This window comes from Bidens hawaiensis, unplaced genomic scaffold (assembly GCF_021521415.1).
Source record: "Bidens hawaiensis isolate Kalapana, Puna unplaced genomic scaffold, B.hawaiensis_p1.1 tig00021511_1, whole genome shotgun sequence".
Taxonomy (NCBI): domain Eukaryota; kingdom Viridiplantae; phylum Streptophyta; class Magnoliopsida; order Asterales; family Asteraceae; genus Bidens; species Bidens hawaiensis.
The window spans coordinates 120,241-192,329 of record NW_027493345.1 but is presented as its reverse complement, the minus strand read 5'-3'; the positions used below and the strand labels follow the sequence as shown (position 1 = coordinate 192,329).

The 72,089-nt window shown below is 34.1% G+C and overlaps 4 protein-coding genes and 2 pseudogenes across 4 annotated transcripts; 2 read left to right on the top strand and 4 right to left on the bottom strand.

Annotated features, from left to right (window-relative positions):
• The first annotated feature begins 20,164 nt into the window (after positions 1-20,164).
• On the top strand, positions 20,165-23,145 carry LOC143563739 (uncharacterized). Its single transcript, XM_077051217.1, has 4 exons — positions 20,165-20,336; positions 20,473-20,842; positions 21,045-21,874; positions 21,983-23,145. The coding sequence occupies exons 1-4, from the start codon at positions 20,165-20,167 to the stop codon at positions 23,143-23,145; spliced, it is 2,535 nt and encodes an 844-aa protein (XP_076907332.1).
• A 477-nt stretch (positions 23,146-23,622) lies between these two features.
• LOC143563738 (uncharacterized) lies at positions 23,623-24,984 on the top strand. The gene is made up of 2 exons (XM_077051216.1): positions 23,623-24,121; positions 24,230-24,984. Exons 1-2 carry the CDS (start codon positions 23,623-23,625, stop codon positions 24,982-24,984), a joined length of 1,254 nt encoding a protein of 417 aa, XP_076907331.1.
• Positions 24,985-45,271: 20,287 nt separating this feature from the next.
• On the bottom strand, positions 45,272-46,254 carry LOC143563737 (uncharacterized). The gene is made up of 2 exons (XM_077051215.1): positions 45,955-46,254; positions 45,272-45,913 (listed from the first exon to the last, which is right to left on the bottom strand). Exons 1-2 carry the CDS (start codon positions 46,252-46,254, stop codon positions 45,272-45,274), a joined length of 942 nt encoding a protein of 313 aa, XP_076907330.1.
• Positions 46,255-50,087: 3,833 nt separating this feature from the next.
• LOC143563731 (putative aspartic proteinase GIP2 pseudogene) lies at positions 50,088-51,782 on the bottom strand (annotated as a pseudogene).
• A 6,109-nt stretch (positions 51,783-57,891) lies between these two features.
• On the bottom strand, positions 57,892-59,193 carry LOC143563736 (putative aspartic proteinase GIP2 pseudogene; annotated as a pseudogene).
• A 5,153-nt stretch (positions 59,194-64,346) lies between these two features.
• On the bottom strand, positions 64,347-66,366 carry LOC143563735 (GDSL esterase/lipase At1g09390-like). The gene is made up of 4 exons (XM_077051213.1): positions 66,120-66,366; positions 65,127-65,473; positions 64,781-65,051; positions 64,347-64,706 (listed from the first exon to the last, which is right to left on the bottom strand). Exons 1-4 carry the CDS (start codon positions 66,364-66,366, stop codon positions 64,477-64,479), a joined length of 1,095 nt encoding a protein of 364 aa, XP_076907328.1. The 3' UTR covers positions 64,347-64,476.
• Between the last annotated feature and the right edge of the window lie 5,723 nt (positions 66,367-72,089).

Here is a 72,089-nt window from a genome sequence, read left to right as displayed (position 1 = left end):
GAAAACGACTGAACTCGTAGCTGCCCTATTATAGCCGAAATTGTGCATCTTCGCGAAAACGACTGAACTCGTAGCTGCCCTATTATAGCCGAAATTGTGCATCTTCGCATATCGCGAAGATGCAGTCCTATGGCGGTTCGCGATACGCGAAGTTGCATGTACGGCGCCGCAATCTTGCATGTCAATCTCGTGCTGCCACGTGTCAACACGTCATTGGATAAGCTTTAAATTGTGTGCCAGCAACTTTGCGATACGCGAAGATGCATAAATTTCAGAATTTATATTTTCAGTCCTTCTACTTCCAGATTTGGCATTTTAGCCCCTTTAACTTCTAAAATTTAAAATTTTGGCCCAAAACTAGATGGGGTATTTTCACGGTGTTACATTTAATGAATGAAAAAGGTTTAGCGAATGGATCAGAAAGAGATTGCTTTAACGAATGAAAGGAAACGAATGATCTTACTTTAACGAACGTCACTGTTCAAACGAATGAACAATTGACGAATGAAGTAAGAACGAATGAGGTAAACAGTGAACGAATGGGTTTAAACCAATAGGGTAATGAATGTGAATTTAGTAACGAATAAGTGACCAGTTAACCGAATGGATGAACAGTATGACGAATGAGTTGTTAAAACAGTTACAACAACCTTTTTAACCGTTTATGCGTATTGCTTATCCTTATGTTTTATGAACCTTGGTGCCAAGGGTTCGAAAAGCAAGTGTGCCCCTCTTCCAATTACTACATACCCGTCACGTAAATCCATCTTTAAGGTGAACGATATATCAAAATATGAAAAAACAATTTGCTTTCATTAAACATCACAACTTGTTGAAAACCGTTAAAAATCATAAAATGAAATAGGCATAAGCCATAGAATTTGTGTGTGAATAAGTGTACATGCGATGTTATAAAATATTATAAATATAAATTCGAGTGTTATAAATGAAATTTAGATAAAAGTTCGGGCACATAACATAGAGGGTATACATGCAATTTGAGGCCCTACAACAAATTATAACTATACTAGGTCGTTACGTCTAACTACCTATTTTACAGTTACGGCTCTGATACTAATCTGTAACACCCCGGCTTTAAGAGGAATATGCCCGGGTGCAACGTACATATCACTCATAAGATCGTAACACTATTAACAGTGACAATATATTTATTTTATTTCATAAATTCGCAAGTGCACAAATTGTTTAATAATATAACAAATACCAATGCATCAAAAACATAAATACCATTTGTTTGAATAACTAACGCCAAAATAATTTTCTTGTCCTCATGCACTTCATCGTATCAACCTGTAGCACGTTTAAAATAATAACATTTGTCAACAAAATTTGTTGGAGAGCTTTCATAAGTTTTGCGTATATATATGTAAAAGTGCGATTCAACAATCGTCATGCGATATAATTCAACATAAAGTAAGTGAAAACAAATAATATCGTCCTCCCATTCCTTTGGCCTAAGCCGTAGTAATAGGGGAAATGAGAACCACCTTACTTAACGATCGAAGTCGAAACGTTAAATGGTGCAGGTACGTCCCGTCGGACCCTCCACTTTGCGTTTGTGACTGCGATTACGTCTCATGATAAAGCAGTAAGCACATTGCACATAATACACGTATACATCATAAACAATATGTGTGAATAATAACAACACGAACAATATAATGTGAATCAGTTTGTAAACAAATGATAACCAACGAGATAAAATTTGATACGTGCTACACCCCAAAATATTATAAAGCGTTAAAAATGGGTTATGAAAAACTCACCTTGAAAGTAAGGATAAACGATGAACGATTTTGAATGAACGGTTTAATGATTCTCAAATAAGTCTTCCTAAGCAAATATATAAAGACTAAAATAAATTACCAACGAAACGAAACTAAGACAACTTTGAGTATTTTATTTTCATGTGTCGAATTTGGGGGTTCAATGAATAAACGTTAATTGCCCGATAAATATAACTAACGATAACGGTTTGATAATTAACAGTAATAGTTTAATAAATAACAACGAAAGAGCATGTAGTATAATATTCTAAAATAATAAATTATTGTCAACGTATTTTATGGTAACTTGTACACAACCACTTTCACTAAATTGGTAACTTGTTTATAATTGGTTTTATTTTATTTTAACAAATAAACAGAAAAACTCTCATATTTAACATGACCCTAGAATGTTAATTCTCCAAATTGAATGTGATTACCCTTTGTCAATTGAAATTGATAGAAGGTTAATAATCATGACATGAAATCATACAAAAAACCTAAATCAGTTATCCAGAAAGAAGAAGAATTAAAAGGTTTTGAGGTTGGATCGTTCCAAGCTCGGGCCAAAATTGGAAAACAATTACAGTGAGTGTTTTAGGTCAAATTGATGTTGCCAAATGATTCATGAAGGGCCAGAGAACGTTATTGGGGTCTCAGTTTATAGAAATAGATTACATAACGGGTCTATTTGGTGAAATAAGTTTTGGTTTGTGTTTCATAGGTTTAGGACCAATTTAGTGTCCGTTAAACGCAATTAAATCATTGATAATGATAGATAAACGTTTGAAAACATGATTATGCCATTGAATTGTAACATTAAACGAGTTAAAGACTTGATTAAAGAGGTTTTAATGGATGATAATGGTGTTTTATTTTCTCTATCGATGTTACAGTGGAAAGAAGAAGAAGATATACTAAATTGCACTTAGGTCCTTGATGTTTGAGGATGGAAGCAAAACAGAACTAACTACACTAACTAACAAAATAAATAAAGGCTAACCAAACTAACTGAGGGCTACACGAACAAACTTTAACGAACATAAAGGAACAAACCGCGACTAGTATTTCATGCTTGCAAATCATAAACGAGACAACGTACAATAACAAACAAATAAATAAACAAATAGATGATCAAAATTTTATTAACTCTAAATGGGTTGGGTTACAAATAAGACAAAATAGACAAATGTCACATGGGGGTAGAGATGTTCAACGAAACCGGTTCCTGGAACCGAACCGGTGGACCCGAACCGGTTCCTACCCGATTTTTGTAGGAACCGGACCCTATCTGATTCAACCCGATGATCCGTGACCGGTTCTTGCATTTCTGAGTGTGGGCGGGTAGGAACCGGAACCGAACCGGAACCGGTTCTGGAACCGAACCATCCGGAACCGGTTCCTAACCGGTTCTAGCCGTTGGATCGAATATAGCCGTTGAAAATCGTTTTTTTGGCCGTTTTTTGACCGTTGGGGTCAAAAATAGCCGTTTTTTGGCTCCCCCAAGCACCCCACTACTAGTATAAATAGGTATTTGGTGTCATGAGTTCATCACAACACTCAAAGCGCAAACCCGAACGCAAAAAAATACAAAAAAAACGCTATTACAACGTTTTGAGTTCTCTAATCTCTTTTTTGCTCTTCTTCTATATTCATATTTGTTGTTATGGCTACCTCACAATCATCGGTTGGTCAAGGTTCCAACGCCGAACCAAGTTTCGTTCGTATTGTACCTCATAATCGTAATCAAGAGATTTGGTTCAATTGGGATTTGGTTGAATTGAGTGACCATTCATTCAAGGCTCGGTGCAAGTTTTGTGGGATTTATTTAAACCCACTTTCGAATTCAAATTTGAAGAAACACATCGAAAAACCGTATTGCAAGGCGTTGAAAAAGAACGTCGATTCGCAACAAACGCAAATGGATAGTGAAGGCGGAATATTTACATACCAAATTGATCGAGTTCAAGATCGTATGGCGAAGTTTGTGATTCAAGAAGCTTTGCCGTTTAGCCACTTCGACAACCCTCGCTTAACCGCCATGATTCGAGATACGCTTCAACCACAATACACTCACGTAAGTCGTCATACTCTTAAACGTTATTGTTTAAAATTGTGGAAGAAGGCCAAAGAGGTACTAATTGCATATTTTGAAAATATAAATACGGGAATAAACTTAACTAGTGATGTTTGGTCGGCTCCACATGGTCTACCCGAATCTTATCTTTGTGTCACCGCTCATTGGGTAGACCCGTCATCGTGGGAAATGATGAAACGCACCATTGCTTTCGAACTCTTTGAGTATCCACACACGGGAGATAATTTGTTTGAAATTTTAGATTATGTTATAAAAACTTATAAACTAGAAAATAAAATATTTTCAATGGCATTTGATAACGCGTCGAATAATACATCGGCGGTTGATAAATTAAAATTAAAATATACGCCGATTTGCAATGGTGTATTTTTTCACTCAAGGTGTGTTGCACATATCATTAATTTAATCATGCAAGACGGACTTGCTTCGGATGAGGTTACATCGGTTATAAACGATTTTAGACTAATGATACATGAAGTTTTTAAGAAAAGTAAAAAAAGACAAATGGAATATAGAAAATTTTGTAAAGATACGAGAAGAAAAGCTTTGGGAGCTAATTGGGATGTACCTCATCGATGGAATTCCACTTGCATAATGTTTCAAAGTTCTTTGAAACAAAGAGAAACTTTACAAATGTTTCATTCTAGTCTTGTCGAGAATGATTTGGCAATCCCCTTTTCAAATGAGAAATGGGAAATTATCAATGACTTATCGACTTTTCTTGAAGTTTTTAAAACATCAACTACGAAACTATCGGGAACGTATTATCCGACAAGTCCCTTGGTTCTTTCGGAGTTATTTTTAATCGTTAACAATCTTAAAGAATTTGAAAATAAAAGTCCAATGTTTTCAAACATCATATTACCAATGAAGTTTAAATTAAAAAAATACTTTCTTGAATTGCCACCGGTTTTTACTTGCGCCGCCGCTTTAAACCCAATGTTAAATGTTACGGGGGTTGAATGTGTGATAGACGAAATTTTTTCAGCCTTATATATGCATGAAGTTGACCCAAACTTTTCAACAGAGGCAAAAAATGATTTTAACTTGAATTTTAAATTTATGTATGACTTTTATTTAAAGAAATATGGGTCAAACATACACTTGCCTATGCCGGGGGGGTCTTCATCAAGTTCAAGTGCTACTAGAGTACGAGATCCCATGATTAGCCTTATGAACACCGTTCGCAACGTAACGGCTAAAAAACAAAGGGGTAACACCCCTTCAAGCGAACTAGGAAGGTATAGTGCAAATGATTACTCTACCGGTTTATCCGAAGAGGAATATGGCACTTTTGATGTTTTGGCTTGGTGGAAGGTAAAGGAAACCGAGTTTCCGATTCTTGCCACCATGGCCCGTGATTTACTAACCGTCCAAGCTTCTACGGTAGCTTCGGAATCCGCTTTTTCTCTTAGTGGCAGGGTAATATCGGTGAGAAGAACAAGACTAAATTCGGAGTCGGTGGAGATGTGCATTTTCTTAAAGGATCACTTGGACTCAATCGATCGTATTCAACACGTAACCACTCTCGAAGATGAAACACCACTTGATGTTCGAGTGCACGACGAACAAGAAGGCATTTCTACAAGTAATTCCGAGGAAGAAGTCGCCGCTCAATAATTACGACGAACAAGAAGGCTTTTCTAGAAATAATATGTCACAACTTTATATTTATAAGTTTAATGTTTTGTTAGTTTGTTTTTGAAGATTTTAAAACATGTCACAACTTTATATTTATTTTTATGTTAATTGTTTTTTATTTTTCATGTTATACAAATACGAATCGTAGTTTAGAATCCAAATCGCAAACGAAAAACGAAAAAAAAAATTTTTTTTACACTGTAACCGGTTGGAACCGGTTACGGTACAGGAACCGGTTTAGGAGATAGGTTAGGGGTCCGAGGGTGGGAGAACCGGTTCGGTTCCTTAACCGGTTCGAGCCTGGAACCGGTTTAATTGAGGGTTTTGAATATAGGAACCGGTTAGGAACCGGTTCCGGTTCCTAGTCCCAAACCGTTTTGAACATGTCTACATGGGGGGGGGGGGGGGGGCACAGGGGCATGTTTTGAGTGCCAATTTCTTATATTTTGTCTTATTTGAGAAAGGTGGCCATAAGGGCATGCTAGGTGAGGCACGGCCCCATGTTTTGTTCACCAGATTTTGTCTTTACTTGAAAAGGTGACATGGGGGCGTGTTTAGTTAGGCACGGGCCAATGTCTTCTTCATCATATTTTGTTTTCTTCTAGAAAGGTGGTCATGGGGTTGTGGTTAGTGAGGCACGGGGGCGTGCTTTGCCATCTAATACATAATTTCTTCATTTTTCTTTATTTTTCTTTGTTTATCAACTCGTTTGTTTGTTTGAGGCCGGAATAAACCTAAAAATATAAAATAACATAATAAATAATTATTTATACTAAATAGTATAATAAAAGATGATATTTTAGAGATTATTTGATACCTAAAAGATGTATATTTTTATATACATCAAACGTCCACACACTTAACCTAACTTGTCCTCTAGCAAGCTAAACAAAATTCTCCAAATAGCAAGATAAAACCAAAGCTAAAACATCCTCAAAAAGTCCCGGTAGAAACATACTCGCCTTTATATCTAATCATATATGTAATGGTGTATGTATATGAACACTCTTAGACAAAATGTAACATATGAAACATAAGCTTTTCGAGAGATCAATTTTGCACCTATCTAAAAGGTTGTGTAAGTTAAAAGGTAATATAAGTTAGTGTTTAGTTTGTGTAGGGTGAGGAGATGGCAAATTGGTGTTTTTGTGATGGTTCAGGTTTATGGTTTAAAAGGTTTGAATATATATATATATATATAATATATATATATAAGAAGTTACAATGAGAAGTGGAGTGTGTCTAAAAAGTATAAGAAGTAATCTAGTGCGTTAGATTTGATGATTTGATGGTCTAGATGAAAAGTGTGTATTTTAGGCGGTGTGTTTTTTTTTAATTCTTGTTTTATAACACTCTATGGGCATATTCGTCTAGTGTGTTATATTATATATGGAAACAAAATTAAATTACAACACCAAAAACACATCATAATCTATATTACAGTGTGTTTTAAAACACAACACCAAATATTAATCCATATTTAGAACACAGCATCAAGAACAAAAATACACTAGCTTGAACATCATAACATTACAATGTGTTTTTATTAATTACAAGGCTTTTAAATAAGCCGATTACAAAAGAATTTTCAAACAGAAAAGATTTAATCTAGACTACAAATATGAAGATCAATAATATTTAAAATTATCCTTAATACCAATAGCAAAACACTTTGTCTAAGAACAAAAACACAATGTCACCGATATTATTGCCTCCGTTATCATATACACCCACCGGAAGAAACCGAGCTTACAAAAATCCGAGCTTACACCGTCCACCATCCTTCGTTCAACACACAAAACCCTAGATATTGGGGATTCTTTCATTATCAAATTCCTGTGATCGAATATACCTGGAATGATTAGGCAGGCTGCCACAATTAATCTCTAAAAAACCCGATAGCAATCTTTTTTGGAGTTACAAAATTTTCACATAATAATAACGCAGTAAACTCAACAACCAAATCAATTAAATACTAAATTAAAGACGAGCATAACACCTACCAAAATCAAATAGACTTCAACTGAGTTATGGTTTCTACCTTGTCGATTGTTCCAAAGAACAACCTCTACGTGCAGATTCGAGCCTTAAATAGTTGTCTTTGAAAAGGTAATTGTTATCAAGGTTATAATAAACTCATAACAGATAGAGGGTTTATTCTCGACACATGAAATTGGAAATCAAAGGTACCTATAGTAAAGAGCTGCGCCATCGCCATAGACAATCCAACAACAGAACGATTTGTGAGAAGCCTCCAAGTTACGGTTGCTATCCGCCGCTCCCATAAATAGGACCATCGGCAACATAAGATAGTCAACGTCTACCGCCGGCAATAGCAGGGTAAGAACTCACTCTTTCTCTCTACAAAACATGGCCATCGAAGTTCCGTGACCGCCACAGATAACGACAAATGGACAATCGACGGCGACCACATAACGGTTTCAAAAAATCACCGTCAAAACCGGATAACCGCCATCACTTTCACAACCGAGAAGTGCTGCTCTCTCTCTCTCTCTCTGTTTGATTACCTGGGTAAGATGAATAGCATATAGAATAAAAAGAAAATAAATCCCAAATTAAACAAATATGCCGTCAAATGAAGACACACAACAACAGCATACCTTTTAATCCTAATATAAATATAATAACAATTCCAAAAATAATAAAATTTCTATTGACCATCCTACCCTCATTTATTATATTTCATCAAATGGTCCATATCACTTCTTACACTTCTTAGGAAAAAATCACTTCTTATTCTAACCTTGCTATATATATATATAGGGTTAGTTTCATTTGAGAACTCAAAAAAAGTTAAAAACTTTTAGAAACTCTTAAAAACAAAATATTTTTTTAACTTTTTTTATATATTAACATTATTTGAGACTTGTTTTATCATATTTATAAAAAAAATTTTGATTACATATATAAATCACAAGTTATACATGTGTAAAATTTATGTGATAAAAATTTACATATGTGTAAAAAAACATAGATATGTGTAAAAAACTAATTTTCATAATTGTAATCGTAAATATAGATGTCAAAAGTGATAAAACTACACTTAAATAATATTAACATACAAAAATTTTTATAAAAAATGTTAGTTATTAAGAGTTCCTTTAAGTTCTTAAATAATTTAAGAGTTCTCAAATGATATTAATCCTATATATATATATATATATATATATATATATATATATATATATATATATATATATGTATAAACCGGATCAAATACATTTTATTCTTAACATGAAAACAGTGAGAACCAATTTGTTGTTATTATTAGGTTTACTTTTATAAGTGTTTTCTGTTATTTTTTGTTTGTATTTGTTAATTTTCGATTATGAGACGTTATAAGTATTTGCTTATTTATATTTTGTTGTTATTATTAGATTTTTTTTTTGCTGATATAAGTATATGTTAATATTTGCTGTTATTATTTTGTTCTTGATTTTGATTCTTTTGTTATAATTTTTAGGTTTTTTTCTTTGTTATTACAAATAATTGTTTATATAGATTGGTATTGTAGTTGATATTGTGTCTTACGTTCCATTTTTTTTTATAAATTGCTATTATTTCCTACATTCTCATGTTAAGACTAAAATGCATATGAACCTTTCCCTATATATATATATAAACTAATTTGGAGTTTCGAGATATCTTTAACTTTGTGTTTAGAAAATTCTTGCTCCTTCTTCATCAACCAATTGTGTGGTGATTTTATTTATCTATTTATTATTTTTTTAGCATCAAGATTATATTTAAAAGAGATGACCTCTTCGAAATGTAATCTTGGCTTAACAATGGTCATCTTTGAAACTTTGAAAATGTAAAGGTAAAAATGGGTTAGTAAATACTAACTATTGGATTGGAGGTGTTTGTTTGGGTATTTGGTTATGGTTGTGATGATATTCTTTTATTCTTTTTTTGAAGTGAGGTTAGTGTGGTTAGGGAGTATATTACCTCCCTCTTTATGTAACACTTCGTTTGGTCTTGAAAAGAATACCCATACAAGTTCTAAATCCATGAGACATTTGACTCAATCAATGCTCTGTAAAAATATGAGTATTTGTGTATGACATGGGGCTTGATTTACAACAACAAAAGGATTGGATATAAACGCCATATGTTACATGAAGTTTTTCTCAATATTACAAACCTTATTTTCACTTTTTCACATTAAGTTATAGTTGATATTTAGTTGATTATTTTGAACGAGGTTGTCCCGGAATTAGCCTTTGGTTTCGTCAAAAATTATAGGTAGCTAAAGGTTTTGCTTGCTATAAAAAAATTTAAAATTTAAAGATTTTTCAACAATTGGTTGGACAAGACAATTGTTGAGTAATTCCCATCTTACACTTGAAATACACATTGCCCTCAATATACAATAATGTAATGCATCATCAAAAACATAAAGGGAAAGTAGTAACGGGTGAAAAAGGGAACTGAAGACTCCCCTGAAATATGTATCCTTTCATCAAGAAACTGAGACGTACCCAAGTGTCTTCAATGGCGAGAGATGCCAACAAATCAACTATTGAATAGCCCATCACCACTGTACAAATAAAAGGAAATCACACAAAACCACGGACGTGGGTGTTCAAACCTATGGCCATGGTGAAAACCTTGAGTGAACTACAGGTCTGTAGACCGGGGTTTGAGTGCTGGTTCATCGCAAATCAATAACTAAAAAAAATCTAAAAACAAAGGTTTAAACAATGGGAAACACGGAACCTATCATCCTAAACACTTAAAACAATAATTATAAACATATCTAGGAAAACTATGATTTTAAAATAGGATAAAAAAGAAGATTTCAAACAAGAAAAATAAAACGAAAAAAAAAAAATGAGTAATGATAAAGGAGATTCTAACCTAAGATGGAGAAAGTAGCAAAACACATGATTTGGTCGGTTTAGATTTAGTTCTTCATGGTCCCATTTCTCGTCTGATTTTGAGTATAGAAAAACATAAAAATGAAAGGGGGAAGAAACTCGATGAAAGAAGTTTGAAAAATGAACTTGTGATTTTGAATTTTGACCTCTCTCTCTCTCTCTCTCTCTATATATATATCTATACAATTAAATAAATAAAGCTTTCCTCTAGCCACGTGTCATTCATTTAGCCCACCCTCACTCATCCATTCCCGCCTATGTCCACAATCCATTTAGAAACCATTAACCCGGCCCGATTCTAATTGTTACCACCAGATCTTTCAAACAAACCCTAATTCATCTTTCATGTCCTCCTCACATGTGTAATCAGGCTGTAGAATGCCTTCATCTCCGTTCGTTTCCTCTCCTGTGTTGCAGCCGCACCCACACCCGCCACCGCCATCGCCAACCCCGTTTTCTCACCGGATTCCACTTCTCCGGTGTTGCAGCACCCGCCACCGCCACCGCACCAGCCACCGCCACCGCTGGTATGCTATAGTTTTTACTTTCTGATTTGATTCGTTGTTCTTTAACTATTAATATAAACCTTAAATCGATTTGATTATGTATTTAGGCATTAATCGATTCCACTTCTCCGATGTTGCAGCAGCATGTTCGGACCGCCAGTATGCTATAGTTTTTGCTTTCTGATTTGATTCATTGTTCTTTAACTATTAATATAAACCCTAAACCGATTTGATTATATTTAGGCATTAATCGATTCCATTTCTCCGGTGTTGCAGCAGCATGTTCAGACCGCCGGTATGTTATAGTTGTTGCTTTCTCATCTGATTCGGTCTTCGTTAATTATTTATATAACCACTAAATTGATTTCATTATGTATTTAGGCATTAATCAACCCCGTTTTCTCACCGGATTCCACTTCTCCGGTGTTGCAGCACCCGCCACCGCCACCGCACCAGCCACCGCCACCGCCGGTATGCTATAGTTTTTGCTTTCTGATTTGATTCGTTGTTCTTTAACTATTAATATAAACCTTAAATCGATTTGATTATGTATTTAGGCATTAATCGATTCCACTTCTCCGGTGTTGCAGCAGCATGTTCGGACCGCCAGTATGCTATAGTTTTTGCTTTCTGATTTGATTCGTTGTTCTTTAACTATTAATATAAACCCTAAATCGATTTGATTATGTATTTAGGCATTAATCGATTCCACTTCTCCGGTGTTGCAGCAGCATGTTCAGACCGCCGGTATGTTATAGTTGTTGCTTTCTCATTTGATTCGGTCTTCGTTAATTATTTATATAACCACTAAATTGATTTCATTATGTATTTTGGCATTAATCAACCCCGTTTTCTCACCGGATTCCACTTCTCCGGTGTTGCAGCACCCGCCACCGCCACCGCACCAGCCACCGCCACCGCCGGTATGCTATAGTTTTTGCTTTCTGATTTGATTCGTTGTTCTTTAACTATTAATATAAACCTTAAATCGATTTGATTATGTATTTAGGCATTAATCGATTCCACTTCTCCGGTGTTGCAGCAGCATGTTCGGACCGCCGGTATGTTATAGTTGCTTTCTCATTTGATTTGGTGTTCGTTAATTATTTATATAAACACTAAATCGACTTCATTATGTACTTAGGCATTAATTGATTAATAAGCGTCATCTTCGGTGTTCGTATGTTATTTATATAATTAAGTTAGATCAAGTTATATTACTCTGTCATCAACTCGATTACATTCGCTGTTTGTTAAATTTATTTTATATAAACACTAAACTGATTTCATTATGTTTTTAGGCATTAATCGATTCCACTTCTCCGGTGTTGCAGCAGCATGTTCGGACCGCCGGTATGTTATAGTTGCTTTCTCATTTGATTTGGTGTTCGTTAATTATTTATACAAACACGAAATCGATTTCATTATGTACTTAGGCATTAATTGATTAATAAGCGTCATCTTCGGTGTTCGTTAGTTATTTATATAATTAAGTTAGATCAAGTTATTTTATATATTACTCTGTTGCAGCACCCGCCACCGCCACCGCAACAGCCACCGCCACCGCCACCGCCAGTATGCTATAGTTTTTGCTTTCTGATTTGATTCGTTGTTCTTTAACTATTAATATAAACCCTAAATCGATTTGATTATGTATTTAGGCATTAATCGATTCCACTTCTCCGGTGTTGCAGCAGCATGTTCGGACCGCCGGTATGTTATAGTTGTTGCTTTCTCATTTGATTCGGTCTTCGTTAATTATTTATATAAACACTAAATTGATTTCATTATGTATTTAGGCATTAATCGATTCCACTTCTCCGGTGTTGCAGCAGCATGTTCGGACCGCCGGTATGTTATAGTTGCTTTCTCATTTGATTTGGTGTTCGTTAATTATTTATATAAACACTAAATCGACTTCATTATCTACTTAGGCATTAATTGATTAATAAGCGTCATCTTCGGTGTTCGTTAGTTATTTATATAATTAAGTTAGATCAAGTTATATTACTCTGTCATCAACTTGAATACATTCGTTGTTCGTTAAATTTATTTTATATATACAATTTGTTAACTTGATTGATTTATGATCAATCAAATTACTATGTTAAGTCTGGACTTTTAAAAAGAGAATCTTTTTTTGTAACATGAGATACGAAAAATTTATAAAAAAAAATAGACATTCAAATAAATTATAATACACATTTTTTTCGTAAAGACATTAAATTTATATTAATCATGACGAAAATTGAATACTTATGCAGCTTAAAATTCGGACTAATATAAGCTCATTCAATAATTCTTTAATTAGGTAAATTTATATTAAATATATAATTTTTTAGGTTGATTGATTTATGCTCAATCCATTATCTATGTTAACTTTTGACTTATATAAATATATATTTACCCCAATTTATAATTGCTTTAATTAAGGTCAAAATTTACTAACGTAAATCATGGGCACTGATTAATTTATAACTTTTAAATTTAATGTATTTTTGTTAACATAAAAGGAATAACTAAATAAAATCATGTGACAGAATAATTTTGATACCTTACGTAAGCCTATATGAAAACGTTTAACTAACTAATTTCAACTTTAAATAACATATATATTTAAACTGTTTGGCATATATATGAAAATATTCTGTTTGACTATGCTTTGTATTTAACACATTTCTAATACTTTTAATCACGGAAAATAATAACTAACGAAAATCAAGGCCCCAGATTGGTTATTAACTTTTATATTTCTTCTTTTTTTGTTAACATAAAAATAATATGTTTGTCATATATATCAAATTATTCTGTTTGCATTTGCTATATATTCTTTAATAACAATCCACCCTCATCACCATCGAAGTCGATCTAACTGCCATGGTAATTCAATTGTTCTCTCCCTTTAATTTATATAGTTTGTTATATCTTATTACTTACGAAATACAACACCTTTTTTTAACAATGTCTCTAATACACAGAAACATGGAGCCAAAAAATTTGATCAAACTTAGGGAACTTGATGCTACCAAGACAAACTATACAATCAAAGTTCGAGTTGTTAGACTATGGAGAAAACCAAACAACAAGAACCCTAACGAAATTTGGTCGATTGAAATGATTATAATGGATGAGGAGGTAAATATTTACCAATTTTTTTTTTCTTTTTATAATATTCAGCACTCTCAACTACATAAATTTTCAGGAACAAAGATGCAGGCAAGCATGTTCAAAACTTACTTTCCTAAGTTTGAAGAACATATCCAAGAGAATGAGTGCTACTTCATTTTTAGGCCCACACTGGCCGACAATGACGCAAAAATCAAGCATGTGGACAATGGCCAGAAAATTTCTTTCCGTTGGCAAACAGACCTAAAAAAATGCACCACCTTCAAAGGCTCCAAGTATGGTTTTGAATTCACCAATTTTTGTTCCATTTTAAAAGACCCTCTATCTCAGTACACTAGACTCGGTTAGATACCGTATTATTTTATTTATTATTTACTCTTAATTGTTTAACACACATTAAAACTCTTAACGCTCTAACTTTATTTCACACTAGATATTATTGGATATGTTTACAAATGCTATGAGGTGGAGAAGAAACCGGTAAGAGGTGGCAAAAAGCAATCAAGATGGAGATCAAATTAGAAGATCTGGAGTAAGCAACTCAAATTTTACTTTTTTTTTATTCATTTGCACTTAACTATATTTATGTTATCCATATCAACAATCTTACAGAGGTAGACACATCATATTAACCTTGTGAGAGGAATATTGTCAGCAAATGTTGAACTACATGCAAAATAAGCAACAGGCTCATGTTTTCCTAATTCTTCAATTCGGAAATCTGCATATATACGGACGTAAGTAAAAAATCATGTCATTATTTCATTGTACTTTAAATAACTAACGAATTTATGTTATTACAGATAACAAGACTGTTTCTAATGTTTATGATGCGACGCGGTTGTTTATAAATTCACCAATTGATGAAATCCTAGAATTTAAGAAAAGGTACATTGTTATTATATATGTTTAAAATAATTACCATTTATATTTACCTTTACTTTCTAAAGGTAATACTATTATTGTAATGCTATAATTTAAAAATATAATCTGTACAGCCCATTCTTCCATACCAAATTTGTGATCGTACAATTGTAATAGTATTATTTAAAAATTGATTCTGTTTTGATAAAAGCTATTATCAAAACACGGTAACACATGAAAATAGACCATCCACAAGTCTTGGTTTTTTTTATTAAAAGTTACCTACTCATTATAACAAATAATGTTTCATCACACCAGTTTCCTGTCTAACATTGGTGAAGAAACATCCTCTCATCGGTCCGTTGGTACCTCTATGGTCTCGTCACTGGAAGACGAATTTCTTAATGATATTGATTTCATCAACATTCGTGAAATTAACGAAATCAAAGAGGTATGTCATTGTTTTTTAAATTTTTTGTTTTTAGATTCATTGAAACATCATTATTAAAATTCTCTTATTTCTGGATAGGTTAAATCCCTTATTGTTGTTGGTAAGATCAAAACTCTATGCATTGAGAAATCATGGAATTATCGTAGTTGTGATTTATGTAAAAATGGAGTTGAAACCACAACCGTCAGAATTGATAAGGGAGAGAATCCAGCCGATTTTGAAGTGGCGAAGCAGTACAAATGTCTCAATGACAATTGCACTCAGACTATTGTATCATCTCCTATGATTAGGTTCTCAAATCTTTTAACTTTTTTTTTACAATATTAACCATGCTTTATCTTTTTAATTTATTTTAATCATATTTTTAAGATACAAGATCCCCATACGAGTCCAGGATTGCACAGGGACTGTGACTCTTACAATGTTTGAGCGGGAGGCTAACAAGCTTATAGGACGAGTTGCTAAAGACGTGCTGGACGAACAGGAACAAGTAAACTTTTTGTCTTTTTTGAATCGTTTTATAATAACATTACTATAATAGTGAAATTCTATAACTTTTTATATTTGAAATTAAAACATTTGATGCTTTTCACAGTCGGCTGAATTTTTAACTCTTCCTGCTGCCTTCAACGTTTTATTAGAAAGAAAATTCGCCTTTAGGATCGAGATCAAGAACTATAATCTTGATAACAATGCTGAGTATTTTTCCATTACAAAACTGGCTGAAGATCTGAACATTATTTCAAAGCTCGAAAAGAATTTCTATAATAATCAGGTAATTTGTTAATTTCTTCATTTATATATAATAAACCGGTCAAAACTGTACATGTAAAGCATGTGAGTTTACATACAAAATGAAGGTTGAAGATTCTGATTCGGTGAACCCAAGTAACTCAGAGTTGCCATTACAGACGGATGTTTCTTTGAAGGTTATCTACTATTTTTACTTATGTTTTCGCTATCTACTTAAATCAGACTAACTATATTGAACTTATAATTCCTTACTTTTTTTATTATATAGGATTCTATTTCATGTACCGCTGACAATGGGACCCCGATTTCCAATAGCAATGAAAGTATGGGCACGGCTGCCAGTGTTGATTTGAAGCGTAATCTTGAAGATGTATACGACGTTGACGAGTCATCCGCTCTGTCATCAACTAAACAACAGAAGATTCACACAAAGGATTTGCGTGATGCAAATTGGAATGAGACGCTGTTGATTCCTAAAACCGAGAAGTAGTAGTCGGTTCCTATTTAATTTAAAAAACTTTCCTTTTTATTGTCTTTTTTTGCATGATTTGCTGAGACTATGTTTCTTTATATTTTCTGTTTTGATTGTGTTGGGGATTTTTCTTTTTGTTTGACTACATGGAGATTCCTTTTTTTGATAAAATTTTATGATTGGTTATTGCTAGTTTTTTATGTGGTACATATGTTTTGCAAAACTTCAAATTAATATTATAGACAAATAATATTTCACTTCCTTAAAGTATAATTACTACAAAAAATATTTCAATTACTATTAATTAATTTTTTCATTAAAATACAATTCTACATTAGTAGGTATATGTATGACTTTAAAGTACCTACATGCAAAATTAAGATAAAATACGAAAAACTTTAACAAAATTTATATTTCTACAAAAAACTACCTACATGGATATTACTTTTTCATTGAAGTCATCAAATTTATATTTATGATGACAAAAATTCTATTTTTATGCTCAATCAAATTACTCTGTTAAGTCTGGACTTTTAAAAAGAGAATTTTTTTTATAACATGAGACACGAAAAACTTAAAAAAAATAGACATTCAAAAACAATATAATACAAAATTTTTTTTGTATAGACATTAAATTTAAATTTATGATGATGAAAATTCAATACTCCTGCAGCTAAAGATTCGGACTAATATACGCCGATTCAATAATTCTTTAATTAGGTAAATTTATTTTAAATATATACTTTTTTAGGTTGACTGGTTTATGCTCAATCCATTATCTATGTTAACTTTTGACTTATATAAATATATATTTACCCCAATTTATAATTGTTTTAATTAAGGACAAAATTTACTAACGTAAATCATGGGCATAGATTGATTTTTAACTTTTAAATTTAATCTATTTTTGTTAACATAAAAGAATATGTTTGTCATATCAAATAATTTTGTTACCTAACGTAAGCCTATATGGAAAAGTTTACCTAACTAATTTCAACTTTAAATAGCATATATATGTAAACTGTTTGCCCTTGCTTTATATTCTTTAATAAACAAAGTGTTCCACAAAGCTTTTCTCTACACAGAGTGTTCCACAAAGCTCTTCTCTACCTGGTGTGATATTTTATCATAGTACTACACCAAAGTTCGTCATTCAAGTAACTAATTCATTACTCTTTTATTTTTATTTAGTAAAATGTTATATTTCATAATAAATACTTTATACATTAAATAAGTTAGGCATTCATGTTGGTTGTTCTACCGTTGGTATTGCCACCGCAACTGCTCCTCTTGATTCCGGTTGTAATCTTGGTTGCTCTTATTTTCTTGGCTTTTACACCAATCAAGGGCACACCATAGACCATTATAACACTACGTTATGCTTCAAAAACAACTATATTCAGTTGTCGTATATATGCATATAATTATTTGTTAGGCATTTAGAGTTGTGATAACTTTTCATCGTTGTAAGTGGTTAATGATGTGAGTCTATTCGGACGAATAATCCTATAAATATATGCAATTTCACATAACAAATTTAATATGTTACAAGACAAATTAGAATTTTATTATATTTTTTCTAATTGATACATGTTAATAATAATATTCTATTTCTTTTCTTTGATCATATATATGATATCTAAAAATAAAAGTTATAAAACAAACACGCATTCCTACATATCTCGTGTGCGTAGTGTTTTTGCACAAATAACACTCTAGACCTAAATTAGAAGAGGAAATATTTAAGTCCTCATGTCACTAAAATACCCATATGTTACCTATATAAAAAAAGGCTTTTTTATTGATTTTATGCTTCCGTATGATTGCATGCATATGCTATAACAAAACAAAGATTAATTAACAATAATAAGAATTAAATAAATACCTTTTTTAGTGGCATTTATTAACCAATACCATCTAAACTGTTAAAAATATAGTACTAATAAATCCTTTTTCGATTTTATAACTTTTAAGGTTTTGTATTCTAATTAAGCTCAATCGTGTAATACAAACGGTGGAATCCCATCACCTCTAAATATAAAGTCTTTGACTGCATACTGTTGACTTTAATTATATTTGCACCTTATAGATATACAAGGACATGGCTAAAAGGAAAACCCCTCAAATTTCATCTTCCTCTAAAGCGTCACACACCGGCGATTATTCAAATGGTAAGATTTCCATTTTGTATTATATAACCCTTACAACAACTTTTTATCTTTTTTTTTCTTTTCTTTTGTAGGGGACATGCAAAGAATTACTTTATCTGACATTTCTAATGGTAAATAAATTTATTTGTTACTTATGTTAAACTTAACTCATCATCTAATAATATCTTTATTTTATTTTTTTTATTTTTTACATCTTATGTAAACAACGTTCGTTATGCAAATGCTTCAGAGGACGTAAAATTCAGGAAAGTAGATCTACATATCAATAAATCCAATATTGTTCAAGTAAATAATTCCTTGCTCCCACTGCTATAAGTTTCAATCCGTCTAAACTGGGAATGTGTTTAGTTTTTAGCATCGATTTTTTTCAAGTCATTTATACACGTTTTACCTTTAAAAGAATATACAATCTGTCCTTAACTACAATAGATTTAAAACACAAATACAAGTTTAATTTTTAATATATATATATATATATATATATAACATAATTATTATAGTTTCGTATTAGATATAAAACTTTTGTACTTTGTAATATCTACAAACTATTTTCCTTGTCTTTACGTCATTAGCATGAATTTCAAGTTTTCAACTGTAAATGCTCAGTGAAATTGTATATGTAATTTTAAAACACGAAGTCATATTACAAAAACATTTTAATTTATCGATATTATAAAATCAATAGATAACATTAAATAGTTGTTTTTTACTTTGTAAATCTATTTTTTATACTTCTATTTGCACTCTATTATACAAGGAAATGTCTAAAAGCAACACCCCTGAAAGTGCATCATCCTCTAAAGCGCTTGTCAACGGTCATGCTTCAAATTGTAAGTTTTCAATTTGTATTATATTACGTTCATTTTTGTAATTCAGAAAATTTAAATTTGTCCGTGTAGAACAACATTTCTACAATTATTTTCTTTATGTAGGGGACATGCAAAGAACCGCTATATCTTCAGCCGACGTTTGTAAGTTAAATGCTTCAGAGGCCAGGAAATCAAGAAAGCTACTTCTAGATAGCAGGAGATCTAATATTGCTCCTAACACCCAAAAGTCTAATAAACCTTTTTCGTCATCAATAAATCTACATCAATTACACAGGGCAAAGAAAATGTGACACCAAATACAATGATTACAAATCAAAGCAGTTTGCAAACTTTTCATGAAAATACAAAGAATCCAACTTCATTAGGTGATATCAATAGTGGTAAGATACCCGTTTACTGGTTATTTTTCATAATTTAAACATAAACGATAATATCAATTATTATCAACTTGCTCATGTTACCATATTTTAAATCTTAATTTTTTCCCCAGGGGCATCTACTTCCAAAAACAACAGGTCTACCTCATTATGTGATACTCGTCGAGTTTATATTTCTTCACCTATCATGGCATCCAGCAATTGTGCATCTACTTCTTTAACAAAGTTATCATCAGGAAAGTGTAAACTAATAAGTAACTCGCGGATTACAAATCCTATACCTTTGCTTGACTTGACGTCAGATGAAGAAGTTGATGTCGAAGTTTTGGTTAAAGACCCATTCAAAGGAATCTCAACAGGTACTTATAATACAACAATTCCAATTAATAATGCACATACATTTTTTAACCACCAATTAATTTAACAGATTACTTGGATCATGGTGATCAGAATCTTATATGTGAATTATGCCATGCAAAATTGTGGAAAAATGAGGGTGGAATAGGAAAAAAAAAGAAGGAAAAACAACTTATTTCCTATGTTGTGGTTACGGTAAGGTCGAGCTACCTGAATTTAAAGATGCTCCGCCAGCTTACAAAGATCTATTTAGCAATGTTGGTCCTAAAAGCAAGTTTTTCTTAAAGAACATTAGACGCTACAATTCTATGTTCGCGTTCACATCAATGGACGGAAAGGTTGATTCCTCCATTAATAGAGGTAACGCTCCATTCGTGTTTAGGATTAGCGGTCAGAATTATCATTCTATTGGAAGTCTTTTGCCAGAGAATGGATCAAAACCAAAGTTTTCGCAACTATACATATATGACACGAAAAATGAAGTCTCAAATAGACAATGCTTATTTAGGTATGTATTAACTCAATTAATTCACTATTTTTACACATTTGACCTTATGTCATTTTTTTAAATAATGAAAAACGAATATTCTTATTCCTACCAGTCAATCAAAAAAACAATCTACAAGAGGTTCCAACTTGCTAGATCTTGAGATAATAAAGGATCTACAGCGTATGTTAGATTCTCATAATGAGCTGGTGAAATCTTATAGGATGGCAAGAGATCGTTTTCAAGAAAATCCTCATGCTAACCTTAAGTTGCGTCTTATTGAAAGAAGACAACAAGATGGAAGAACATACAACTTGCCGAGTTCTTCTGAAGTTGATGCGCTGATTGTTGGTGATATTGGTAATATTGAGCCTCGAGACATTATTGTTGAAACTAAAACGGGAAGTCTAAAGCATATAAGTGAATTGCATCCTTCATACGTTCCTCTTCAATATCCACTTTTCTATATTTACGGTGATGATTGTTACAGGGTTGACATCCCTCATAGAGATTTTAGAAGCTTACAAAAAAGTAAACGGCCAAACTGCACCATGAGAGAATTTTTTGCGTACAGAATTCAAGATAGGCCAAATATTTTCTCATTGCCTCTGAATGGAAGAAGACTTTTTCAACAACAGTTAGTTGATATATACACAATGATTGAAACCGAAAGACTCAACTACATACGTAAAAAACAAAAGGTTCTTAGATGTGAGTCATATGAGAATATTCATAACTTAAAAAACACCAAAAACCAAGACATGTCCCGCGTTGGTCAACGTGTGATATTACCTTCATCTTTTACCGGAGGTTCTCGGTACATGATGCAAAACTACCTAGATGCCATGGCTATTTGTAGGTGGTATGGATATCCAGATTTTTTCATAACTATAACATGCAATCCTAAATGGCCTGAAGTTAAAAGATTCCTGAATAGTACCACCATTAATCCTGAAGACAGGCCTGACATCATGTGTAGATTATTTAAAGTTAAGCTTGATGCAATAATCAAAGACTTAAAAAAAGACGAAGTTCTGGGAAAGGTTCAAGCAGGTGATTTACTTTATTATTTACTTAATATAATAGTATTTGTTAAACATAGTCTTCTTTTTAGCAACTTTCAATTTATATCGAACACTAATAATATTCATTTTTATGTAGTTGTTTATACCGTAGAGTTTCAAAAGCGTGGGTTGCCTCATGCCCATATATGTTTATTCATGCATGCTGATCACAAGCTTCCTACCGTTGATCATATTGACCCGTTTATTTCGGCCGAGATTCCAGACAAGAAGGAAGATCATGAATTATATTCCCTTGTGAGTGAATTCATGATGCATGGTCCTTGTGGTTATGATAACATGAACTGTTCATGCATGATTAATAGAAGGTGTTCTAAAAAGTTCCCTAAAAAGTTTACACCTCACAATTCTATTGATTCAAATGGCTATCCTATATACAGAAGAAGAGATTCTGGATGCACAGTTAAAAAGTCTGCTGTGGACTTAGACAACAGAAGTGTCGTGCCATATAATAAAACGCTTCTGAAAAGATATCAAGCACATATTAACGTTGAGTGGTGTAATCAGGCTGCATCCATAAAGTATTTATTCAAATACATTAACAAAGGTCCTGACAGGGCTACAGTTGCTGTTGTAGACGCTGACAATCAAGATGATCAAGATAAAGCAAGAGATGAAATTAGAGAATATTATGATTGTCGATACCTTTCTGCGTGTGAAGCAGCATGGAGGATATTTGCATTTGAAGTACATTACAACTCGCCTTCAGTAATTAGGCTTCCTTTCCATCTCCCTGGTCAACAACAGGTTACGTACGGGCCCGATGATGATATTGATGATGTCCTTAACAAACCATTAGTTTCTTCATCAATGTTTTCAGCTTGGATGTTGTGTAACCAAATTAATGACGAAGCACGAAACCTTACTTATGTTGAATTTCCTACTAAGTTTGTTTGGAAACTTGAACAACGAAAGTGGGAACGACGAAAGCAGGGTTTTTCAATTGGAAGAATTCATCAAGTTTCTCCGTCTCTCGGTGAGGCGTATTTCTTAAGAATTCTTCTAAACAAAGTCAAAGGACCAAAATCTTTTGATGATATTCGAACGGTAGATGGCCAGACATATCCTACATTTAGAGATGCTTGCTATGCATGTGGACTACTCGATGATGACATGGAATATATCGAAGCAATTAAAGAGGCGAGTGCATCCGGTTCTGGTTATTATCTTCGTGCTTTATTTGTATCAATGTTATTGTCTAGCTCTCTTTCTAGACCTGATTTTGTGTGGGAAAAAACATGAGAATATCTATCAGATGGCATTATTTACACACAACAAAGAATATTGAATATTCCAGGTACTCCAATTCGTTATTCAGTACTAAAATATATGAACCATATTATACTTTCAAATGAAGATTAATTATAAATTTTCAATTTTTACCATCCTTAATGAATTTGGCTTTTCGTTTTTATGTTTTGTTCATATACGTACTTCATATAATATTGTTTATATTTTATTAATACAATTTTGCAGATTTATCACTTCCAGAAACTCAAATTAAGAACTTAACTTTGTGTGAGATTGAGAAGTACCTACTTCGAAATAACTCAAGCCTACGTAGATTTCAAACTATGCCGTATCCTGATCACGATTCTATAGCTTCTTCAAACAATCGTTTAATTGTTGACGAACTCTCTTATGACACAATCACTTTACAAAATGAGTCTCACAGCCTTATAAGTTCATCATGAACAACGAAAAGTGTTTGACGAAATCATGAACGCAGTTGAAGCTAACAAAGGAGGTGTATTTTTTCTTTACGGCTATGGTGGAACAGGAAAGGCATTTTTGTGGAAGACATTATCTGTGGCAATACGATCTAAAGGTCAAATTGTATTGAATGTTGCTTCAAGTGGTATTGCATCATTGCTGTTGTCAGGAGGTAGAACAGCACACTCCAGATTTCATATTCCTATAAATCTTAACGAGGACTCAACTTGCAGCATAAAACCAGGAAGTGATGATGCGCATTTACTAAAGGAAACAAAATTGATTATATGGGATGAAGCCCCAATGATACATAAACATGCATTTGAAGCTCTTGATAGAACAATGACGGACGTATTAACTCCTAATACTTCTATCAATTCGGGAATCCCATTTGGAGGTAAAGTTATTGTTTTTGGTGGTGATTTTAGGCAAGTTCTTCCTGTTATTACAAACGGAAGCAGACAACAGATTGTGAATGCATCTTTATGTTCTTCCTATATTTGGGGTAAATGCAAACTTCTTAGGTTAACAAAAAACATGCGGTTAACCATCGGAGCTCAAGCATCTGATATTGAGTAGACAAACCAGTTTGCTAAATGGCTGTTGGATATAGGCGAGGGAAATGTCGGTGGTTCAAATGATGGTGAAGCAACAATAGACATACCTCATGATCTTTTGATCAATGACTCGTATGATCCGATTCAAAGTTTAATTGATTTTGTTTATCCTTCAATTCTACAAAATATCAAAAATATTGAATTCTTTCGTGAAAGAGCAATACTTGCACCTACCAATGAAGATGTCCAAGACATTAATGATCGATTGATCTCACTTTTTCCCAGAGATGAAACGGAGTACCTTAGCTCAGATAGTATCTGTCCAACAGAAGACTTCGTTGATCCGTTGCAAGCAAATTTATACTCGCCCGACGTGTTAAACGGTCTTAAAATTTCCGGATTGCCAATCCATAGATTGGTCTTAAAGGTGGGTGTTCCTGTTATGTTACTCCGAAACATTGACCATCAAATTGGTTTGTGTAACGGTACTAGGCTGCGAGTCATATATCTTAAAAAACATGTCGTAGTAGCTGAAATAATATCTGGAGGTAATATTGGTACTCGCACATATATTCACAGAGTAAATATGATACCTACAGATAACAAGATTCCTTTCAAGTTTCAGAGAAGACAATTTCCAATTTCAGTATGTTTTGCAATGACGATTAACAAAAGCCAAGGACAGTCACTATCAAAAGTTGGTTTGTATTTAAAGCATCCGGTTTTCAGCCATGGACAGTTGTATGTGGCACTATCAAGAGTGAAGAGTAGAGACGGAGTCAAATTATTAATATTCGACGCAGATGGCTAACTTACAAATAAGACATCTAATGTTGTTTACAAAAAGATATTTCGAGATTTGTAATTTATGTTTCACTTTGTCAAATTTGATTGTAACTTACTTTCTTCCTTAGTTTCAACAATTTATCAGTTTTTGTGTCTTTTTTCACTTTACATGAATAAATCTATCATTTATGTTACCATTTATATTGTGTCCAACCATATAATATTTAAGATTAATGTGTTAGTAAATTAAACATATGCTTCTACCTTTAATATTTAATACCACATTGTTTCATCAAATATTTCAAATGTTTTTAGAATTATAAAATAAAATTTCTTAAACCCGTGTTCTACACGGGCAACTAACCTAGTATATATATATAGTATGAGGTGGGTTATAGTGAAAACTCCTCTTAAAGAGAAAACTTAAAAACTCTTAAAAACTTCTTAAAAACAATTTTTAACTTTTTTTAAAATTTTTTTTAAGTTTCTTTTTTTTCCATTATTCTTATATGTTGTTATTGGTTCTAAAAAAAAAAACTTGTCGGTAACCTCGTCGGTATAGTGCGCATGTGTAATAGTGTGCATTGCATATATATTCAAAAGTGTTTGTATTGCATAGAATACAACACTATTGCACATATTTGATACACACCATTGTATATATGCAATATAAGACTAATACACACATCGAATACACATTAGTACGTATGTGTAATACAACATTAACGCACATGTGTACCACATCGACTTTTATTTTATTATTATTATTTTTCCATATAATACAATACTACTACACGTATACAATACACAAATATTGAATATATGCAATAAAACACTATTAAACTCAAAAATACATAGTAATACACATGTGTAATACAACGGTATCGCACAGTAATACGTATGTGCATTACAGCGGTTTTTTTATTATTTTTTTTATTTTTTGAGTGAAATATAAGAAAATATAAGAATAATGGCTAAAACAGAATTTTGAAAATATTTTTTTATTTTTAATTAAAAATAATTCTTTAGGAGTTTTTAGTAGTTTTTAAGTTTTCTCTCTAAAGGTGAGTTTTCTCTTGATCATCTCCCTATATATGGGGTGGGTTATAGTGAAAACTCCTCTTAAAGAGAAAACTTAAAAACTCCTAAAAACTTCTAAAAAACTATTTTTAACTTTTTTTTAAATTTTTTTTTGAAATTTCTTTTTTTCCCATTATTCTTATATGTTGTTATTGGTTAAAAAAAAAAAGAAACTTGTCGGTAAACTCATCGGTATAGTGCGCATGTGTAATAGTGTGCATTGCATATATGCAAAAGTGTTTGTATTGCATAAAATACAACACTATTGCACATATTTGATACACACTATGTATATATGCAATATAAGACTAATACACACATCGAATACACATTAGTACGTATGTGTAATACAACATTAACGAACATGTGCACCACATCGACTTTTATTTTATTATTATTTTTTTTCCAAATAATACAACACTACTACACATATACAATACACAAATATTGAATATATGCAATAAAACACTATTAAACTCAAAAATACATAGTAATACACATGTGTAATATAACGGTATCGCACAGTAATACGTATGTGCATTACAGCGGGTTTTTTTAATTTATTTTTTTATTTTTTGAGTGAAATATAAGAAAATATAAGAATAATGGCTAAAACAGAATTTTGAAAATGTTTTTTTATTTTTAATTAAAAATAATTATTTAGGAGTTTTTAAGAATTTTTTAGTTTTCTCTCTAAAGGTGGGTTTTCTCTTGATCCTCTCCCTATATACTATTATAATAAACAAAAATGTTATTGTGCCAAGTGGCACACTTGGCCCACCTTTGTAACACTTGGCAAAATATCATTTAACCACCTTAATTAACATCATTTAACCATCTTAACCACCTTAATTATTTTCCATTTTCTTTTTCCAATTTGTCTTTTTTTTGTTTACATGCTCTCAATTTGAAATTAAAAATTATTATTGTTTTCTTAAACTATCTTAGTTAATAAGTATTATTAAATAAAAAATTAATGCTAATTTTCATGATTTTAACACCTTTGTTTATGAGTTTACTAACATGATTTTCCCCGTAATGTTTAATTTTAACTAAAAGAATTGTTTCTTAATGAGGTCCTTTTACAATATTTGGTTTAAAATTTCACTATAACATTCATTTGTTTTTTACAATTTAATGACTTGTACAAGATTATAGTCTTTTTTTTTCCCTATAATTATAACTTCTATTGTATTCCATAAAAAAAATTAATAATAACATGCTCAAAAGCTTATAAACTAATTTTTATGTAATCTTACTATCCTATGTTTTTTTATTAAACTTGGTTTATTTCACATAAAAAACAAATGTTTAAATGTTATAAGTTTTGGACAACCATCCAACAACGGTAATTTTCATTATCGGTCATTCGATGCTACATGCTCATGTGCATCAAATTTAGATAAATACATTTCAGGAAAAATACATGTGAATACGACCAAAATATCTAATGGTCTCTACTATCCAAAACCTATAATGGTTTAATGTTTGTTTGGGATGTTGTGTTGCTTTGAAAAAGTGAAGCCACGATCACTACTATCCTAAACCTATAACAGTTTCATGTTGTTTGGGATGCTTTGTTGTTTTGAAAAGTGAAGTTGTTTTTTATATTTAAGATAATGCTTTTTATGTTTTAAAGTATCTTTTCAATTTTTAGGGATTTACATTGTTTTAAACTCTTATAATCCGGTGCGTTGCTTATCTTTGTTTTGAACATTTTCAAGTTATATTTCTTTATAAATAATATTTTTATTTTAAATTTCTGTATTGTTTATTTAAGTATTTGTATGACTTGTATCAATCTTTTTTTTAAACACTATTTTTCTTAAAAATATAAATCCCTACATCAAATTAATATTAGTAATTTAGTACTAAATAATTTATGTTTTTAGTAATAATCGTGTGTTATTAGTAAGAAAAGTTTGATTAAATAAATTTTAAACATTATATACAAATACATATTTTAGAGATTTATGTCACACTTTCTAGATTAAAACTGGAGATGGAGTTAATCTTCTAATATTCGATGAATAGGGTAACTAAAAATGTTGTATATGAAAAAAATTTTAAAGATTAATGAAAATTTACCATCTAATTTTCTTTTTCTTTTTTTTATTTTATGAAAATTTTATTTTATTTTATGAATTTTTTTTATTTTATTCAACGTTGTAATACATTTTCATATTCATTAATTTAATACCAAATTAGTATAAGTATTTCACATTATTTTGTTCTTTTGTTAATGTAGTTTGCTCAACCCGTGTATACACGGGTATTTAACCTAGTATATATATAAGAAAAGTATAGAATGAAAATCCACTTGAGTTGTGAAAACCCGTGAAAACCTTATGTAACGTCATTTTTTTTTCTTTTTTGTTTTTTTTACACACATAATATATGTTGTAACGTTTAATACAAAACATATTTAAAACTAAAAAAAATGTTTTGCTATTTTTTTACTAATTTTTATATATGTTTTTAGAAGAGAGAAAAAGTTATATTTATTACATTTTTAATCACTTTAATTGTGGACCACAAGATTTAACTTTAATTAAAAACGTGTGGTTGAGAATGAGTTTTAGAGTTTTCACAACTCAAGTGGGTTTTATTTTAACCTTACCATATATATATATATATATATATATATATATATATATATATATATATATATATTTATGTGTGTGTGTGTGGATTTTAATTTTGTTTATTGTAAGAAAGTTAATAATTAATATACTTGAGGTTTGATGATAAAATGGTTTAACAAATAAATTATATATTATAATCCGGTTTAAAAGCTATCTGGGTTTGGTGATACCCATTACCCGTTTATTTTGTTTATTATAAAATTATTTCTTAATTATAAATAATATCTTTTTTTAAATAAAATAGGATATTAATTTTTAGTATATTCCTATTTTATATGATTTTCATATCAAATATTTGATGAGATTAATTTTTAATATAATGAGATGTTATAACCCGTTTAAGAGTTATCTGAGTTTGGTGAGACCTTTACCCGTGAATTCGGGTCAATGTGTGAGAAGCCTTCATTTACAAATAAAGCAATTTGATGGCTTGAGAGAATGGTTGTTTTACATTTTTCGTTTTTTAATATTTATTTTTTGGATTTCAATTTTCTTTATTGTTAGAAATGTTAATAATATATTGAGGGTTTGATGATGAAAGGGTTTCATAAATAAATGAGTTAACCCGTTTAAAAGCTATCTAGATTTGGTGACCCATGACCCGCTTATGTTTTTTGCTATAAAATTGTTTATTAATTATAAATAATATCTTTTTCTTTTTAAATTGGATATTAAAATTTTAGTATATCCCAATTTTATAGGATTTTCATATCAAATAATTGGTAAGATTAATTTTTAATTTAATGAGATGTTATAACCCGTTTAATAGCTATTTGGTTTTAGTAAAACTCATACCCATGAATTTGGGTTAAATCAATGAGAGACCTCCATTTAAAAATCAATCAATCTGGTGGCTTCCATAAAAGGGGGGAGCGACCACATCGCAACACGTAGGATTTTAGGGGTTTCATTTATATTATATATATACTAGTTTGAGACCCGTGTATTACACAGAAAATTAATAAAAATTATAATATTTAAACATTAAGCAAAATACAATTAATAACACATAACACAATTATCATATATTGTTAATACAATTACAACTTACAGTAAAATTACGGGAAATACAAAATAAACATTACGTAACTATTTTACAAATAAGAAAAAATTTCCTTGTAGACTACATTTGTGGTTGTATTGGTCAGATTACCTTGTTTATCAAGAATCAGAATCTTTAGCCCACACTTGCATGTAACTCTTAACAAGGCGACATATAGCTGTCCATGTGAGAACACGGGTTCTTTCAAGTACAAACCAACCCTAGATAATGATTGACCTTGGCTTTTGTTTATGGTCATCGCAAAACATACTGCAAGGGGAAACTGTCGTCTGTAATGCATTTAACTAATTCTAGTGTTTTAAATACCGGTTAATACCAGCCGGTTGAACCGGTATTTTGAGCTCTGTATTTTTGGGCAGTTTGCTAGAATATCGAGCCGGCGGTTTTTTCTAAAATACTGGTTTAAACCGGCAAACTAGTTTAAAGCCTAAGAGATTTTTGATTTTTTGTGTCCTATATTTTTAAAAAATTACTTTTAACCTAGAGATTAATATTGAAACGAGTATACTTTTGGATTATTTTTTAAAAAACGAGTGGTGTTGTATTGTTTTTTAATTATGGATTAACATTTGGATTATATTTTATTATGGAATCATATGTTTCTGTGTTATATTTTGAGTTGAAGTTGCAATTATATCAAATTACAAGGTAAACTACGTAAACCGGTTTAACCTTCCGGTACAACCCGGTTCAACCGATTGTACTATTTTTGGCCCAATCCAAATAACCGGTTTTTAAAACATTGACTAATTCTCACCTTATCATGGTATTCTCACCTTAACCTATGAAATTCTATTCTAATACAAATTAAAGAACATATTATGTCTGCTTTTTTCATTGATAAAAATCCTAAAAAGCCAATAAAAAAAGAAGAAAAAAAAGAAATTCGGTTTATAACCTTGTATCACACGAATTAAGGAAATTACACAACTAATAATCCTTGATTTTAGCTTCCATAGTTAAACAACTAATAATCCTTGATTTTTAGATTTCTATAGTTATCTTGAATAATTTTAGTAAAGTAATATATTATTAAACATGTTAATATTTTAAACAAAAATGTAATTGTAATATGCCAATGTAAATACACATATTGATGGGAATACATCTTCATTTCATCTTTAAATTATCATGGTTTTGTAAAATAAACCAATATTAATATTATAAAATGGATTTTGAAACACTACAAATTCAATAGATTATTTATTTTATTATCATCATGTCTATACAAGACTCTTTCTGTTTTCTTCGGTTGAAGTTAACAAATGAAATTATGTGGGAAGGTTCCATTGGAAGTAGGAAAACCGTTTACTTACAAGATGTTAAATGGGGTCAAACTAAGTCTATCTGGCGATCACCAGCTCATGAATGCGGGCCTTGCAAACTCACTTTGTAAAAGCTGGCTGCATACTATAGGAGAATGGTAAAGACTCTTCAAAAATCCAAGTTTTTAACGGGTCAAAGGCGGGTCGAACGGGCCAAACGTTGCCTGCGTGTGTTTATTATATAGAAGCTCCTAATTTTATTCAAAAGCTTCGATTGTTAACAAAGTAATATTATTTAGTAATCATATTCGACAACACTTATTGATCAATAATAAAAGGTAAATTACACTTTTCATTCTTAATCTTCGTTAATTACACAAATCATTCTTTATGTTTAAGGATTGTCACAAATTTCTTCATTTCCACAAACTGACATTAAAAGCTTCTATTAGTTTTTTAACCCTACAATCAAAAAGATAATAAACTAATTAATCAAAAAAATAATAAACTAAATAATCTAAACACCTCAATTCCTCATCAAGCTATAAATTTGATCCGAACTAATTTACTAATTGTAGTAATATATAACAATAAAGATTCATACCCTTGTAGCAGTCGGATTTGGCTTCTTAGCAAGAACCACGTCATATGTATCTTTCGTTCTCAATAGAAAACAATGACCAAAAAAACTGCAACACATAAGCAATAGCCCGGATGCACCCATGACTGTATATTTTGTATGTTTTCTCGAGTTTCTATTTTAATTAAATCGAGCAAAATTCCCTCAAACAGTCAAACTATAAACCATCTGCATAATAACACAAATATGTGTAAAAATCCAATTTTTACCCATAAAAAGAAAAATAGAGTCACATAAGTAACAAAGATTATATACCTGAAAAGGATCTAAATCATGATTATATAATTTAGATCTTTTTTGAAGGCCGTTGTTAAATTCAACAAGTTGCTTATTGCTTCATTGAACTGAGTAATATGAGAGAATCTTGATGGCAAAGTTATAATGTTTTTAATGTCTCTAATATTTTGGATCAAGAATCATATGGAAGTTGTTCTTCACATTATGAAGTTATTCCATAGTCACCAATGAAGTCAACCAGAAGTCTTTGAACCCTAATTACACAATCAGATAACTGAAATTATATTCTTTATGGAAGTTACTTGAAAGCTCATAAATAAATAAAATAATTAAAAAAACACTGTGATTCTTGATTAAGATTTGGTATTTCAATAACCTTAAAACTAGAAATCCCTAAAAATGAATCAAACAAACAGTAAGCTATTCAAGATATGCAAACTAAGCACCTAAATTCCCCATCAAGCTATAAATTTGATCCGACCCAATTTACTAATTGTAGTAATATATAGCAATAAAGATTCATACCCTTGTAGCAGTCGGAGACGGTGGCACCAAAACCGGCCTCACATGATTTGCAGAGAGCGACGGAGGCACAAATTCAGCCGCCATGGGGTTCAATTGACTCAACCTAATTTCGGCCAAATCAAAACCCTCAAACGCCAATTAAACAAAGAATTTGATTTTTAATAATGAAAACGTCAATTAAACAAAGGAGTTGAAAACGTCAATTAAACAACTAAAGACATGAATCTAGAGAGAGAAAATAAAGGAATTGATGTTTACCGTATGAATTAGAAAATCCGAGCTTCAATTAAAAACACCAGATCCAGAACAGAGAGAATGAACGGTCTTGTAGCTTTTATCAGATATGGGAGAAGGAAGCCTAGGGTTGATAATTGGGAGCTAATAGCGGCGTTGCTTTTGGGAGGGTTGGCATCTAGGGTTTGTTATTTGGGAGAGGTGATGAAAACGATTGGTATGAATAAAATACGGATCCGGAATAAATTATTTGGACGGGTTGACCCGAATCCGAAATAAATACCATTTTAGTATATATGGGTTAGAAAAAGAGAGGATTCATGAGAGCATAACAAATGGCAAAATATGATACTCTTTTATTAGAGTAGTAAGATATTATACTTTTTTATTATTATTTTTTTCAAATAGTTTTACTACGGTGGTAATAAAATAAGAGGTACCAACCAAACTCAAGATTCTAACTTCGAACACCGAGATTCGAGAAGAAAAATAAAATAAAAATTAAAACTAAAAAATACTAATAGAAAATAATAATAAAATAAACTAAGAAGAAAAGCAAAAGAAATAAAGAACGGAAACAAGGAAATTGTTTAAACAATCGGGATGCTCCCAGAGTGATTGTTTATTTACGAGTCATTAGCTTGGCTCTCACCCACATAGTTTTATCCTTGGCTGAAAGGTGATACATTTTCACAAACGGGTGACACTTTGAAATTGAAAATGTTTTCTGACCTGTTTATTTTAGTGTATGTACCACAAGTTAGAAAAAACCAATGCTAAAAAAAAAGTGTTTTTAATATAAACATGTCATGCCGTCAACACTTAAATTTTCCCGTACCAAACCTGATACAGTTTATGTAAAGAAGAAGGCGATCGTTTTTGAAATTTTTGTCATGCTTGTTTTACCATCGACTCGTCTTCATTTTCGGTTGGCATGACTTTCTTCATGCCCTCTCCCACGGTGTCTTTAATATGGGTGGCGATCCACCATCATTCTCATTTGTGGGCCAGCTATCTTTAGTGCAAAGAATTGGATCGGATGTCACCATGGTCATTTGTTCGTTGGTGAACGTATCCCCACTTGCAATTTTACTTTTTTGTGTGAGACTTCTTTGTGTTCAAATTTTACTGTTGACTCTCCAAATATCAATGCTTCCAGTTCTTCAAGATCACCAACTGGGTCGAATTGTCTTCATTCACTTCCATGGGTGGTATTGCTGACAACTCGTCTCCAAACTCGTCCTCCTAAGATGGAACAACATGAACAGGAGGTGGAGTGTTGGCGGTACTTTGTGTGTTTTGCATTTCTCGCACCTCTCCTGATATCTAAGCATCCTTTTTCTCGATCAATCTTCTAGGATAAGGAATCCTTGGCATGTATGCTCTCATTGGCATCTGTACTCGTGCTGTACTTGCTGGGTTTCGCCTTAATTGCACCTCATCCATGATAACCTCCGGTACGAGAGTTTGCTCCGACACATCAGTGGATGAAGATTGGGTGTTTTAACTTCATCTTCATCATCCACATGCATGTTGTGATTCATGTTGCGAGTAAAACTTTCACGTTCCCATTAAAGTTTAGCATAAATTTCATTGATTAAAATACCTTAAGCTTCTTTTCTACGGAGTTGTTCCCCATATTCACGGCTATCAACTTTTGGAAGCACAGTTGCTAGACGCTCCATATTTTGCATGTGTTCTTCCTGTCTCGAGATCATGTCACTGAGTTCTTGTGTAACATATTATCGAAATGCTGGGTAAGCTCGAGTTAGGCGGGTGGTACATCAAGATCATCATATGGTTGTGAATTGAAGTACGATTCTTTATGGTAATTTGTGGGATACCCTAGTAAATAATAATAGCAATCTTATGTGTGCTGGGGCTCCCCACAAATATCACACCAAACTACTATGTGATAATTTTCATGATCAAAATGGTATCCTTCACAATAGTTCCCGTAATAGCACTCCATGGGATATTGATGACCGTGTCATACTAATCATGCAAAACCCTAATTTTACCTATAGACAGGGTAAGTCAGGTATCAAATCTAGAGGAACATGTGGTCAATGTCATACGTTTGTTCATTTATTTAATTACGTTTATAAAACAATTATAAAGAAACACTTATGAAGTTTTGTCGAGTGCTGATCACACTAGAAGGTTTTGTTTGGAAGCAACAATCACTTAAACGAGTTTAGCAATTAACGAGAACAAAATCACACCTAAGGTTCAAGCATGCAACTAAACAGTAATCTCATGTTATTTAACACATTAGTTATTGATAAACAAATTTGGTTAACTGATTAAGCTATTCTTAGACATCAACAATCGCTAACATGCGGCATTGGTTATCTAACGGTCCCTGTCGGCATGACTCAACTAAGGGCAATTATATGCTTTATTTACCTAAACTAAATAACATGCCCTATGAGGCACGTATCACAGCAATTGGCAAACTAATCGTTCTTATTAAATAAATCTAAACCGACCGAATGCTCAACAATACCAAACAGCAATGTTCATAGATCATAAATTAATAACTACAATCATTCAGTTCTAATACATGAGAAAATACTAAAAAGTAACTATACTCTACATCCCGGGAATGACTCAAGAGGATTCAGGCGCTCATGATCTTCGATTAGTCTTCGTCTATTGATTCAGGATGATGAACTACGAACCCCGGGGTCATTGGAGGTGATCCGGGGCTCTCGAAATAGCCCTCTGTCGTTTCAAGATGGCTGGAAGTGAAGATATCTTATTAGGGTTCGTAAAATAGAACATATAGGTCAAAACCTGTTTTTTCACGATTTTATATCCATAGTGTATCGCAATGGACATATACCCATTGTACCTCAATAAGAAACCAAAGAAAACCTAATGTTCGGATTCGTCTAGTTGAGAAACCAAAAATTCATATATTATGGGTCTCGTAACTCATTTTCAAGCCCAAGATATGTTCGTTTTACTTCTTGGTTGCTTTTTGTCAGCCCGTCTTGTTTATGTGTAGCATCGGCATATGGTTTCTCATCCAAACTCTACCCAAATCCTTCTAACACTTCCCAAGACTCCAAGTCTTGCTCCATTCTTCCCGAGATATCAATCCATGCTCGTGCAAGTCTTTAATTTAGCATCTTTAACGATCAATGACCTGAAATACAAAAACATGTATGAAGTACCAGAGTTTTAATAATAAACTCAATAAAACCATATAATTATAGTACTAATATATGGACATAATGCCCGACCATCAGATATATTGCAAAGAATAACTAAACAAAACAGATCACGGGAACAAGATAGCATAAAATATAAAATAACTTTTTTAGGTAGAAAACGGCTAAGTCATTGACTCGGATCCTTCTCTAAATCACTTTGTCCTCGGCAACGGCGCCAAAATCTTGATGTTGTGCATTAGTCTATAAATAGAATTTGATTGTTTTTCACACAAGATCGGGTTTTAAATTTATAAAAATGATTTTTACTAAAACTAAACTACACACAAATAGGCAAGTGTGCCTATCGCATATATATAATACTATTGGTAAAAACCACGTATCGATCCGATGGCACATAATATTTTCAATACTAATTCTTTGTTAGTAAATTGCACGTCAGTAATACTCGTTAAATTTGTTTATAAAACTATGTTTTGTTTTAAAATTAAAATGGAGCAAGTAATTAGCGGACGAGAAAATCAATATATGCAGGTTCCCTTCTAAATCAAGAATCCACTCAACTCTCTTTGATGATGAATATTATTATGAATGTGTGATAAACTGAATTAAAGAATATAAGATAAAATAATCCCTCATTTCTAAACGAATTACCCTATGATATAAAAGAAAGTAGAATGCATAACTTCATATCTACCACGAAAATTTCAATTTAATTAAGCAAGTAACTTTCATGAAGTATAAAGATTACGATTAACTTCGATTTCTCAAACACTAATCCTAACGAATTTCAGGGAACTATAGTTTATTCACATAATCCCCCTTGGTTAATTTAAGTAGATTATAATCACACATTCTTTTAACATATGACATTTTTAACTAGTATGACAACCTAATCAATCATACTTAACAATTTTGTTTTAGAATTACCAGCACTAAAGAAATTAATCATAGCATGTATCTCATCTTTTCAAAGTCAAATACAAGGAAACATGTTTTGGATAAAGCTTCAAGATTTTCTCTTTACCATTTCTAGTCTCCAAGAACATGAAAGAATCATGAATATTTATAAAAGTTTGTTTTAAAGATGTTAATCATCAATCTTGAATTAGTAGGCTAAGGTGACAAAACATATTTCATCAAAGGATAATTGTAAAATAATCATTACTTTACCAAAACTAAATCACATATTCAATACAATCATCAAATTGAGTTAAGTTTCACCATAGATTTAGATACTAAATGAAAGTTTAACTCATGGTGAGCATGATAATAAGCATTAAAGAAGATGAAGATGTCAAATAAATAATTAAACTAGAACAATCTAACCAACTTAGTGGTGTATCTTCCTTCTAAGATGATGGATGGATGCTTCCAAGCCTTCAAACTCCTTGATTGATCTTCTATCTGAGTATAAAGTGAGTGTTTTTAAGTGATAATCTCATCCAAAACCTTTCCAAGCACACCCCAAGCAATAAAACATGCAAACTATTTATAGGTTGTCTGGGATGCCAAGCATGGCCCCGTCCTTTGTTGTTTATGTGTAATTAATGCGTGTCAGATCATACATGTGAGGTCTAAGCACTGGGGGCGTGTTTGGTGGAGCACCGGGGGGAGGGGGGTTATGAGTGCCTATTTCTTATATTTTGTCTTATGTAAGAAATGTGACCACGGGGGCGTGCTACGTGAGGCACGACCCCATGTTTTGATCACCAGATTTTGTCTTTACTTGAAAAGGTGACCATGGGGGGTGTGTTTGGTTAAGAGCGGCCCCATGTTTTCTTCATCAGATTTTGTCTTCTTCTGAAAAAGTGACCATGGGGACGTGATTAGTGAGGCACGGGGGCATGCTTTGCCATTTGATACACAATTTCTTCATTTTTCTTTATTTTTCTTAGTGTATACACTCGTTTCTTTGTTTAATACCAAAATAAACCTAAAAATAGAAAATAACAAAATAAATACCTATTTATACTAAATATTATTATAAAAGATGATATTTTGGAGATTATTTGATGCCTAAAAGATGTATATTTTTATATACATCAACAAATATAATATTTCTTGACGGGGATGGAGTCGTAAATCACACATAACAAAACAAAAAACAAAGAAATTTTACAAACTACAATATATTTATTTCCTTATTTGATGTAAAATAATGGAGGTACCTTCAAACCGTCGACTAACGAGTGGTATGTAACATCCCGAAATTTCTAAAGTAATATTTAATATATTATTTTGTCGGGTGAAATAAACGAGTTAGTGGAATGATAATAATAATAGCAAAATATGAAGACTTAGTAGGATAATTAGATGGGATTAGATATGGACCAAAAGGAAATATGGGCCTTCGGACCATGGGCTTAAGGGAGTATAAATACCCCCTTAAACCCCAATCCTTTCCATTCCATCCATTTATCCATCCTAATCTCTACACAATCCAAAACACACACAACCCGAACCAAGATCCAAAGGCAAGGACCCGAGCTCGTTGGTGCTAGATCGTCGTGACGAACCAAAGCAACAAGACCAGCTCGTGTTTGTAGTTCGACTCATTTACGGTACGTTTATATCGAGAACATGTTCGTTTAGGTTTGGATTAGTATAGAAATGATAGATCGGTGTTTGTATGGTAAAAACGAATCCTACAAAGCTAAACTTACTGAAAATGGTTAAGATTTGATGGGTTAATTGATTGATAAAAGAACCCGTAACCTATATGCCTAAATCGCACCCCTTAAACATCGATGTTAGGCCGAATTGATGGTTGGGGTTTGTAGGCGCTGGTCAGACGATTCCGTGGATACCTAAATCGAGTTATTTGGTTAAGAAACGAAGATGATTAAGGACGAACAGTAGCTGTAGCCGACAACTTCGCCTGCAAGCTAAGTTCGCCTGATGAACTTCGCCTGCAAAGCTAAGTTCGCCTGATGACAACTTCGCCTAAAAGCTAAGTTCGCCTGATGACAACTTCGCCTGAAAGCTAAGTTCGCCTGATGACAACTTCGCCTGAAAGCTAAGTTCGCCTGATGACAACTTCGCCTAAAGCTAAGTTCGCCTGATGACAACTTCGCCTAAAGCTAAGTTCGCCTAAGGTTTAACTTCGCCTAAAGCTAAGTTCGTCTAAGGTTTAACTTCGCCTAGAGTCAAGTTCGATTAGAAAATAAATTAAAACGATAAGTAAAAGTAATCTAATACTAGGCCACCAGATTAAATCAGGCGAGTATTGATACGTGTAACTTATACAGTCAGCCGAGCTCAGTTAAAGAAGGGATTTACAACTATCGGAGGAAGAAGCAGAGTTCAGGTGAGTTTCTAGCCCCATTTCCTTGTTATGTTTTCGGGGCTGTGTGCATACTCGATGTGAAGTGTGAATACACTTACCTTAAGTGGTAAGTGTATGCTATAGATGTTATACGAGGTATATATTTTATAATGCTTGTCGGTACGTGAACGATCTTCGGATATTGCACGTATCGCCAAGGATAGTAAATTCCAAGTGGTTGATAGTGTGTATGAATGTTATGATGTGACTTGTTTATTACGTAAATACTGAACTGATATGAAGTGTGATATAGGCAGGTAGAGGTAGAGTGTGTTAGAAGTGGCAAGAGTCTAGTAAGGGTGTTAGTGGCATAACGTGAGCGCGTGATAGGGAAAGCCTGTACGTGCCATCGTTATTATGTGTGTATGATTGTTGATGTGAACTGCTTATTATGTAAATGATATGAAGCGTGTTGTAGACAAGTAGAGGTAGAGCGTGTTAGAAGTGGCAAGAGTCTAGTAAGGGTGTTAGTGGCATAACGTGAGCGCGTGACAGGGAAAGCCTGTACGTGCCATCGTTATTATGTGTGTATGATTGTTGATGTGAACTGCTTATTATGTAAATGATATGAAGCGTGTTGTAGACAAGTAGAGGTAGAGCGTGTTAGAAGTGGCAAGAGTCTAGTAAGAGTGTTAGTGGCATAACGATAGTACGTGGTAGGGTAAGCCTATACGTGCCTTCGTTATTAAAGTGGCAAAGTGGCATAACGTTATACGTTATTAAAGTGGCAAAGTGGCATAACGTTATACGTTATTAAAGTGGCAAAGTGGCATAACGTTTTACGTTATTAAAGTGGCAAAGTGGCATAACGTTATACGTTATTAAAGTGGCAAAGTGGCATAACGTTATACGTTATTAAAAAGGCAAGGTGGCAAAGTGGTAGGCGTAAATAAGGGGTTAAGTGGTAATGTAAGCAGGTTAGATAGTGGACTACGTGTCTGCGGATACGTATATGATGCATGTAGTGGTTGTATGATAAGTTGCTTGATTAACTAGAACTCACTCAGCGTAGCTGACTTTTAGTATGCACGCAGGTGATCAGACCAAAGAACTAGCATGAGGATGACACATGGCATGGATTGAATGTCTGGCATCTTAAGATGGAAGAAAAGATGTTTTAAATATAATGATTTGTTTTATAGTATCAGAGAAGAGATTGAATGTTTTATAACGAATGCTTCAAGTAAACGTTTCCGCGAAAGTTTTAATTAACTCTCATTGCAAGAACTGTGTTTATGAGTAAATCCGACGCTAAAGTAGGGCTACCGGTTTGGGGCCTTACATGGTAAGTGGCTAGGATCTGTCGGCCTTAAACCCTAGACCGACTAACTATTTTCTCTTGCCTCATGTTTCTCAGTGTGTAACCGTAACCTTGGCTCTTGACACCACTTGTTAGGCATTCGTGTATTACAAAACATACACAAACACAAGTAATCTGCAAGAGAACTAATAAAAGAAGATGAGCATGCGATATTTACGTGGTTCGGTCGGCTAACCTTCGTCCACGAGCTGCAAACATGATACTTTTTATTATTGATTTTTGCCTCACTCGTGATGAGAAATTGCAAGTACAGGACTAAATATAAATAGATACAAGATTAGGATTTTCTACTTGTTCACCGAGAAAACTAATATGGAATATAGTTAAAATATAGCAAGCCAACCTATTTGATCTTCTCATATTCTACTTCATAGTTATCTTGAATCGAACCCAAAAAACAATCACAATCCAACACCATTTTCTCAAATTAGATCCAAGTTAATGTTGTGGTGTAGGGATGGCAGCAAAACCCGAACCCGATGGGAAAACCCAAAACTCGACATAATTGGGAAGGGTAATACCCGTCCCATTAGGGTTTGGGAATAGTTTTGAAATTTTTCGTGAGTTTGGGACGGGTTTGGGATTTATAATATACCCGATTACCTGACCCGATTACCCGATAACATTGACCCATTTACCCGATTATATACCCGATGTACCCGATATATATATATACTTATTAATTTCTAAATGTATTAATTAATTATTCTATAAGATAATATGTAATTGGAAAATTGAACGTGGACTACTGTAGTTTCTGTTTCCAATTCATAGAACCATGCTAGCGACATTATTAGTTATAATATTATTAGAGTTGGGAGTTGGAACATCAAAACAGCTCGTCTCTAATAACATCATTATTTGCCGCCAACAGTAACAAATCACTGAAATTGCATTTGCAAATCCCACATAACCCATCGACCTTTCTCATGTTCACATCAGGACGGCTCGAACTCATCTTCTTCACTTGGCAGCAATTAGGGAATCCAGAAGGGTATTTTGTCAAAACCCGAAACCCGATAGGTATCCCCGAAACCCGACGGGTAATTACCCGATAAATACCCGACAAGTTTGGGACGGAGTTTAATAATCGGGTACGGGTTTGGGATTACCTAAACCCATCCCAAACCCAACCCATTGCCATCCCTATTGTGGTGAAAACGTATGACCAAAATTGTAGCCGAAAATTGCCGAAAACGCATTTTCTCAAAATTGCTTATTGGTGCTTATATGTCTCTCTTATTGGTTATGCCTATTTTGGAAAACTATTTTTGTATTTAACTTAGTCCATTTCGCTATTTTAATAATTTTTTATTAAAAATAAGAAATGTATCAAGAACGAATTGATAACGGAAACACAAACGAGCACACAATATTTAGGGTAAACCTCACGTATTATTATACTCAAGAAACTAGCACAAAACTTGAATACAATAATCCCTCTCGCAATTCCATAACCCTAACATGGCTATGTATTTATAGGGAGACCCTAACTTGTCCAACAAGTAAATCCCAATTGTAACCCAATAAACCCATTACATTATTAATGAATTCCATAGACCCAATAGGTCTAACCCGATCACCTACACGTGATGGTCCTATTAAGTTGGAAATTACTTCTAACAATCACCCCCTAATTTCCGACTCGAAACTAGGAGATTTTCAACGCCGAGCAATCTTCTCTTCTCGTCAAACTTGATTCTCGCAAGTGCTTTAGTAAGAATGTCAGCTTGTTTTTCCTTGCCACTAATGTGCTCCACCTCTAACTCATTCCGCGCCACACACTCTCGTATATAGTGAAATCGGGACTTTATGTGCTTGCTCCGACCATGAAAAACAGGATTTTTAACCAAGGCAATCGCCGATGTGTTATCAATCATTAACACCACCTTTTGCAATTTCCTTCCGGTCAATTCTGCCAATAGTTCACCTAACCATTCAGCTTGTCCCGCAGCTGAACTCGCCGCCATGTACTCTGCCTCGCATGATGAAAGCGCTACGGTGCATTGCTTTTGTGAGCACCAAGAAATCGGCGCTCCCCCATAATAAAACACATGACCGGTAGTGCTTCTTCCATCATTATCATCAATATTTTGGCTACTATCACTGTACCCGATCAACTCCTTTGATCCACCTCGTTTATACCTGATCCCCCATCCAACAGTTCCTTGAATAAACTGAAGAATTTGTTTAATTACTGCCAAGTGAGACTTCTTTGGAGTTTGCATATATCTACTAACCATGCCAACCGAAAACGCCAGATCAGGTCGAGTGTTTACCAAGTAACGAAGACACCCAACCAACTTTCGGTACTACATTGCATCCGCATCAACATCATCCTCGGCTTTAGACAATTTAACATTAGGATCCATGGGTACACTTTTTGGATAGCAATCCTCTATCCCGGATTCTTTCAATAATCGTCGAGCATAAGCACTTTGATGGATTTTCCAACTGTGAGACTTCGATTCCGAGATAATAAGTGAGCATTCCCAAATCAGACATTTCAAACTTCTTGAACATCGCAAGTTTGAACTGATTAATGTGATCGTTGTTTGAACCCGTAACGACCAAATCATCGACATACACGCCGACAATAATAATATCGGTTCCAATCAATCTCCGATACACCGCTTGTTCTTTCGAGCACCTCACAAATTTCAAACCCATTAAAATACCATCAACCTTGGTATTCCACGCCCTCGGTGCTTGTCTTAAACCGTATAAAGCCTTGGTTAGCTTGTAGACCTTGTTTTCCTCCCCGGGTTTAACAAACCCATCTGGTTGAGAAACAAAGACCTCTTCTTTTAGCTCCCCATGTAAAAATGCTGACTTTACATCCAAATGATGTAATTGCCATCCTTAAGTAGCTGCAATGGCAATGAGCATACGTACGGTTTAAAGTCTCGCCACCGGAGCAAAGACCTCGTCAAAATCGACTCCGGGTTGTTGCACATAACCCTTTGCCACGAGTCTTGCTTTATATTTATTAATCGAACCATCCGCATTTCTTTTCACCTTGAAAACCCACTTCAATCCGATAGCTTTAGCCCCTCTCGGTAACTCGGTCAACTTCCATGTGTCGTTTCTTTTAATGGATTCGAGTTCCATTTGCATAGCCTTTATCCACTCCGGTTTGGATTTTGCTTCACCAAAATTCGATTCACCTTCTTCTAACAAAAGAGGTTCAATGTCCTCCACTTCCGAACATAGGACATAATCATTGAACTTAACCGGTGCGATCGGAACACATGTAGATCTTCGTAGGTTAATTTCTGGTTCGTCAAGTGCTGATGTTGCTAAACCAGTTGCTGCTGGTGTCGCTAAAGAAGTTGCTGAGTTGCTGGAATTAGCGACTAGAGTATCAGAATCTGTCGCTAAAGGTGCTGATGGGCTGTCTGAATTAGCGACAGAAGCTGTCGCTGTTTCTGAATTTGGCGACAAGGCTGAATTTTCGTCGCTAATGCTGTTGCTTCCCACATGCTTGGTTACAACTTGCCCAACTTCGGTATCAATAACCCCATTCCAATCAACCCAAAATAAACCCGGTGCTAGCTCCGTTTCTTCGTTAGTTTGACCTGAATTAGACCAAATCCACGTCTTCTTCTCGTCAAAAACCACATCACGAGCTATCACAATCTTCTGTGTATTCGGATCAAACAACCGGTAAGCTTTGGACCCGGTCTCGACTCCGATATGCACTAAACTCCTTGAAGGATTTTCGAGCTTCTTCAAGTGGGTGCCCACTATCTTTGCATACGCCACACAACCAAATACTTTAAGATGAGCGATATTCGGTTTCTTTTGTTTCAACATCTCATATGGTGTTTTCTCCTTTAGGACATGAGTGGGAATCCGATTCTCGATGTATGTTGCATGTCGGATTGCCTCACCCCATAAGTAATTCGGAACACCCATTGCTTTTAACATACTCCGTGTCATCTCCAATAAGGTTCGGTTCCATCTTTCAACCACCTCGTTTTGTTGAGGTGTGTATGGTGCCGTTAGATGTCTTCAAATGCCTTCCATGTTAGAAAATTGGTTGAACTCATGTGAGGTAAACTCACCACCTCGGTCGGTACGAAACGTCTTGATCTTTTTCCGGACATCACTTTCAACTAATTCCTTAAACTTCTTGAAAGCTTCAAATGCCTCATCTTTGGCCTTCAACAAGTACGTCCAAACAAATCGTGAGTAATCATTGATTAAAACAAACACGTACCTGTTACCCGCTATTGTTGGAGGGGTAATCGGTCCACACAAATCACCGTGCACAAGTTCTAGGGCTTGAGTTGCCCTAAACACCGCCGAATTAGGAAATGATTGTCTCGTTTGCTTCCCGACCAAACAAGATTCACACAACTTGTTTTCATTGGTAACGTCACGCATTCCTTCAACCATATCCATCCTAGCCATTAGCTTTATTGACTCAAAGTTCAAGTGGCCAAGCCTAGCATGCCACAACCAACTTGTTTCTTCAATTCGGCTAAGTAAACAAACCGGTTTACCAATCTTTAATTGTATCCGGTATAGCCGATTAGGGGAATGAGTCACCCTCATCAATAACCTACCTTGCCCACCATGCATCGTAAGGTAGTTATCTTTTATATGAATATCACACCAATGTTCCGAGGCTTGACCGAGACTAATAATATTGCTTCAAAGACTCGGTATAAAATAAACACCCGTTAGCAAACGATGTTCACCACTTTTAGCCTCAAATAAAATCGACCCCTTACCGTTTATGTCAACATAAGAGTCATCCCCAAACTTGACCTTTCCAGTGACATGATTGTTACTCGTAGTTTCCGGGTATAACCTTCTTTTCATTCAAGAACACCGTTTCTTGAACACTCTTCATCATAAACAATGATGGATCCCTTGTCTCGGATGCTTCAGCTAACTTTGCTTCGCCTTGAACTTTCTGTTTTCGGTTGGGACACTTATGGACAAAGTGTCCAAACTCATCACATCGATAACATTGAACCTTTGAGAGGTCCCGGGTTTTGCCCTTATGTTCACGGTTTTCCCGGTTCATAGCGTTTTCTTGATGACCGCGGTTTTGACCCGACCCGCGACCACCTCGTCCTCGCCCTCCTCCACGTCTACGTCCTCCACCAGTGGACTCACGATCATTGTACCGACTACTTGAGGATTCAGACTTTTGAAACATAAGCTTACCTTGGGTTTCGGAATGCATGTCTTCTTCCCGAATCCGTTCCTCATATGCTTTTAAACGTCCCACCACGTCTTCAAACCCAACAGTTTTGAGATCCAAAGTTTGTTCAAGAGATGCAACAATTTGAATAAACTTCTTTCGGGGTAGACTTGAAAGAAACTTCTTGACCATCTTAGTTTCCTCGTTCATCTCTCCTAAACTCGCCGCCGTACACGAGAGTTTCGCCACAAACTCATCAATGGTCTCCGTATCTTTATCCTCATACCATCAAACTCGTTCATGAGAGTTTGCAATCTTGCCTCCTTAACCCGATCAGCCCCCAGATTACGCGTCTTAATCGCGTTCCAAATTTCCTTGGCTGAATCAAGATTACCCACTTGCATGATTGTCGCTTCCGGGATCGACTGATAAATCAACGCAATCGCGATATTGTTTTTATCATCATCGATTGCACCCGGATCAATGCTATTCCAAGCCTTATGCACGTTCAAGAGTACCTTCATTAGAATAGCCCATACCGTGTAATTGGTAGAGGTAAGCATGGGACTTTGGAACGCATTCGGGTTCCCGCTCGTCTTTATTGTTTCTTTATCACCCATCGTTCTTCGTAAAACTCCAATCACCGATAAAAAACAAAAATCAATCAACTTTTGTTGAACTAATAAAAATGAATTAAACCAACACGTTTAATCTTTTCCTTTTTCTTTGTCTTCATAATTCGAGAACCAAAAGAAAAAGAATATAACCAAAATTTGCAATTATTTTTCTTTCTCTTATACTTCTTGTCAGCTAACAATAATAGAAGTAAATCTTCTTCTGACTTCAATTACCAACGGCCAATCATAAAAAACAAAAGTATTCTCTTTGCTGCAAAACTGATCTTCGACGACGACAATATCGAGTTGGATCACATCTTCGATCACGGTGATATTAAATTCAACAATATAATCAATCACAACTTTGATTGATTGATAAACACCAAGAACCTTACACAAGGTTCTTATACCAATTCAAGAACAAATTGATAACAGAAACACAAACGAGCACACAATATTTAGGGTAAACCTCACGTATTATTATACTCAAGAAACTAGCACAAAACTTGAATACAATAATCCCTCTCACAATTCCATAACCTAACATGGCTATGTATTTATAGGGAGACCCTAACTTGTCCAACAAGTAAAGCCCAAATATAAAAGCCCAATTGTTAAACCATTACATCATTAATGAATTCCATAGGCCCAATAGATCTAACCCGATTACCTACACGTGACGGTCCTATTAAGTTGGAAATTATTTCCAACAATGTATAGCAGCGTTCCAATTTCCATTAAATTATGTGTTATTTAAAGAATTAATTGGACTTTAACCAGACAACAGTCCAACATAGTTTTCAAGACGACCCAAAGCTTCTAGAAGAGGCAACTAAACATGAGTGTCTTTAAGATTTTAACTTTCTCAAGGTCTCGCTTTTTGCAATAAGTAAGGGAGCTGTAGATGCAATTGATACAATATCGTGAAACAAAAAACCACATTATTCAGATTAGTGTTAGGATTAAACTCACACACGAAACCGAACACACACACGAAAGCAATAAACGAACACGAGGATTTAACGTGGTTCGGTCTAAACTGACCTACGTCCACGGGTGGCAACTAGGTATATCTTTATTGAGTGACCAAATATTACAAGTACATAATGTTGTTTATATAGAGACTGAACTAGGGTTAGTAAATTATTATGCAAGAAATCTAAACCGGGCCGGGCTTGGGCCCGACCGCCCACACCCGTCTCCTCTTTTGACGTCATATAATAAACCGGGCCAACAAGGCCTACGAACTCAACAATCTCCCACTCGGAGGCCTTGAGTATTCTCGTCTGCACTCCTGATTGTACTTCTGTAATCTGAACATTAAACTTCTTCTAGTTGCCACCGCCTTCTCATCAATTAACCAGAAGGCCCGTTGAAGCTCCCCGGAGCTCCAACACGTCAGTCATGGCTGAAACTGCCCCTGAGCCGTTCTCTGTCCCTACCGGCTCCCACTGTAACGAACTACCGGATCCTGAGATAACCTGAGAACAAACACTCTCCATATTCAGCAAGTAATTCATTGGAGAGACTTTTACAGCTGGAATACTGGTTTTCTTAATCCACTGTCGACCTGGAACTGTAACTGAAACACGACCTGTGCTCCCACTGTCACGATGTCCCCCAACTGATTTAACCTTCCTAGCTCGTTCATCCTGAATCTTCACTTTGGCTCTGGGTTTGTTACTTGCAAAACGAACCTTCTTCTGCCCACGAGATTCTGTGAACCGGATTTTGTCTTTCACCAAAACTGGATCCACTCCTTTCGATGACATATCGACCATATACAACGAACCCTTTTTCTTGCCACGAGCAACAACGAGATTCCCTTTGACTACTTTCCACTACCCATTCCCGAACTTAACATCGTGCCCTTGGTCATCCAACTGCCCAACTGAAATCAAACGTTTCTTCAAACTTGGAATAACCCTCACGTCTTTCAAAGTCCAAGAAGTACCGGCTGAAGTTATCAAATCAACGTCTCCCATACCCGTAACCTCTAAAATATCATCATTCGCTAGTCGAACCTTTCCAAAATCCCCAAATTTAAGATTCTTCATCGTTTCACTACAGTGAGTGACATAAAACGATGCACCAGAATCCATCACCCAAGCATCAACGCTACTCTCAACACTACAAACCAAAGCCTCATCACTACTGACCCCGTCATCTGTGTCGTCTTCTGTAACGTTCACCTCTTTCTTACCATTCGAACACTGATTCCTGAAGTGTCCTTTCTCTTTACAACCCCAACATTCAATATCCTTACGAGTCTTAGACTGACTCCTCTTCCTGCTCCCACTGCCTCGCTGTTTTCTCCTGCCTCTACCTTCTGTGACTAGCATATTGCCTGATGATTCACCTGAACTTCTGCGTCTTGAATCTTCTCCCAGAATCAGATCTCGAATCCCATCGAAAGTAATATTTGTAGACGAACTATAAACTGCAGTCACTGTTTGCGACCAACTGTCGGGCAAAGAGGATAATAACAAGAGGCCTTGAACTTCATCATCAAACTTAATGTCAACTGACACTAAGCGGGACAAGATCGAATTAAGATTATTGATATGAGTTGTAACTGACCCACCCTCTTTCGTTCTTGTTGTCACTAGCTCTCGGATAAGATAGACTTTATTCGCTGCCGAAGGCTTTTCATACATGTTGGATAGCGCCTCCATCATACCACGTGCTGTGGTTTCTTTCATGATGTTAAACGCCACATCTTCCGACAACGACAAAGTAATACAAGCCCTAGCTTTCTTGTCTAACTTCTTCCAATCTGCTTCTGACAGCTTTTCTGGTTTTTCATCCTCAAGCACTACATCCAAGTCTTTCTGACAAAGTAGTGCCTCAATCTGCATCTTCCACCAACCGAACTTCTGTCCGTCAAACTTCTGTATCGAAACCTTTCCGTCTTCTGCCATAACAATGACTAAAACGAAAAACTGGATAAAAAAACAGAGACAGACACAGCAACACGAGCCTGAACTTAACGATTGTTCTACTGAACTCTGTTAAACAATCAACCTATTTAACGTGCAGCGGAATAACGAACTGTAAATCAGAAACCGAAACTTTAAACTGAAACGATAAACCTGACAAACGCGGTTGGCACTGGTTCTAAGTTTCTTTAAATTTCTTCTGACTTGAAACTGTTCTTCAACGAAAATAGGATCTTGATTCGCTGTTATTGACTCGTACTTTGCAAAGTAGGATCTCGACTCGCAAAACTTCTGCCTTCTTTTCAACCTTCCGGTCGATCGCTGGATACGTCGGCTAGCTGCCAACACCGAAAACCTAGATCGACAACCTGAATCTGACCTGTGGCAACTGGTGGCAGCGAAACCCTAGCAGCAGTTAGCGGTAACGCGGCGGAACCCTAGCCCCGATCACTGGTGCGGCGGCGACACGCGGAACTGGTTCACCGTGTTCTTCGTGTGATCCGAACCTAAGCTCTAGATACCACTTGTTAGGATTAAACTCACACACGAAACCGAACACACACACGAAAGCAATAAACGAACACGAGGATTTAACGTGGTTCGGTCTAAACTGACCTACGTCCACGGGTGGCAACTAGGTATATCTTTATTGAGTGACCAAATATTACAAGTACATAATGTTGTTTATATAGAGACTGAACTAGGGTTAGTAAATTATTATGCAAGAAATCTAAACCGGGCCGGGCTTGGGCCCGACCGCCCACACCCGTCTCCTCTTTTGACTTCATATAATAAATCGGGCCAACAAGGCCTACGAACCCAACAATTAGAACATTACAAGAGAATAAAGATCGACAAGATCACCTCACAAATTCAAATCATAAGTTACTCAAGTACTTAAAATAGCCTGTAATGCGAGCAGCTTGTGTTCCCGAGCTGGAGAGACTGCGTGAATCCCAGTTTTGATCCAGCTAAATCGAACTCTAGAACTCGGTTCTCCAATTGATGCCCACCTAAAACAATAGATGTTCTTGGCTCAGCTCCTCCATCCACAAAAGCCAGGCATATCACATTCTTCTTAACTTCCACCATTGAGTTAGAACCATACAATCTAAACCTTATAATTTTTCCCTCTAAAACCAGATCGATGTCCGGAACAGCTGGTCCGGTTAATGTCTTGGGAGCAGTCTTTGCATCAAAGCAGGCTCCAAATGGTGCAACAGATGCAACCCTTTTGATATTATCCACTGCAGCTGCCTTAACAAAATCCTTAACCAAACGCTTGTAAATAACCGAATGCAAAGTGGTATAAGGTACTGTAGTACTAATCTTGGTGCCCCCAACTCCATTTTTATCAATAGATAGCAAAGACGAATTAAAAACTACGCGTTTAGCGTCAATTTCAAAGTCTTTAACATTAATGAAGTACTCATCCGACACGTCTCCATCAGAAGAAATCGGTGCAGTACTGAATGGATTGATAACGAGTGGGATGGTGACAAGTGACAAAGATTGATCTTCGGTACTAGGAGGCATGTAATACGGCCCACCCCCGATAAATATGTCGCCTAATCCTTTATCAGATGAGGATGGTATACAAAGAGCAAACTTTTTAGCCAAACTGAAGACAGATGAAACCTGTGAAACTAATGAGACATGGGTTCTTGCAAGACCAACCAACCCTTTAGTTTTATCGCCGGGTAAGCCTTCTACAATACTGGAATCAGCACACGAAAACTGGAACTTGGGTATTTCGTAATTAAGCAGAATAGAGTGGCCATTTGTGGATGTTACCCTAATGGTATCTTCTCCAAGTTCTTGAGCTGTTAAGTATTCAGTTAAAGGGTTGAAAGCATAGACACCACATGTGTTGTTGGAGCAGCCTGGTCTAGGAGTTGAGTTTCACCCTACACAGACAGACCCCAAGGCTTTCTTACATCGATTTGAACCGCAAGCTGCTCGCCTATAAGAAGGCGAGACGTAGGACGTGCAGTCGAACCAAACGGCTTGGGCTCCAAGATCGATTAATGCATCGACCGTGGTACGTGATTGTGGGTTTACGGCCTCAAATGTGGTGTAGTATTGAAGGGTTGTTTGGTTTTTTCGTATGGGGAAGTGAATGGAAGTGTGTTTGGGGAGTTTGAATGGATCAGTAGCAGCATATGAGATAGTTAAAAGAGAAAAGAGGAAGAGAGCGGTGAGGGTTTGAGAAGATGCCATTGTGTTTGTATTTGCGAATTCATTCATGGAACTACTGCTGTTTTATACTAATTTTGCTGCCCAATGGGATGAACATAATGATAGATTTATAAATTTTTTTTATTATATATGATATAGAAAATTAGAAATACATGGAACCAAGAGAGAAAGAGTCTTTTAATATACTTACTTTAATTTCAAATGCTGTAAGTCTTGATTATATAATTAAATATGTCTTAAACTATCATTTGGATGGGAAAATTAATATATGGCTCGCATGTGCCTCTACCTTTGTTATTGTTTAAATGTTTAATCATGGTATGCTTCCACTTTAGCGCTGTAATCCAAGTATTATCCAAAAACAGCCACATTCACGAGACCGCTGTCCGCATCATGATGTTGGAAAGTAGAAAAAAACATCGAGTACGTATTTAAGGATATAATTATGCAGCCTAATGGTATGGGAATTATAAATTATATATACTCTATGCAATGTTGTAAAACTCCCGACTAGGCGGCTGAGTACTCCCTGATTACTCCCCGCCTAGATCGAGTACTTCCAGCCTCGGCCGAATACTCCTCATGTATTTTCCGAGTAATCCCCGAATACTTCCGAGTACTCGCGACTCCCCAGTCGACCGCCTAACGACTTTTACAACCTTGACTCTATGTACGTAGGAAAACTACAAACTAATTAAAGTGTTTTTCCTATAACTGGTGGAGGAAGGGGGCAATCTATTGGTTGGTTAACTAGTCTTCCTTCACCGATGATAGAAAAACATTTTAACTTTTTCCTGCAAAGGATTTATTAAATATACAGATAAAAAGGGAATATAAATCAACAAAAGCAGGTGGTGTGATACCTGAATAGGAATAGAAATAGAAATGTTTAAATATTATGGGAGAACTATAATGTAATTTATGTCGCCAAACATCATCAATCAAATCTCATTCAAAAGTATCAATTCGGATAAGGTATGTCTTGATTAAAAAGCTTGAGAATTCCTTGTTGGTTTTGCATGGGAATTCAGGGAATTGTTGATTAATTGAGGTCCATGAGTGTTTTATGGCATTTTAAATGGCTCAACAAATTAATAAGTTATCAAAACAATTGAGTTGGTTGGCCCTGAGCGTTCCATGGCATTTTAACTGACCCAACTAATTAACGAATTATCATAACAATGGAGTTGGTTGGCCCATGAGCGTTCCATAGCATTTTAACTGACCAATTGAATAACGAATTATCAGATTCAAATATGAGCAGTTAGAGTATCTCATGAACCACCTCCAATGATACGTTCCAACCAAATATCATGTCAGAAACGGGTTGAGAAATTGATAGTTGAAGTGCCATGGCTGTTGACATAGATTTTTCACCTAACTAAACACTTTAAAAATAATAATATAAATATTCGAAATTTTTCCGAATTTAGTCACAAACCACCGTGAATTCGGTTTTTATATAAGGGGTGTAACCGTTTAACCGGCCACATTGACCACTTAAAGTTCCGGTCGTATGATATTTGTTCCGCTTTGGCCTATAAGATCGAGTATTATGGTCAGGTTATCCTCCAGGAAAGGAATATCATCTTTCCTTTGATTCTCGGAATCATTTTGCCAAGGCTCGACTCACTGTTCTCTTCCCCTTCCAGTTACTACAAGAACATGTCATACTCCCATGATTTAAGGTGCGGAGTAAAAACAAAACAATGGAATTCTTAAGAAATTTTCCAAAATAAAAACCATCTACTAAATTTATTAAACAAAATAATTAAAAAAATCTTTTTGAGGGTGAGGCATAGCCTCGGAGTTTGTGTGTGCACAAGATTAAAATAATAAAATAAATAAATAATTTAAATAAGCAATAAACACATAAATATATAACACATAAGGTTGTCAAATAAGCACGTATAAGGTCCTAAGCATGTTACTAAGGCATTTCTAACAACCTATCTTACAACATTTGGCTCTGATACCAATTTGTCACACCCCAACCTACGGCGGAAATGCCGGGGTGCGAATCGTTGGTTCACAGCTCACCAGGTACTATCATACAATTTAAATATTACAATATCTAATTTATTTATTAATTCCAAAATTTCAATCAAGTACACAAAGTTTAAATAATGGCAAAACAATCCAAATTAAACAATCATACCAAAATAAAAATCAAACACTAATGTCTTTTATTTAATTAACTAAGATCTCTCTAAGTGTCACTTCACCTTAGATTCAAATCAACTGATAGCATGCATATGCGTACAAAATAACAGAGATTTGTTCACACGAGGTTGAGTGATATAATCACCAGTTTTTGATATAACAATAATATATGAATAAATGAGCAAAACTTATATTTGTGAGTATAAATCAATCAAACCATGAGCAAGTAGTGGTGTCAGTTAACCATTGCCTAGCAAATCGGGCTTTGCCTACTATGACAGTCGTATGATCATACTATAAATATGATTATGATTGACCTCTCTGAATTTGATAATGTAAACAAATAAGCAATTAGCATTTAACTGATTAACACATTTTATTCAAGGTTGCTAGTTGTGTATATGTATTAAATATAAAATATGAATGCATATGCATATGTCCCCAAAACGTTTAAAAACAGTAAAATATGAGGGGAATGATCCCTCACCTTACACTTAGGCGAGTTTGAGAGATACTAAGAATAAAATAAGAAACCGAACTTTTAATGCGCTGACTGAGTTAACCAGAATGAACCTGAAACTTAGAAACAATAAACTAGAATTAAAACCGAGAACATAGCCGCTGGAATCAAGCTAAACGGAAGCATAGAACTCTGGTTATCAGATTTTCAGTAAGTAAACGAGCTGGTACTGACAAGAATCTGAACAGCAATTAGGGATTCGGGTTTTGATTAGTACACTCAAATTTTCAAAATAAATCTAAAAGTCTTTTGGTCCTAAAGCTAGTTTCGACCAGAAGTAATAGAAATCAATTGGTCAACAAAGTTGACCAATTTGCCCTTGAACCGGTCGGAGTCCAATTGACTACTGAGACTCCATCTTTCAGAGAAATCGATTGAGGCCTTTGGTTAATTAGATGAAAACCTACAAAAATACAGAAGACAATTTACCCGGAAAGTGACTAGAACTAGGAGAAATTCATGATCAAATGTTTCTTGAACTTGAAAGTCAACGTAGCAAGTATTAACTTGATTAATTCTTAAAGAAAGTGATGAAAGAGAGAGGAAATTCTTTGGTTTTTCCTAGGGAGGCTGAGACAAATGGTTTTAGGGTTTGAGAATGCCTTTAGATGAATATACAGATGTTAAGGCTTGTTAAACAAGATATCCGCTCCATTAGCAAAACGAATAATATATTGATGACTAAATCGGGTTCAGTACCCTCAATATCTCAATGTTATTAACAAGAAATGAACATATACACTTTAAAATAGCAGGTCAGTTATCTTGGAACACAATTTTAGTGATATGGGGCCATTTAAGGAAGGATTTAGCATTAAACGAAAATCGAAATTGGAAATAATCTTCCCGCAAAGCAGAACCCTTCGCGCTACGCAAAGGGTGGACTTCACCAGATTTTCATTTTTGACAGTTTTAGTCGCTGAAGTTTCAAAAATAGATTTTTTTCGCCATTTTAAGCGATTTTAAGAGTTTCTAAGGGCTATTTGGCATGATTGAATGTTATGAATTTATAAACTAAGTTAAACTCAATTAAATACTAATAAATGCACGATTTTATTGATACGAAAGATCTGAATTACATTCCCGAATAGGGTAAACAAATACGAATATGAACACGAAGAATCCAAAATGTTACAGATGAAATGCTTAAGTGAACATTAACTATTATGTGCTTGTAGCATCATTTTGTTTTGCAATTAGAAACTGCATCGTCAATTCTGCTAATCCATGTTATCGTGTATGCATTTGATTATGACAATATGTTCTGCAGTCAGGTGTTTGATGAAATGTTTAAGGGAACATCAATTTATTTTATGTTTGCAGAATCTTCATCTGATTGGTGCTTGCTATTGTGCTCTTGTACAATTTGGATAATGCTTATCATATTTGTTTCGCTAGTATTAGTATAATAAAACTGATATGTTTGTCTTTAATGTATTCATTGATTTTTGTGTTATGCACTAATTATGGTGTTGGAAAACTGGTTGCATTTGTGCATGAAAAAGGGGAAAGTTCTGTGTTATGCAACTAATCTGACTAAGTCAGCTTATTAGTTTAGTGGTTGCAGTTATGGGCGTAAATGGGCCGAACCCAAGCTCGACTAGGCTCAAGCTTGTCAGATATTTTTTACAAGTTCGAGCTTAGCTCGTTTATTTTTATGACTTCATATATTTTTTAATTATTTTTATAAATTTAAATGAGCCTAAGCTTGGCTCGAGCTCATGTAGACCTTAAACGAGCTAAAGCTCGTCTCGCGCTTGATTGGGTAATGTAAAACTAATACATAGAATTCTAAAAGTGGTAAAACTTAAAAACACCCAAGGGTTGTTAAGGTTCAATGAGCCTAAACGGAGCATATTCATGTTTGTTCACTTAACTTTAACCGAACAAACAATACATATTAATTTTGTGTTTGTGCTTATGTGTATATGTATTTTCCAGCAAGACTTATTGCTGCTAACCAGGTTTGACATTGCTGCTACTTACCTATGGGTTCAACACCATTTGAGCCATGGTATGCTAATTAATCTTTTTAATTTCTTTACTTTAATTCATGTGTTCAGATCTAGGGTTTATAATGATTTATGATATATGTAAAATGTAATTTTTTTTTCATGTTAGTTAACAATCTGCTAAGGTGTATGTAGTGTAAAACAATGAAATCGTCTAAGTTTGGAAGTCACACCGTAGAACCTGTTTGATCTTGCGTCTTAAGGGCGATGTGAATTTGATTATGGTTTTTTACTTTGGGTGTGCATGATCATAGCATGATAGTGGCTTATTACACCTTTAGAGATCTGTTATCATAATGGATTCTTATCATGGTAAATTACTACATATAACTTACTGTTTATTTTGTTTAAGTGAATTAGCTTATTGGTCAAAGTGCATCCACTTTTAGCTACAAAAAATACATGTGAAGCATGTCAAAATTTGCCCAATTATATCTTTTATGCTTACAACACCCTAAGTTGCTTTATTCATAAAATTATATTATTGTTATAATAATGTTGTTTTTATAATCATTTTGAAATGAGAGTAATATAAATGCATAATTGTAAATATCCCAGCCTTTGATAAAGCACCATATACGTCCCGGCCAAAGCGGACAATATTATGATGTGGCGGGAGCTTAGCTGTTACACTAGGTCTAAGGATGTTTACCGATGATTCAATGTATATGGTGCTTTATCAAAGGCTTTCAAATGCATTGTTTTTTATTTGTTTGAACTCAGGTTCCAGCAACAAAGTCACTCGATCATAACTCCTGCTCAGCGTATGCTATTACTTAAGCCTTTGCTTCTCAAATACTTTCTTTTTACTGTTTAGTATGCTGCAGCTGATAATTAATGTTTGGATTAGAGTTGCAACATTCAAAACAAGTAGTTATTTTAGCACCACTCAAAATGGGGTTGGTTTGGTTTGGTTCGGTTGGGTTGTATTGTTAAATATGTAGTTTTGTTTTAACTTATAATGTATACCTTATTTTGTAGAATCAAATTGAGAGTTTGTTTCAAGACCCGAGATTTATAGCACAACTCACAATTTATGGATTCGAAAAAGGAATCAAATAAAGGGGATGAGTGATCTAGTTAGTTTGTTTTATTTTTGACTTAAACAAATTGTTTGAACTGGTTAACGTGTATGTACTTTTGTATGTTTATATATATCCAATGGTTTCGGTATGTATTTGAAAAATATATGAATATATTTGCTTTAGTAGTGGAAAACTAAAAATACAGAATATACAAAAAAAAAATACATGAAAAAGGTCAATAGCGGCGACAAAAGCGCTGCTAAAAGTCTGCCGGAATTCAATACCAGATTCCAGGAATGTTTTTAGCGACGACACTGGAAGTTTAGCGGCGACGACTATTAGCGGCGACAACAATAGCGACTGCAGCTGACCAGTAGCAACGAAGACTAGCGGCAACAAAAGGGTTCATTAGCTGCGACTTTTGTCACCGCCAAATTTCTTGTAGTGACATGATGGCAATAAACACTCATTTTTATAAGAATTGATCTCTTACCACAATGTTGGTTATTGATGGAGAAAGATATACTCATCAAAACTCGTTATCTTATTCCACCACCTCACAAAATTGTTGGTTATTAAAGGAAAAATATGTACTTCAAACTGATCTCTATCTTAATTATTCATCGCCTTACAAAGGTTTAATTAAATAGATGTTTTGTAATATTTGTTATACATTTCTTGTAATTCATATTTTGTAAGATATTGTTCTACATATTTCCCATAAATTATATACATATATAGTATCTCTATCATATTATTTTATCTTAAATGAAAAATAGGCATTAAGATATTAAGGTAGCTTCTTGAGAGCAGCTTGTGTTCGATAGCAGGAGAGAGGGGGTGAATCCCAGTTCTGATGCAGCTAAATCGAACTCTAGAATTCGGTTCTCCAATTGATGCCCACCTAAGACAATAGATGTTACTGGATCATCTCCTCTATCAACAAAAGCAAGGCATATCACATTATTCTTAACTTCCACCATTGAGTTAGAACCATGCAGTTTAAGCCTTATGTCTTTCCCTTCCAAAACCAAGTCGATTTCTGGAACCACAGGTCCTGTCAAAGCACGCTTCAACCGGTGCGACAGATGCCACCTTTTCAATATTCTTCGCTGCGGCTGCCTTAACAAAATCGTTAACCAGACACTTGAAAATGACCGAGTGCAAAGTGGTATAAGGTACTATAGTACTAAATTTGGTTCCCCCAACTCCATTTTTATCGATAGATAGCAAGGTTGAATTAAACTCTATTCGAACACCATTGATTTCAATGTGCTTGACATTAATGAAATACTCATCTGAAGCATCTCCATCTTTATAAATCGGTGCAGTACTGACTGGATTGATAACAAGTGGGGTGTTTGCAAGCAGCAAATATACATCTTCGCTACTAGGAGACGTGAAATATGGCCACCCCCCAATAAAAATGCCACCTAATCCATTATCTGACGGTATACAAAGTCCGAATTTTTTAGGCAATCTAAGCGCAGAAGAAATCTGCGAAGCTAACGACTCATGGTTGCTTGCAAGACCAACCAACCCTTTGGTATTATCACCAGGTAAGCCTTCTACAATACTGGAATCTACACAAGCAAATTGGAATTCGGGTACGTCCTGATCAAGCCTAACGGATTGACCATCGATTGACGTTACCTTGATGGTATCATCTCCAAGCTCTTGGCCTGCTAAGTATTCTTGAAAAGGGTTTTAAGCATAGACACCACATGAGTTGTTGAAGCAGTCTGGTTTGGAACTTGAGGTGCACCCTAGACAGACTGACTTCGAGGCTTTCTTACATTTGTTTGAATCACAAGTTGTTCGGTTATAAGAAGATGAGGCATAAGATGTGCAGTCGAACCAAACGGATTGCGCTCCAAGATCAATTAATGCATCGACCTTGGTACGTGATTGCGGGTTTCCAGCCTCAAATGTGGTGTAGTATTGAAGGCTTGTTTGGTTTTTTCGAATGGGGAAGTGAATGGAAGTGTGTTTGGGGAGTTTGACTGGATCTGTTGCAGCATATGAGATGGTTAAAAGGGAAAAGATAAAGAGAGTACTGGTGAGGGTTTGAGAAGATGCCATTGTGGTTGTGGTTGTGCTTGTGCTTGTGCTTGTGAATTCATCCATCCATCTATAAAAGTACGTTGTCCTTCATTACTTGAATACTTGGTTGCCCAATTAGAAGATGATCTTATAGATTTACAATTTTTTTTATTTTATGTATATTTTAAATTATGCATGGGGCAAATGTAATGAGTTTCTTGAAATTCACTCGCTAAAAGTGTAAATAAAGTTAAGCTTAAATAAATCCGGATTTATATTGGAGTTCTTTTAATAAACTAGCTCAATCTAGAGCTCACATATCGAGCTTGACACGCTAGAGAGTTTAAACAAATCTATAGGATATATAAGTTTTATTTAATATAATAAACATATGTTTACATAATAATTAATATCATAGATAATAAAATTATGATAAAAGAATATAATAGTATACATTATGTTATCTATAAATATGCAATTGCACGCGTGAGCGTGTACACACATATATACAAATACAGATGAGGTAGATTTCAAAACGTACACTAAATTATTGCAAGAACAAAATATTTAAGCCTAATTCGTATTATTCATTCTTTTTATCAATGGTATATATTTCAGAAATTTTGTACTTGTTGCATACAAATGTGTATGCTATTAACATAAAAAATATCAAACTAATTCATTTATATGTTATTTTTTTCTTTTACTTTTTAATTGTTTATCTACACGTATGTAGCTAGTATAAATATATTTGGCTACCACATTTTAAAAGTTTTGAAAGTAAACAAAATCTGTTTATATTTAAAAAACACAAGAGATGAATAAAAAGTATTTTAAACATTTTCTTATATTTTATTTTTTTTAAGATAGTAAAACTGAATAATTAATTATGTTCTACGTGTTTTCACAATAAATAGTGTTCTGCCTAAAACCCTTGTGTGCATATATGTACATGTATGTGTGTGTAAAATAAACAATAAATAAGACAAAACCCAACCAAGCTCAAGGTTTTGAACAAAAGCTCGAGACTTATAATAAAAAGACGAGCTCAAACATTAAAATATACAAGCTGAGCTAGATCGTATACTTTTAAAAGTTAAACAAGCTTGGGTAGAAGTTTTGACCGACTCCTAGCTTACACCTCTGGAACCAAACAAAGAGAGAATTCATTTTATATACAAGTCATGACTATATAATTAAATATGCTTCTAGTCTGAATGCAAAAATGTATGGCTTGAATGGCCTCTACATTAATGTTTAATTGTTTAAATGTTTTGCTGTTAGGCATTATGATGTTGGAAAGTATTAGGCGGCCTAACTAAATAATGATTGGCGAATAATAAAGTTCGCTAGGGAAGGTTTGTTAGATATTTACTCATCCAAAACAAAACAAACTAATTTATCAAGACTTCGTGAATTAAGGAAGACAAATATGTGAACTCCATCATGCTAATCATGAAAAAGTTGGAAATTAGGATTTACAATTTAGTAATAAGTCATTGTTAAAAAGCCCTAAAGAACTTTTAGAAATTAGGATTTACAATTTATACCGTCTTTTTTTCTATTTTTGTTGCGTATCGATGCTAATCATGAACCGTCTGTGTTTATATTTTCAGTTACATGCACGCTTTTGGTTGTGTCAACCCAATTTTGTAAACACACACCATCATTTTCTTTTGTTAATTCTTCTTTATTTACATAATGTTCTATTTTATTGTTAAAATCAGTTTTTCCTTCTTTAAGTAAAGTAAACCCAGTAATCCCTGACGTTTCTGATTCTTAATATTAAATACATATTTTCATGTATTGTTTAGTGATTCTCGCCAACTTAAACAAGTTATATACTACTCGGCTACTAGCTTGCAATTAAATCTTAGGATACATAAAGGTTAAAGGTTAATAGTTTTTAGAGCCCTTAACTCGACGTACAAATCTTGATGCGGGCATGCCCTGAAATCATAGCTACTATGTTATAAGTATAATGCATGATGCAAAACAAATGAGTCGTGCCTGTTTTATAAATATCAATTTGATTCGTGTTAAAAAAGGTGTCATCCAAAGCATATTCGCGCTGAAACTGATTGTTTAAAAAAAAAAGAATCGAATGGCTAAAGGTAATTTGCATTTCTTGTTTGCTTGAAATAAGTTCGTTTCTAGTGTATGTTCCCAAAGTGTGGGATACAAATCAAGTACAGCAAAAACCGTATGCTTTGGATATCCTGAAATGAGAGCAAACTCTGTATCTATACACAAGAAAGGTGAAAATATTATCTTGAGGCAATCTTTATGCTTTAGATGACATCTTGAATTCCTGGTAATACCTAAATGTTTTTGATTACCCCTTAATGCTCATTAGTGTTCTCGTTACTATATTTTATTGAGGATTAATTCTCATTTTTAACTAATTTAAATTAAATTGTTAAACAAAACAAAAATTAATGGCTCAATATTTTAATAGAGTGCCAAATCCATGAATATGTGTATTTGCTTATAAAATAACTAATGGAACAACATCCTAGAAAATGATTTTTTTTTTCTAATGACAATTCTCATTAACCAACAAGCTAAAAAAAACATATTTTTAGATGAAATAAGGACAAATACCAAAAAAAACCAACATACTTTTGGGTTTTTTACAAAAATCCTTCCAGCTTCTTTAAACATATTTAAAATCTCTTAACTTATTAAATATGTGAAAAGAAATTGGAGGGACTTTTGTAAACAAAAACTAAAAATAGATTGTTTTTTCATAATATTTATATGTGAAATAGTCACAAACACCTTTTTGGATGGAACCATGAACCATAGTTGTCTAAATCTTTCCTAAAGCAGCATAAGCCATTTACATAATCAGTTTTATACCATTATTTTGTCAATCACTTGGTCAAGTTTTGGAATATTGGTTTTAAATAATCCAAACTATATTCTATTGGTAAATAACAGTCTCAACTTCAAACTTGTCTGGTGGCGGTCCCAACAAAAAGAGTATTTGTTTTTAACAGACCGTGATTAACGGATATTAACTCCGTTAGTCTGATGTTTATATGGCACGCTTAGTTGTCAAAAACTGGATTGCGTGGCGTGCTTTGTTGTCAAATTATTACTTATGTGGTAGCTTACATGGATAATTATAATATCAGATCATCAAACCAAAACCAAAAACCCAAATCTTCAACCAACCCACCCACCTTTCAACTTCATTCAACATAATTGAACCCACCAGCCACCACCACTTTACTCGGGCCACCACCGCCGCTACCCTGCTCACTAAAGGACCACCGTTCAAAACCTTTCAAAACCCTAAATACAAGCAATCAGAATATCAAGTCTAGGCTGTTTCAGGCAAGGGTGGCTGGGCTTTTGATTAAGACAAAACTCCAGCAAGGTTTAGAGCGGATCTGGGTTTTGTGAACAAATTCTAAAATAGATCGGCATAACGATTTGGGGGTTTCCAAAGAGCTCATAGGGGGGGGGGAGGTGATGTTCCGTTGAGAATATGCGAAAGCAACAACTCAACAAAAAAAAATTGTAGGCGATGGCTAGAAAAGATGGTGTTCGTAGGGGTGGTCGGAAAAGATGGCCAGAAGCTGCAGGTGGTGGCCCGAGAAGATGGGCCGGAAGTTGCAGGTATAGAGATCGACCGGCAATTTCTGTATGGATCTCCACCTCCAGCTATAACGGTGGGGGTTGTGGGTTCCGGTGGTGGTTGCAGGGGATGGACATGGTGGTGGTCTTGGATTCGACTAATGGTTGTAGGTGTACTGGTGGTCTGGTGGTGGTTGTGGGTTGCAAAGGGTGGATTTGTTTTTGTTAGGTTTTGTTGCAAATGGTAGGTTGTTAAATGTATGATGAAGATGATTTGTTTAGTGGCGGGTCCAACAAAGTTGCCTACTCAGCATTAGATGCCACGTAAGCTGCCACGTAATCCTGTTTTTGACAACTAAGCGTGCCACACAAGCATCAGACTAACGGAGTTAACAACCATTAGTCGCGGTCTGTTAAAACAAATACCCCTTAGTTGGGACGGCCACCAGGCAAGTTTGAAGTTAAAACTGTTATTTACCAATAGGGTATAGTTGAAATTATTTAAAACTAATATTCCAAAACTAAACCAATTGATTGACAAAATAATGGTATAAAATTGATTGTGTAAATAGCTTATGCTACTTTAAGAAAGATTTGGACAAGTGTGGTTCATGGTTCCTTCCAAAAAGGTGTTTGTGGCTATTTCATATACAAATATCATAGAAACCAACCTACTTGTGGCTTTTGTTTACAAAAGTCCCTTCAACTTCTTTTTACATATTTAATAAGTTAAGGGATTTTAAATATGTTTAAAGAAGATAAAGAGACTTTTGTAAAAAAAAACCAAAAGTATGTTGGTTTTTTATGGTATTTACTTTTATTTCATCTAAAAATATGTTTTTTTTTTCTTTAACTTGTTTGTTGTTTTTTTTTCTCTAATTTTTTGCTAGCTTGTTGGTTAATGAGAATTGTCATTGAAAAAAAAAATCATTTTCTAGGATGTTGTTCCATTAGTTATTTTATAACAAATACACATATTCATGGATTTGGCACTCTATTAAAATATTGAGCCATCAATTTTTGTTTTGTTTATCAATTTAATTTAAATTAGTTAAAAATGAGAATTAACCCTCAATAAAATATAGTAACGAGAACACTAATGAGCATTAAGGGGTAATCAAAAACATTTAGGTATTACCAAGAATTCAAGAGGTCATCTAAAGCATAAAGATTGCCATCAAGATAATATTTTCACCTTTCTTGTGTATACATATAGAGTTTGCTCTCATTTCAGGATCTCCAAAGCATACGGTTTTTGCTGTACTTGATTTGTATCCTACACTTTGGGAACATACACTAGAAACGAATTTATTTCAAGCAAACATGCAAATTACCTTTAGCCATTCGATCCTTTTTTTAAATAATTCAAATAATACTCGGTTCAATCAAATAATAATCGGTTTCCATCTCAGTTAGACACATTTCAAAACCGAATAAACCGATGACACCCCTATCTACCAATGAGAAATCGCCAGCGAGAGGATCCAAAACTAATCAAGTGCAAACGTTGTGTCTGCTAGAAATCTTGAGGTTTAACGGTCAATGGTTAGTCGGTTACCGACATTGAAACCACAATAATATCATATAACAGTTGACAACTTAGCAGGTAATAAATAACATAAGCGTGCCAGATGAGCAGCTTCACTTTTGACAGGATCACAAAAAGGATTGCAAAATCTGTCGATCTAGTCTAAACCGGTACCAAGATGGTAATTCCAAAAACTAGGACCAAATTACCATCACTGACAAAAGAAATTAAATGGAACGCGAGGTGTGGAATATTGTTGAGACAGTATTTTGGAAGCCATAACCGAATTAGCTGCTTCAGTATGATGTATCCCGTCCCAGTATATGAATTGTGATCCTTTATCACATACTTGCGCGCCATCATGCCCACATGTAACATTTATATTATAGTTATATGGAGGCCCACCAAAGCCACAGCATGCCATTAAAGGACTTGTGAAACCTACCATTAGTAAACCATTGGTGTAAGACCGCAAAACATAGTCATTAATAGTATATATAGGCTGATGTGCATACCGTATTTGCTAGCATTTGCAATGAGATCATACTTGATTGTGTAAATATCAACATAAACGATTGTTGAATCCTTCAGTTCGGACCTTAATTCCGTGCATAAATGGTTCAGACCCTCGTTAAGCAACTTTGCAGCCGAATTGTAGGATGAAATACAACCATGAGGATCTAATTCTGTAGAACTCGGTTGAACTAACCACAGTTTCTGAGGAAGGCAACCGAGTGGGCCAGTATTGTGAACCCAAAACTTTCTGCTGCCAATATCGTGTATGCTCTGCAATGATTTTACATACACGTGTAGTTATGCGTTATCAGAGATCTAATTACATAAAAAGGTAAGTAACGTCACCTTGATGGCACTCTTGATTTCTGCAAGTATTAACGGTATTCTTTTGATAACTTTAGCGTATGAATACTTGTTGGCAAACGCATCAGAAAGGTCATTTTGGCCAATGTCAATCATGTATAGTGCACGTTGAAACCCGTCATTATTAATCATTTGTTCTAAACCAGAAGCAAGAAGGTCATAAGACCTGGACTTAAAATGAAGGAACTGCATCACCTGAACGTTTAAAGCAAAGGGCACAAACTTAGGGAGCGTTGAGGACCCAATCACAGCGAAGTTGGCCCCATTTGAAAATGTGGAACCCAATGACTCCATATATGCTGGCAAAAAACTTGAATTCACACTTTGACCTGCGACAACAAACTTGAATTCAAATGATCTCCTTGATCACCAGCATCTAAATATATTTTAAAATCTTTGATCTTCACAAGCAGTGTGTTGTAGAACTCATCAGGCGCTATCCGGGCGGTGGGGTACCGACTAGCGATTAATACGGAGTAATCGAAGTGGAACTTAATATGTAATTTTTCAAAATTATATGTATATATATACAAGATTTTATATATAATTTAACAATATAAGCATAACTTTTCAAATACTTCATAAATTGTGACTAACTTTGACCAATTTGGACCAACTTTTGACCAATTTTGATCGAAATGTGACTGATTGTTAACCGATTTTTGACCGAAAGTTGACCAATTTGGACCGATTTTTGACTGGTACTGAATTTAGGGACAACTTGGTGAAACCGAAATATCGAATCAGTAGCCTTAAGACTTCCGCTCATTTCCGACGACAGATCATGAGAATAATAAACAAATCTCTCACTACAGGAGCACGTAAAGAAAATGAGAGATCAGTAGATAAAATCTAGTGTTATAAAAGCAGGGGGAGATGGGGATTTTAAACAACAAGAACTAGTATTTAAAACAATTATTATGTTTATATATTCAAATAGAGGCTGGCATGATGTAAAAGTAGAATGGAACTTACATAGAAAATCAATAATAAGGCGTCCGTCGGAGAGGCGACCAGTGGATCGGGGAAAGAAAGCGCGGCCGTAGGGAGAGTCGATGGAGTAGCCAAGACCGCCGACGAGGCCGCCGGTGTCGGAGTTGGAATCACCGAAGTTGAAGATAAGAGGTCTGCTGGTGCATACGGATTCACTAAACTCAGGGACAACAACAAGAGTCACTATGATTATTAATATGGAGCAGGAGCAGCAAACAGGATGATCCATTGACTGTGAGTTCAAAATGAGATTCACTTCATTTACAACGCCTTTCAAAAGATTAGATTGATTGAAGCATGTGGTGTCTTATTATTATTAGAAAAAGAATAAGGCTAAGGATTTTATTATTTCTTTACTAGATTTGTAATTCAAACGGTGGGATGTGGGGCCCAACTCTTCCACAGCAACATGTATAAGTTTTTACTTTTATTTTTTTAAAGCACGCTTAAAATAAGATATGGTGATATGGTATTATGAAAAGCAAAAGAGAAAATTCCTAAAATAGCCCCCTTTAAAGAGAGAGTCTTCATTTTTGTTCTTTTTTCCTCAAAAGCTTTTAAAATTTGGACTGACCAGATGCTTTGAGAAAAGATAAAAATAATGAGGTAGCAGTCCAAATTATGAAGGAAAGTCAGGTAGGAGACGAGATTTATGGAAATAATGAAAGTAAAGTCCAAATTATTTTGTAATGTTGGAACAAAAGTCCAAATTTTCTCAAATCTTTTTTATTCATAAAACCGTCTTGAGAGACTGTTTTTTTATGTTTCCTACCTTTCCCGTCCATATTTTCAAATTCTTGGAAAAAGAGATTTTGAAATCTCGTCTTGAAAGACGCATTTAGGATGAATTTGTTCGTAACAGACGAGATTCTTTTTTCTTTCTTCCAACCTTCATGCTACACACACACTTATACATGCATACGTACATATACATACATATATATATATATATATATGTATATATACACACAAATGTATATATATATACATATATATATATATGTGTGTGTGATGTATATACACACACACACATACACACACATGTATATATATACGAAATTTATATATATATATATATGTTTATATATATATATATGTGTATGTACATGTATATGTATGCATGTATAAGTGTGTGTGTGGCATGAAGGTTGGAAGAAAGAAAAAAGAATCTCGTCTGTTAAGAGCAAATTCATTCTAAATGCGTATTTCAAGACGAGATTTCAAAATCTCTTTTTCCAAGAATTTAAAAATATGGACGGGAAATGTAGGAAACATAAAAAAACAGTCTCTCAAGACGGTTTTATTTACATATATTATGTCAATAAAAAATATACAATCTACACAAAAATATATAACATACACTTGTTTTAAGAATAAGAAAACATATTACTTACACACGAAAAACATATAACCTGCACACATATAGGATATGTGTATCTTTGTCTAGTTTATATAATTGTTGATATCGAATTACATATGTAAGTTAAATACGTTTTTATTGCTCAAAACAAGTGTATGTTATATAATTTTGTGTAGATCGTATATTATTGTTTATATATAATGGACACATCTGTATGATATATTTTTTTTATTATTTATAGCAATAATTTTTCTAAGCATATCAATTCAAAAAAAATATTATGTTTTGATATTCATTAATTAGAGAGCGATTTATTATGTTTATATTAGTTGTATTAATTTAATATAGATAATGCATTTATTGTTGCATTTACATTTTTTTCATTTATTTTTATTAAAACCTAAAGTAAAACTAGTGGTCCATATTCATTTATCGCATTTTTCGTAGTATTCTCATTTCTTTCTTAATAAACCTATATATATATATATAGGAGGGTTAACGTACAAATAAAATTAACGTACTAAACATGAGAATCAAGTAGAGTAATTATATATATAAGTAGAGTAATTATGTAATTACACTATAGAGTAATTACGTAATTACTTTATGATGTGATTACATAATTACTCTACTTGATACTCATGTTTAGCACGTTAATTTCATTTGTATTTGATCCAAACCCTATATATATATATATATACTAGATTTTATCCCCCGTATTTACGGGGGTTGTTTTACATTATTCATTTTAATATTTATTTATTGTAAAAGGTTAATAATTAATATACTTGAGGTTTGATGATCAAATGGTTTCACAAATAAATGATATGTTATAATCCGGTTTAAAAGCTATCTGGGTTTGGTGATACCCATGATACCCATTACCCGTTTTTTTTTTATTATAAAATTCTTTCCTAATTATAAATAATATCTTTTTTTAAAATAAAATAGGATATTAATTTTTAGTATATTTCTATTTTATAGGATTTTCATATCAAATATTTGATGAGATTATTTTTTAATATAATGAAATGTTATAACCCGTTTAAGAGCTATCTGGGTTTGGTGAGACATTTACCCGTGAAATTCGAGTCCAATGTATGAGAGGCCTTCATTTACAAATAAAGTAATCCGATGGCTTGAGAGAATAATTGTTTTACATTTTTCGTTTTTTAATACTTTTTTGGGATTTTAATTTTCTTTATTGTAAGAAAATTAATAATATACTTAAGGTTTGATGATGAAAGGGTTTCATAAATAAATAATATATTATAACCCATTTAAAAGCTATCTGGATTTGGTGACCAGTGACCCACTTATGTTTTTTACTATAAAATTGTTTATTAATTATAAATAATATCTTTTTCTTTTTAAATTGGATATTAAATTTTAGTATATTCCTATTTTATAGGATTTTCATATCAAATAATTAGTAAGATTAATTTTTAATTTAATTAGATGTTATAACCCGTTTAAGAGCCATCTGGTTTTGATAAGACCCATACCCATGAATTTGGATTAAATCAATGAGAGACATCTATTTAAAAATCAAGCAATCTGGTGGCTTCCATAAAAGGGGGTCACGACCACATCGCGACACATATGATTATAATAGTGTAGTGGGCGATATGGTGTCGGCATGTGTTAAGGAATGTCATGAAAGTCACACGTAACATTAGGGACTAGTAGGACGAATTTATAGGAGTTGAGTGACGATGCCAAAAGGGTCTTTAATGGTTATGAGGGGTAAGATGAGGAAATAAAGAATCGAAATGATTTTACTGAAGGGAGGAATATGTTTTTTTTTACTTGTGGACTTAGGAATATTTTGTTTTACCACTTTACCAAGACCACCGTTTGCTAAGACCATCGGTAGTGGATGAGATTGAGAGGGAGAAGGGGTCGAGATTGGGGAGGAACAACCCCCCCCATCCCCCCCCCCCCCCCTTTTGAGAAGTGACCAAGAAGAGGAGCAAGCAAGAAATATTTCTCAACCAAATATGCGAGGCCTACTTGACTTATTAATTTTTTATTCACATAGCCGTTACCAACCACTAAAGTTGTGGATGAGATTGAGAGGGAGAAGGGGTCGAGATTGAAACCCCCCCCCCCCCCTTTTTTGAGAAGTGACCAAGAAGAGGAGCAAGCAAGAAATATTTCTCAACCAAATATGCGAGGCCTACTTGACTTATTAATTTTTTATTCACATAGCCGTTACCAACCACTAAAGTTGTGGCACTTCTCCCCTCAATCTCTCCCCCGCCACCACACCCCTAAAATACAATATATCTTCTTATTGACTAAGCGTTAGGGGTGTTCAAAAAAATCCGGATCCGAAACCGAACCCGAAATATCCGAAAATCCGTATCCGAATTATCCGAAATTTGGGATATCCGAATTTTCGGATATCCGAAAACCGGATAATCCGAATTTTCGGATTCGGGTTTGGATGTCGATTTCTAAAAAAATTGGATAATCGGATTATCCAATATCCGAAAACTAAAAAAAAAATAAAAATAATTAATATATGTTATAATTTATAACTTAAGTTTAGGGTTTTCCTTCCATTATAAATTCTCTATTTTCCATATTATTTTTGGTTGTTTGAATTTATCCATGAATTTCTTGAATGTTTTTTTATCTTAATGTTGGAAACTTAGAAAATTGACACAAGCTTAGATTTAATATATGCTTAAACGATTTCCTTTTTTTAATCCGGATTATCCGTTTCAATAACCGAATCCGTATCCGAAATTTCGGATATCCGATTTTCGGATATCCGAAATTTCGGATACGGATTTGGATATGAATATTCACTATCCGAACTTTTCGGATATCCGATTTTCGGATATCTGAAAACCGGATAATCCGGTCTTGAACACCCCTACTAAGCGTCACATGGCACACTTTTCCCCCATTCTCCCCCTACCACTACGCACGGTCTAAGAAAAAATTTGAATATTGAAGAGGATAGAAAGGAGGGAAAATATAAATTTTTTTTGTTATAAAGAAAAACATAAAAATAGAGAGAATTGCGTTTCTTGTGTGACAGGGTTTAATAGAACTTTTTATTTTCCATTCGAACAAAAAAAATGTCAACAAGTTCCAAAGTTACAGATTATCCTGTCAATTCGAAAAGAAATTAATGACTAGGTTTTAAAAAACCACAGGATTGTTTTTACAATTTACTGTAATACTTAACATTTATCGAATATATAAGTGCTTGAATAGCTCAAATATATTTTACATTAGTAATTTAAGGCATGATTTAGAAACTAAAGGCTAATAGCTACTATCGGGCTGTAAGAGTGTTGAAAGCAAGCCCTAAAGACGTTGGTTTAAGGCGGGCTACGAGTTATCCTAATTTCACAACTTAAAATTTTTCAATAAAAGTTATAAAATTTGTTTGACACTATATGTTTAAATGTATTGTTAGCTAGATAAAAATGAAATGAAGGACAGGAGAACCGTGGTTTATAACCACAGTGACTATAAATTTAAACTTATTAGCGCATATATTGAGTTTTCAATATATACGCCGCATATGTTATGCTGCGCGTATGTTACACCGCATAACATATGCATCGTATATGTATAAGTATATATATATATGTTTGCTTGTTTCATTATATTATAATTTTTTATTTTAAAGCAATAAAATTTCTCTCTTCTTCATTTCTTTTCTTTTTGTGTCATCGCTTTTATACGATTACATGGTATCAGAGCGTGGTTATTAGACATGCTCTTCGTTTCAACCGGGTTTTTCATTTCTCCGTTTTTTCTCTCTTTATCAGCTGTTTTTTCTTTTTCTTGATCCTTTGATCATCATCTTTAATTTTTTTCTGTGTTTCGACTGATATTCATCTTGTTTATTCCTCAAAATCCTCTTTTTCATTCTTTTCAGAATTTTTATCCATCAAAACTCCTTCAAATTCTCTCATAATGTCATTTTCTTATTTCTGAATCTTTCTTCAAAGTTTTAAATCTATTTTCATTCATTTTACTCATTTTTATGTCATTTTCTCTTCAATCACACTTACACGCCGCATAATTTCTACTTACACGACGAATAAGTTTTTTTTTATCTGGCGCATAAGTGTTATTCTCACTTATATGCCGCATAAATATTTCACAGTGCATAAGTCTCTTCTTAGCGTATATCTTATACGCCGTATATACTTATACGGGGGCATAGGCTCCCTTTGCTTGTTTTTCGTGCGTTTTGCTGTGTTTTCCTAATGGAAGCCCCGAACAGTTTTTTCTTCAAAACATGACAATTGATTGCAAACCCTCTTTATCTTCATCCACATGATCATCCTAGCATGATTCTTGTTTCAAAATTCTTTGACGGAAATGGTTTTGGAGCCTGGAAACAAGCAATGACTATTGCTCTTTTAGCTAAGAACAAACTAGGCTTCATAAATAGCACCGTCACCATGCCAGCTAATCAACCACATCTTGCTTATTGGCAATGATGCAATGATATGGTGATATCGTGGATCCTCAACACTCTCAATAACACTCTCAATCATGATATTCATGATAGCGTTTTGTATGCTGAGACAGCTCAAATCCTTTGGAATGAGCTTACT

Coding starts and splice junctions, on each gene's coding strand:
- LOC143563738 (XM_077051216.1), top strand. CDS start 23,623: ATGAACGCAGTTGAAGCTAACAAAGGAGGTGTATTTTTTCTTTACGGC. Junction 24,122..24,229: donor ATGTTCTTCCTATATTTGGG/GTAAATGCAAAC, acceptor TGTTGGATATAG/GCGAGGGAAATGTCGGTGGT.
- LOC143563737 (XM_077051215.1), bottom strand. CDS start 46,254: ATGGGTGATAAAGAAACAATAAAGACGAGCGGGAACCCGAATGCGTTC. Junction 45,914..45,954: donor GGGCTGATCGGGTTAAGGAG/GCAAGATTGCAA, acceptor TGATGGTATGAG/GATAAAGATACGGAGACCAT.
- LOC143563735 (XM_077051213.1), bottom strand. CDS start 66,366: ATGGATCATCCTGTTTGCTGCTCCTGCTCCATATTAATAATCATAGTG. Junction 65,474..66,119: donor CCTTATTATTGATTTTCTAT/GTAAGTTCCATT, acceptor TTGTTGTCGCAG/GTCAAAGTGTGAATTCAAGT. Junction 65,052..65,126: donor AAATCAAGAGTGCCATCAAG/GTGACGTTACTT, acceptor AAATCATTGCAG/AGCATACACGATATTGGCAG.
- LOC143563739 (XM_077051217.1), top strand. CDS start 20,165: ATGGCATCCAGCAATTGTGCATCTACTTCTTTAACAAAGTTATCATCA. Junction 20,337..20,472: donor ATTCAAAGGAATCTCAACAG/GTACTTATAATA, acceptor TGGAAAAATGAG/GGTGGAATAGGAAAAAAAAA. Junction 20,843..21,044: donor AATAGACAATGCTTATTTAG/GTATGTATTAAC, acceptor GAAATCTTATAG/GATGGCAAGAGATCGTTTTC.